Consider the following 72,089-nt stretch of genomic DNA (forward strand, 5'->3'; position numbering starts at 1 on the left):
TCGCGTTAAGGGAAACATAAATACTTTTAATTTTGGTCCTTACCCGCAACATTATTTTTTTTTTACAATCCGTTCCTGTCGTAATGTGTATCAATCATTTTGTATCGTGCGTGTGTACTGTTCTTTCATGCATTAATCCTATCCTATCAGGGTTTATCGTTCAATTTTAACAGTTTTTCCGTTTCGCTTCGTGCCCTTTTTTATACAAGCAATTTTTTCTCAAAGTAACAAGCCGTCCAATGCGCTGTACACGATAATTTATCAAACAAAAAATCATATCCATAATTCTATCATGATACTATTTCGTTTTTTATGCATCATTTTTAATAAAGGCGAAACTATTAAAGATATACGTGTATTTCATTTTATGTAGAAAAAAAAGATATACTTTGTTGAACTTGCTAGTTTTTGTGTAATTTGATCTCTAGCTAAATGTTCTCGGCAATCGGCTAGGGTTTGCAGTAATTAAAACAATGTTAACGACTGGTAGGCGGAATGTATATCTGCATAAACATTTATTTCATCTGTGAGTAATATACTTCGTTTTTAAGGCATCATTTATACAAAAAAGAAATGAATTTATAATAGATTTATTTATAACAAGAATTGTATTTTCATTGAACATGCTATTTTCCGTGTAACTTGATGTCGGGCTGAAATGTTCTCGACGATCGAATTGGATGTCTGGTAATGAAAACAATGTTAACATTACTGATAATTTATCAATCATTTACGATCATAATTTTTGATAATAAAATTCAATTAGCCATTTTTACACATTTTGTAAATAATGCAGCAAATGATTAAAAACCTCGACAGGTGTTAATGAGTAGAAATTCTGTGTATATCTTGATTCGTACGTGTTCTTTCTCAAAATTCTGCTATCATCAGGTTAATCGTAAAAAACGTTTAGCATGAACATCGTTTATCCTTTCCAATCGTGTATCAATCCTATCGTATTGTGCGTGTATACTGTTCTATCATGTGTTAGTTCTATTCTATCGTGCTTGAATTCTATCCTTAGTTCACCTTGTAAAAAAAGTTGCGGGTAGTGTAGTTACTGTACATGTTCACATCAGTTTGACAATGTCAACAAAGATACAACTACCTGTCAACAAAAATCTTTGTAGTTAAAGGAATTTTGACCTCCCCTCTGGCAAGGCATTTCTGTGTACCTTGAAAATATATTGTTGCTTTTTCCACTTTAAAATCGCTGAAAACACGAAAACACCATGCAGAAAATTTTAGCATAATCATATTTGGTTTTATAGAGAAACTCTCTCTCTCTCTCTCTCTCTCTCTCTCTCTCTCTCTCTCTCTCTCTGTTCTCTATGTCTGTCTATCTTTCTTTCATTCTCTCCCTCTCTGTCTGTCTGTCCGTGTCTGTCTGTCTATCTCGTTCTCTCAAATTTTCTTTATAGTTGATAACTAAATATCATGACAATGATGCAAGTTTCGTGTAATTCTTGCTAGCGGCAATCGCCACAACGGTAGCACCGTAATATTAATATTCATGATGATATACTAGTAACAACTTATACATATCAAAAGCCATCTTTTCAGGAAATGTAACCATTGGTAAACGGTGTGTCGCCGATTTTCAATGCACTGGAACTCAATATGCAAGTCTATGTCAGAATGGTTTGTGCTCCTGTCGATTGGGATATGCCAATTATCGCAACAGCTGCTTCTTAGGTATACCATTTCATAAACAATTTTAAGATTAAGGTCAAATCTCATCAAAGGAAAGTGTTGTCTAAAATCAAAACATATTACGATTTCAATAGAAACATACTGATTTACACGATGTAACCGTCTGACCATGCAAGGTTGTACCTATGACTCATTGAAGTTAAATGTTTTAAGGTTATATTTTACAAAAGTGTTCTTTACTTTTTTTGAAACTTGAAACAGAATTATAGTGTTAATATGATCAGCATCTTATATTTCATTCATTGAATTCGTGTTAACCATTGAGTCGTGTTTTACATCGTTGTCAAACTCTTCTTCGTACTATAAATTATACATGTACTTTTGACGGAATCTGCTAAAGACTCGTAACAACAATCCAAATGACACTAACAACAATGATATTCATCACAAAAACAATTTTCTATCTACACAACTTATGTAAATTAATTTGCAGTTTGTTGGGTCGGTCGCGTTAAGGGAAACATAAATACTTTTAATTTTGGTCCTTACCCGCAACATTATTTTTTTTTTACAATCCGTTCCTGTCGTAATGTGTATCAATCATTTTGTATCGTGCGTGTGTACTGTTCTTTCATGCATTAATCCTATCCTATCAGGGTTTATCGTTCAATTTTAACAGTTTTTCCGTTTCGCTTCGTGCCCTTTTTTATACAAGCAATTTTTTCTCAAAGTAACAAGCCGTCCAATGCGCTGTACACGATAATTTATCAAACAAAAAATCATATCCATAATTCTATCATGATACTATTTCGTTTTTTATGCATCATTTTTAATAAAGGCGAAACTATTAAAGATATACGTGTATTTCATTTTATGTAGAAAAAAAAGATATACTTTGATTGAACTTGCTAGTTTTTGTGTAATTTGATCTCTAGCTAAATGTTCTCGGCAATCGGCTAGGGTTTGCAGTAATTAAAACAATGTTAACGACTGGTAGGCGGAATGTATATCTGCATAAACATTTATTTCATCTGTGAGTAATATACTTCGTTTTTAAGGCATCATTTATACAAAAAAGAAATGAATTTATAATAGATTTATTTATAACAAGAATTGTATTTTCATTGAACATGCTATTTTCCGTGTAACTTGATGTCGGGCTGAAATGTTCTCGACGATCGAATTGGATGTCTGGTAATGAAAACAATGTTAACATTACTGATAATTTATCAATCATTTACGATCATAATTTTTGATAATAAAATTCAACTAGCCATTTTTACACATTTTGTAAATAATGCAGCAAATGATTAAAAACCTCGACAGGTGTTAATGAGTAGAAATTCTGTGTATATCTTGATTCGTACGTGTTCTTTCTCAAAATTCTGCCATCATCAGGTTAATCGTAAAAAACGTTTAGCATGAACATCTTTTATCCTTTCCAGTCGTGTATCAATCCTATCGTATTGTGCGTGTATACTGTTCTATCATGTGTTAGTTCTATTCTATCGTGCTTGAATTCTATCCTTAGTTCACCTTGTAAAAAAAGTTGCGGGTAGTGTAGTTACTGTACATGTTCACATCAGTTTGACAATGTCAACAAAGATACAACTACCTGTCAACAAAAATCTTTGTAGTTAAAGGAATTTTGACCTCCCCTCTGGCAAGGCATTTCTGTGTACCTTGAAAATATATTGTTGCTTTTTCCACTTCAAAATCGCTGAAAACGCCATGCAGAAAATTTAAGTATAATCATATTTGGTTTTATAGAAAAACACACACACTCTCTTTCTCTCTCTCTCTCTCTCTGTTCTCTCTGTCTGTCTATCTTTCTTTTATTCTCTCCCTCTCTGTCTGTCTGCCTGTCTGTGTGTCTGTGTCTGTCTGTCTATCTCTTTCTCTCAAATTCTCTTTATAGTTCATAACTTAATATCATGACAATGATGCAAGGTTTGTGTAATTCTTGCTAGCGGCACTCGCCACAACGGTAGCACCGTAATATTAATATTCATGATAATATACTAGTAACAACTTATACATATCAAAAGCCATCTTTTCAGGAAATGTAACCATTGGTAAACGGTGTGTCGCCGAATTTCAATGCACTGGAACTCAATATGCAAGTCTATGTCAGAATGGTTTGTGCTCCTGTCGATTGGGATTTGCCACTTATCGCAACAGCTGTTCCTTAGGTATACAATGTCATGAACAATTTTTAAATTAAGGTCAAATCTCGTTAGAGGAAAGTGTTGTCAAAAATCAAAATATATTACGATTTCAATAGAAACATACTGATTTACACAACTCAAACAATGAACCTATCACTCATTTGAATCATATACTTTGATGTTAAATTTTGCAAATATGTTATTTACGTTTTAGTTCACCTGAGCTGAAAGCTCAAGTGCGCTATTCTGATCACATTTTGTCCGGCGTCTGTCCGTCCGTCTGTCTGTCCGTCTCTAAACTTTTTTACATTTTGAACTTCTCTAAAACCGCTTATCCAATTTCAACCAAATTTTGGCACAAAGCATCCTTATGGGAGGGCAAATATAAATTGCAGAAATAAAAGTCCGATCTTTATTCAAAGCGGAGAAAACCTTGAAACTGTAGAAAAAGGGGGGTGCATTTTTGAAAATCTTCTTCTCAAGAACTACTGAGTCCAATTCAACGTAGTTTAGAATAAATTATCCTTATGGGAAGGAAAATATAAATTGCAAAAATTAAGGGTTAATTCTGTTTCAAATCTGAGTTATTACGAAAATAATAATAAAGGAAAGGCGTGTTTCAGCTTCGGGTTCGGCATCCGGTAAAATGGGTAGGCAAGACTTGGTCTGGGCAACACAAAAGATTAGCAGTTATTAATCTGCCAATCTCATTAAAATTTCAGGATATTTGATAGACCAATATACTTGTATTCGCTGTAAATATTGCTGCAAAATAATGCGTATTTGGAATTGACGATTGCCGATCTGCCCCGGCTTTTATTTTGCCACGGCCCGGATTTGCATACCCATTTTACCATGACTCGTATTCCATACTTCTAAAACGAGGTTCTTTGTTTGAAGCAGCCATGACATTATCCGAAAAAAGGTCGATCTAACTATGACGAATTTGCTTGTTATGCAAAAGTTCGCGTATGAAGGGAAATTTTTGAAACATGCAAAATATATTGGTGCCAATTTTGTGAATTAAATTGAGGCTAAATATTTCAAAGCGTTGACAGTTTTCACACATGAAGTTGGTGTTAGCTTGTTTTGATTTTCGTTTCGTTTTCATTATTTATGCTTTGTAACCCGGGAACTATCGTCTGTATTTCGTGATTTTTACGTATCAAATCAAACAGAGACTTCGGTAAACCAAACAGTTAACTGTTTACCTGCGCAAATTAAGCAAAGTCTGATGTATCAAAAAAGTACTGAAATACAATTCATTCTATCGGTAATTCGGCATTATCTTTTGCGTAATGGTAGATTAATGCAATAGGTTTTTTTGAGATGCTCGGCATTTTCTCGAGTTTATTCAGTTTAGATAGAGTTTGATATCACTTACGGAAAATATATAGGTATATACATGTATATATATGATTCATTTCGAAAAAATAAATTGTATTCTTTATTTGTTATAGTGCATGTTTCTTGTGTTTAATTGTTTACAATTTCTGTTTACTAACCATATTTGAGTGTTAAGCTTCGAATTATAAGCAAGAAACAGAAATTTGCTCACAATTCTATGTTTGTACACAGATCTTAAAAACTAAAGATTAAAAAAGTAAAAAAAATGTCATTATTTATTAAGAAAATTTTCAAAGTCTATTCTTCCAGAAACCAACTTTAACAACTTTTTGTATTGTAAACTTAACCTTTGTTGTCATTATTACTCCTACTGTACATGTGATCCTTGACTGTGTATGTGTACATTTGTAATAACTGATTTTGAACCTCAAATACCAGTGAACTGGTCTTGAGTGAATACAAGAATTGAAAATCTAAGGCCATTATTTTTTTTCCATTTTAAATGCTGAATAGGAAATACCAAGTTAAAAATCTTAAGCTGAATGTAATAAACTCATGTGAACTCATGACTCAAACCTAGGCGAACTGTGAGCTCTTCCTTATAATTCTACGATTGACGCTGAAATTTTGGTTGAACATTAGAAATTCTATATGATTTAGAGTATGTTAAATACTTGTACAAACAAAATAAAAGAATGATATTCTGTATATACCTACTCTCTGGGGCCCCCTCTTTATACAATAAATAATGTGAATTCTACATCAATTTTGATACGTTTTCAGACACGAGTAAATAAAAAAGACATCTTTAAAACAGTTTCCATAGTTCTGACACATTTCTGTTGCGGGGATAAAGTAATTATCGCTATTCCTAAGAAAATATCACAGCAGAAAATTATCCTGGTTTGTACGCGAGGTTAATAACAGTCATTTAATTATAACGGAGAAGACAAATTATATTTTTGAATGTTTTTAATTTGAGGAATTGAGCACATTGAGGTACAATTTTCTTCTTCACATCTATACACGTAGGATTTTTTAAATAAAATACAATAACTATTATATATATATATATATATTTTTTTTAATACAATAACTAGTAAGTAGTTGATGAAAAAAATGTACCTGTATGCTCTCATATATTTTGATCGCTTTACAAAGTGTGTGTGTGTGGGGGGGGGGGGGGGCAGAACGAAAATATAGGGAATTAAAAGTTAACAACTTAACAGTGTACCCCTACCAAATGTTTGGTTTTATATCTTGCGTACGATTTTCTTATTCTGGTAAAAAATAGTATTTCATAAAGGTACAATGTCAAAGATTACGTGTATGCAAAAATAAGTGTAAAGTTCGAATACTTGACAATACTTATTTTTTGTTATTCTACCGAGGGATCATACGGCACAATATCCTTTGAAGGCCCATTGTTGCTCAGATGAGCGATGTGGCCCCATGGGCCTCTTGTTTATACTACTTATACTATTTTTCTGATTGTAAAGTCGTCACCCATTCAGAGGCACATATCTCGATGGGCCTCTTGTTCTTTTTGAAACTTAAAACAGAATTGTGGTGTTAATATAATCAGCATCTTATATTTCATTCATTGAATTCGTGTTAAGCATTTAGTTTTGTTATTCATCGTTGTCATACTCTTCTTCGTACTATAAATTATACATGTACTTATAATGGAATCTGCTGAAGACTCGTAGCAATAATCCAAACGACCCTAACAACAATGATATTCATCACAAAAACATACCCAAATTTCTATTTACACAACTTATGCAAATCAATTTGCAGTTTGGTAATCAATTAGATCTATTAACATGTCTTAGATATGTACAGAACAGTGTTACTTTTATTTCATTATAACAACATCGTTTTCTTTTATTAGCTCAAAACGTTATCGTCGGCCACTCGTGTTTATACAATTCGCAATGCACTGGAACTCAATTCGCAAGTGTTTGTGATAATTATCAGTGTGCTTGTAAGTCAGGATATATATTGATCGACAACAACTGTTATCCAGGTAAATAAAGTGTTTATATAAAGTTTTTTTTCTCGAAAGTTTAGTATACACCTAAAAGTTGTTAAGACTTATTTTTGGGGAATTATTAATTGCGATATTATAATGAAAAATTTAATACAGTTTAATTTGTTATCAATTAGGTACATGTATCTTCTTTCCGCTGTTACTTTTCGCTGTTACCCTTTTCAGACCACGAGTATCAATCTTTTAAATGAGTTATTGAATATTTGGTGGGTTTTTTGGGAATTGTTAGCTCAAGTAACTGGACATGTCTGTTAAAATTGTTACAGTATTTATATATTACTAAAGAGAAGATAAAAAGCCAGTCATTCATTAAACTATAAGGTGACTGAGTGTTTTGCGGATGAGTTGAATCACCATTCAAAAATATGCACATCAAACTTAATGAAAAAGCGAGTCTTTTTGAAATCAAATGATGTATAGTTTTACTTACGTCAAATCGTTTTTTAAGTATAGAAATTGTTTACACATATTTTCAACCTTATATATACCCTAGTGGCAGTAGAGGAGCGATCGAAACTAATTGGGCGACTAAATACTTTTATGAATTTATGTCAACTTTAAGTCGGCCACCTTGTGTGATCTGCATCATCCATAGCAGTTGATTTAACGCATTTAGATTAATTGTACATAATGTATTTACATGTGATAATCTTCAAATGCAATGCGTATATGCAGTTTCATTTATTTCTTATAAAAACACTTCTTCTTTTTTTTTTTTTACCAGAAAACGTTACTGTCAGTCACTATTGTTCATACCAACAGCAGTGCACTGAAACTGAATTTGCAAATGTATCTAATAATGGTCGGTGCGAGTGTCAATCAGGATACATATTGATTAGAAAAAAACTGTTACCAAGGCAAAGAACTGTTTAATTTCCTGCAGTATTTGATAAAGATTTGATATTATCAATATTTTACATATATTATCTATATTTACATATAGTAAGACTCTAAAGTGTGATAGGACATCAAAGTGCGATATTCACGCCAAAGACTGATGGTTCGCATGTAGTCGTCAAAGTCCGATGGTGTGACGTGCTAAAATCCGATGGTCTCTTAGAATGCGCCGAAGAGCGATGGTTTTTTCCGCCGTTGTAAATTGATTTGTAGAATGTCTTTTACGTTTATCTAAAGCAATGTTTTTAACTAGACACGATCTCGTTGTACGCAATGAGTAGGTCTTCCGTTAGATTTTAGAATTAGAATTGCGTATTATTTATATTTATATAATTTTGAGCATCCTTTCTTCAAGACTGTATTTCAAAATCTTTGTTCCCTTCTAAGATGTGGGTGATCAAAATTTTAGACTTTTGGTCCCCAAAAACTCTTAATTACGTAATACATAATTAAATTATCACCTTGCTTGGATAAAAAACTGTAAGATAAACATATTTGCTTCAATAAATTTTCACAAAATATCTGTCACTAGAGGGCTTTAGATAAAAAAAAAAATTTAGAACCATCTGGGTCCTTAATTTGAGGGGTCAGCCCCTTTTTCTTGATATCAAATAAAAAGTCTTTTTTTTTTTTCCTAACACATTTTGTTCAACAAATGCTGAGAGATTTGTTACTGTTGTTGGAATATATGGGAAAGAACGTTTAAGGGGTTGACCTTTGTCTCTTTAACAAAATTTGGAAGATTTCATATCATTAAGTATATCATTTAGAGCATCTTTCCTTCCATACTGCATTTCAAAATCGTTTTCCTTTCTGAAATATGGATGATCAAAGTTTTAGACTTTTGGCCCGTAAAAACCCCTTATTACGTAACACATGATCAAATCATTACACTGTATAGATACATAACTGTACGAAAAACATCTTTGTCTCTAGTACTTTTCACAAAATATCTCTCAGTAAAGAGCTACAACCCTTTTGTTACCTAATGCATAAATTTTAATTAGAATTAACCCTGCCACTATATATTTATGACCAATCTCTCTTGTCCTAAATTAGTTCCAACAGCTATGTATAGTACTTCAATAAATGCATGTTTGATGATTGCGAGCCAAAACAACAGACCTTAAGAATTACGTTTGCTCGGGGGCGAAAAAAAATCCACTAATAGGAACGAAAGACTACTTATTGCACATTGTAGCCCCACTATTGTGGTGCTATTTTTCACTTTCAAATAACTAGGTCAATGACCTACTTTTTCTGCTAGTGACCTCTGAATGTTTTTTGAAAAAATTGTCAAAATTGTCTACCATTTTCAAGGTATTCTTTATTTTGTAATTATTAGAAATTATTAAACAATTTGTAGGTTGGAAAATGATAAAATACGAATAGCTTTACTAATTTTATATTTGACTGAATCGTTTTAAGCTCATATTTAAAGTTTAATTTAGTCCGAATTTCCTCTATTATTTTCCAAATTTGCACCCATTTTTGATCGAGTTTTACAAAAAACTGACTAATAGGAGCATCAAACCATTGATTGCCTAAACCTGTTTTTGTTGTTTGTATAATGTTGACATTAACATTCTATAAAGTCAATGATCAAAATTTCGAGATATCTTATCTTGAATCGATTTTATGTATTTTAAAGATTTTTCCAATTGCGTGCCAGCCAGTGATATAAATTTATAGACGAGTAAATACAACCATAAAATATGTGAAATGATATAAAAAAAAAAAACATATAGAAACTTAACTTTTGTAATTACATTGCAACAGAAAGTTTTTAAGAGAAAAAAAGAAAATGAAAAAATTAGTCCGAATTTCCTCTGTTTTAATATACATCTACCTTTGTCGGAGCATATCTTCCTCAAATAAACAAATCATGGATATCAATATTGATATGGAGATATTTTTTAATAATGTTGTTATTTTATGTTTTTAAAACAACTTTTGACTTCAGATATTGAACTTTGTAAAACTATTTTTTGAGATCTCAAACCCTAAGTAAACGTAATCCTTAAATTAAGTTCTGCAGTACTTTGTGAGTTTAATAGGTGAAAAATGTTTCGGAAATTAAAACATATGAAATGACAAATATGATTTCCTATTTTATCTCCATGCTACTGACATAAACCTAGGACAAGACAACGAATATATGATTTTTACAGATTTCCACCGATCTACTTCTATTATGAATTCTAGATAACGACTAGCCTCAGATTCAGCTGCTGTAGCTGCCCTATTTCGTAACTATGAAGACTAGTAGCTGATACACAGGTTCTGGCTGTAGAATATGTATAATAATTACAGAATAAATATGCAATTAACTGAACCACATGATCAAATGATGGAGGTCAGATGTAATGGTACCCTAGGTCAAGGCAGAATTTTTCAAAAGCTTTCAATCCAGTTTGTATGCAATTTTCGTGTTATTTGAAAACATATGCAGCCAATCATTTGTTAATTTTGTTATAGCTCATGCTAACAAAAATTTGGTGCTGGTTCTAGAAAAGAGTTTTTAATTGCCATTGTACCAACTTCTTGAATTATGTCACTGCTTGAGAGAGAGAGAGAGAGAGAGAGAGAGAGAGAGACAGAGACAGACAGACAGAGAGTATGCAGTGTTATTGCTAATACTAGGTTCATGTTTATGTAGCCTTAAATAGGACATTGAGCAACACTAGTCTAACAAGAAATGTCTACCAATTTCCATAACTTGTTTGTTTTTGTTATCCGATGATTAGGCCATGGGAGAAAAAAAAACTATATATGCTGGAAATATACACACCCCAAGTCAGCCAATCCGGACTGTCGGAAAAAAAAATTCTAAAATCTTATTATCACACCGTAATCTGACTTCTGAAAGTATGTTATCACATCAAAACTCTTCAAAAACATAAGCCACATCATAAGATCACTTTTTATTCCAACTAAGAGCTTTATATGGTGATGTTGTTTTAAAAACTATTCAAAGAAACATACATTCTTGTAATTAAAGTCCTTCTTGACCTAATTGTCTTCCAGAAAACGTATCCTTATCTAAAAAAAATAAGTCAGCTCCATCTAAATTTGCAGTTTGTTTCAGGAATTCTAACAATCATATTAGCTATGTCAATTTCAAATCCAAAGCATGCAAGTTTTGTAGTAGGGCCTGCTGTTTTGACATCAAGTGATAGTACCTCTATTTCTTTGGTCAGTGACGTTCATTGTGACATAATAATTGCACAATCTTGGCCAGCAAAAATAAAGCCATCTATAAATAGTGATCTTCGGTATCTGATCCTGTCTTATACTGTGTTAGCTAATGCAGAAAAAGTTACATCTATCTCCCGTAATTTACAACGTAAAGATCAGCCCATAGGAAGCCATTTATCCACATCATAGTCTGATTGAGCAACAGGAATGAAATGCACACTGGATGTCCAATTTTTCTATAAGGCCCCCTTTCTGAATTTTGATATTATATCAATCACCCAATCACATGAAGCATATTGGACAGTACATAATTCAATGTCCATAAAAATGGTTAGTTTTGCACTTGACACTGGTTATGATTTAGGTGTTATCATGTGTCACCCAATCTGATTTTTGAACAACTCCTAATTGGCTATCAATTATTGATCAAATAGAAAACGTTATACAACCAAGTTCTTATTCCTTAATAAACCTTAATTATTTAACAATTCATCCAGATGTTGTACAGCCGATTTCAAATTTTTGAATGTGACATGTAATCGATGTTCATTGTAATTCAACTGTAACATTTTTGCAAAACCATCCTTTGAAAAAAACTAACTGGCCGAACATCTGGGCACTCATCTAAGTACTTTGAAAAAACCTAAACCGTAATACATATAGATGTTCATTTCAGAGACCACAAATCATTTGGGTAAAAATCTGAAATAGGGAGGATAGACCGAAAACGGGATTTTTCCGGGGGTTAAAACTGAGGTGGATATGTCCCCTGGGTGCTAGAAAGCTAGAATTTGACATGGGTAAATAGTAGAGTGGACGAACCTTCTCACATCTGATACATTAATGCATGTATTGACAGCCAAGTCTGTAACAGCTACCTTTAAAATTTAAATAGTAGCATTTGTGATGCAAGGCAGTGGTAAGACTTTTGTGATTTTTTTTACCATAGATAGATGTATTGATGTTTCGCCTAAGCGTGAACTGTTCGTCATACTTTCCCAAAGCGTTATTTCCACCGGTACATCACGAGGCCCCTAATCTGATATCGAACATGGCCTTAAAAAAATTAGTAGGGCAGTAGAGTATTTGCAGCTGTATTCTATAAACAAGTCTTTCCACTTGCTAATTGATCATGAATTAATCTTTGCATTAGCCTTAGAATATCCCTTTGTTTTCAATTCCCCTTTTCGTCGAAACATTTTTTTTTATGCATTCTCATGGAGAGATTTATTGTCCAGAAGCAAGGACAAGTCAATAAAGGTAGAAATTATTACCTTAGTTTTTAGACTTTGAGATGCATTACTTGATATATTACGATGGAAACTTTCTATTGGCATGAATCAATCTCGTGAAGGAAAATTTAGAGCACGCAGACGCATTCATGTCCCTGTTTCTTGTTCTGCCAGTGTCCCCAGTTCTCCGGTACTTTTTGATGGTCTAGGTTGTTAAATGGCATGGGAAATAATATGAAAACCTGCTCCACGGGAGATGGCTTGTTAGATGGTCCAGGCTCTGCCTCCGCCCTTTTCCTCATAGACAGCGTGGTCCCTGTTGGCTTTGTCACCTGTCGGCTGCGCTTGCTTTCTCTTGCCCCTTTAAGGTTGCATATCTCGCTTAAAAATAGATTTTAAAATATCTAATAATATTCAAAAATTTATATTTGTAAAAAAAAATGCGTGTAAAAGAACTATGATTTAAATTTGTGGTATACGAATCATCCTTGTCAACAATTTGTTTTACTTACATTTATAGAAATTTCATAAATATGGATGGTAAAAAGTTTTAAATAAGATTTTAAACTATATTTTTTGACAGATGCTGAAAACGAGCTTATTTTTTGATCACCCATTTTCCGATGTTTTAGGTCTGAGATACGATTTAAAAAGATGAACCCAAACCAAATAAGTTGGAAGGGGCCATTTTTCGTACATGTACTAGAATCTGTGTACTCTTGCACGATATTAGCATATGAGAAAAATAGCGTCCCAAACTCATTTTGTATTGATTACTTTAATTATCATTTGATAATGGTTATCATTATAACCATCTTAACCCTTTAACGGCCGCCGTTTTGACAGTTTTTGCATGAATTTAGCAAACAATTTTAAAATGAAATTTATGACATTTTCTGAAAGACTTTACATAAGGTAACCCATATATATTATGAAAGGTCAGATACCAAGGGTTCATACTATGTTGTGTGTCACAACCTTATGGTAACCATGGCAACACAATATGGTCACGAACACAACATTTGATGTATTTTGAGTGTTTTTGACATGATTTAACATGCGTCAATGTTAAATACTTTATAAAAGAAACTTTATCAATTATTTATGCAATTATCCATGTTGTGTGCTAAAAACATTTAGTTATAGTATTTTTTAACCTTTGAATCTACCCATTTAGCATCTAAATGCTTTCCTTTTTTACCGTTGGCGCCGTTGAAAATGATAACAGAAATATGTATTCTAAATGGTTATTAATAGTAAAATATATCTTACTGACCATCTGATATCTTGAAAGTCTATTGATAATTATAAAACTTCGATTATAAGTTGATTCCTCTGCTCTCTCCAAATATCATTAATTTTAAAAGGTCAAAGGTTAATTTCTATGTATTATTACATTATTACATATAGTTCTGTCCATATCAAATAACGAACAATATTTCAAGAACACACTGTTTGCCAGCCATCAAACTTTACACAAAGGGTGGTAATAGCAAGAAGATGGCAACATTTTATTGAAAACCAGTTTATATGTCACAAAACATCAAAGGTAACCTCTGAAGTATCTTAGCTTGGACAAGAATATACAATGGTTTCATGTGGAGAGTAAGCTCATACAGTCAAAGTAAGCGTATCTAACAAAGCAGGAATTAACATTGGGAAACCTATAAAAACTGTTAGTTCATTGTATACACTAGTCTAATCAATTCTTTATTAGGTGTGATCACTTTATATGCAAAAAAATTACTTCTTAACTACATGTAAATGGAATCAATTACACACACATTAAATACCAGCACTAATTCAAATTTATGTCAATGTATGAGCCTAAACGCATATAGTGATATACCAGTGTAATTCTTTAGAAGACAGACAAATAATTATCAAGTAATAAAGGAAACCTTTGAAATACATTCATGATTATAATGCTGTATTTCATGGACAATTTGCAGACATTGATACATTAAAACAAATTTGATGAGAAAAAAATGTGATATGGTATAATGATAGTAAACCAAAAATTAACAAATACATTGATGTGTTTGAAATTCACAGCGACTCCAAATCTAAAGTATTCAAATGTTTATATACATGTGTACATGTAATATTTAGTAAAATGTAACCCTATCATGAATGTACTGAATCTTGAAATGTTTATGATAATTCGTTTTTATAAAATCCATTCAAAGACAGCAATTACCCTCAAAATACATTCTTGTTTATTTGCCAATCAACTACCGTATATCCCATATAATACAGGTATCACTAAATTATCTTCTAACATTTTCAGATTAGAAGTTATAATCAAAAATCTCTCGCTCTCTTTTTCTCTCTTTCTTTCTCTCTCTTAATTTCTAATAAGTAAATTGCTTCTAAAGGAGAAATATAACAAATAAAAAATACAGTTACTTATGTGACATACAATAAAGATACAAATGACAGTAACAATGAATACTGTAATATGCAAACTTTGATCATCATATGCATTCATTACAAAACTGGAAGCTGATTTTGCACATGATATGCTTGGAAACAAGCACCCTGACAAAGATGTCCCATACCAAAACATTCTCACAATTTGCTCATGAGCAGCTCACGTGAGGACTAACAAGATTTCCTCACGTGAGTTGCTCATGTGAGTCTTATGTGCAATTTAACATGCAAATTAGGTAAAATTCTCACGTGAGAAAAATTCTGCACACGAACATTTTTTGCTCACGTGAGGAATAGATCTGCTCACCAAGAGTTTTGCTCACATGAGGCTCATGAGGCTTATGAGACTCATGAGGCTCATGTGCAACAGTTGCTCACTTCAAAGACAATGGACAAATATTGAAATTAAAATCATCAATATATATTTACATCAGTCATTTTAAAAATACAATTTCATACATTGTTTAACATTACATTTACATAAATCTTTAGAAAGTTTACCAATAATAAATGCTGGCATGTTGAAACTTGTATTGCAGTTTGATCACACAAAGCAGTGTAACACACAGACGGACTTGGAAAAAAAATCACAGTTCACAGTAGGCAAAGTTCAATTTAACCATACAAAGTAGTTCATAAGTGCTGCACGAACACTGGCTGCATTACAATCGATCAAGGCATTCGTCTCCAACATTCCAAATGTCCTTTCTGTGACAGTCTCGTGTCTCACATGCTCTCTGATTTCACACATAAACTGTAAACCACACAAACAGCTGACTACCAGAACATCACAATAATATCCAAATGGACACAACCAGATTTCAGCATGTATAACTTCTCCATTACTTAAATTACGTCTTCAATTTTTTTGTTGCATCATTCATAAAATCAGCGAGCTTTTCATGGTTTTCTTCAGGTCTGTGCAACTCAGGGCAGGCCTATTGGAAAGATAAATAAATTTGATATCAGTGAAATTGTTAAAAGTTTTCATATTTCAAGCAGTTTTTAAGAAAATCATTATATAATACTGCAACTATTACCGTATTTTCCCGACGACTCGTCGATGCGGACGACTCGTCGAATTGCCCATTGTTAGCCAAAATTTTAACAAAATCCTACGATACGTCGATCTCATACCATACGTCGATCTTATCACTTCAAAATGGCCTATAAAACTGCAGTAACATTATCAGTGTATGATGCAACGATGTCACCGATATTGCTACCAATTATTATTAATGATTAACATTTAAACAATTACGCTTTATACTTGTGCATCAAATTTTCAAATACCGGCAACTTCTACAAAGTCGCTTGCATTTTAAACAATTCCCGATATCGCGTGTTATGCAAAACTAAACTTACTTTGTCAGAAATATCTTATTCCCAAGCATTAAAATAAGTATCCACTCTTGACTATCGCCAGTGTATTCGCCATTACGTAACCAGCCACCAGTAATATTATCAGATTCTACACAAGAAAAACATAAACTCTTTTCTTCGTGTCATAAAATCGTTAATCAGTGTTAATAATTATAAAAAATGTAGTTAGAATTATTTGTTCAAAAATTATTGTCAGATAAAATGTCAAAGAAAAAAATAACGTGTGTTTTACATTCGAGACACCGGTATTTGCCCGATGGTCAGTTGTAAATTGTTCAACCCCGTTTTAAAGGTAGATGCTAAGATCACAGTATTTCGTTTCATATTCAATCTAATTACAAACACGTTTAACTGCCATTCAAGTGATTCAAAGAATATATTTGAACAAGTTAATGCTCAACTTACTTGAAGTGCTCATACAGAAGATGCAGTAAATGATGATTTACCAAATGGATGACATGCTTTTTTCAACACTATACACTCCCATCAACAATCTTAAATTAGTCACTTACTGGTTTGGCATCTTTCCATGCTGTTGCAACCCAATTGTCATGTTGCAGTTGCTCGGTATCACCACGACCACTAAAAGTTGGGTTCTTCAGCTCATGAGGGAATCCTTTGCGATTGGTATTGATGGTACCACAAGCATAAATACCATTAACTTCAAGATTTTGAAGCAATGGGATTGATGTAAAGTACCTATAAATAGAAAATGTCACATAACAATATTGTCAGAAGTTGTATCAGTATGCATTTCATTATTCTGAGGTTTACTTTTTTTTCATATACCGGTATACATGTAACTGATGGACATAGCATCACTTTTGAAAGTGGGGAGTAGGGCAGACAAAGGAAAGACTTTCCTTTGTCTGCCCTACTTCCCACTTTCAAAAGTAAATGAAATTTTGGAAAATTACAACTTCTCAAAAAGGAGGGGGGTGCGTATTGTACCCACTACTAATTTCCTTTCAATTTCCATATGCTCTCTGAAAAGTAGAAAAGTGGGGGGACCAACTTCATATACATTTTTTATATGTAAATTTAAGAGAAATGTTTGCTGCAAGGAACCCCCCCCCCCGAGCAAGTAAGTAAAGTAAGTATATACATAGAGATAAAAGCATTAAAGACTAGTTTGTTACCTGTCAAAGAAAAGGTGGTGACCTTTCCATTTAAGTGGTTTGGATAAATGTTTAACCACCCGTTCTCCAAGAGACTGTCCTTGCATTTCGTCATGCTTGCCCAAATAGATTTTATAATCGTTGGTATATCCGTTTGGTTCACACCTCATCCAGACCTACAAGACATTTCATTGTTGTTTATGACCATGACAATGTGCACCTAACCTTTCCCATTACATCATCAGCCAATCAGTACATGTATTTGTCTACAATGATAATTAAAAAAAAACCCAGAGCAGAGCAAATTAACCCAGAGATATTTCATAAAAAGCATTTTCTTAGCAAGACTGATTTAGGACAGATGTAGGCAGTAGTCCTTGGGCTACATTAACCCCCCCCCCCCCCACAACCCCCAACCCCTTCCCTATGGACAAACTTTATATTCTAGAGAATAAGAAAGTAAATTAAATAAAGTCTCCCTAGGCTATTAGGTAGAACAATTTTTGTATGTTTAATGTGATGGCCGGGGGTTAAAATATTTTGTCTATATGTCCTATTGCCTGTTTACTTTTCCAGTCATAAATATAACCAAGGTCATTTATGATAAGCAAGGTACACTGTACATGTATTTCATATGGAATTTAGTCCTTTTTGTTTGATATTGAACTGCATGTTCTTGTCTTTTATTTTGTATATGCTTTTCTTTAATGCTTTGTTTTCTTGCATTTAGATAAATTATTTCAACTATAATAAAATAGATCTTTGGAAATAGCAAAAAAATGAAATCATTGAGAAAAAATACCTTCATCCCTCTTTTGATAGGTTTGCATGGTGTATACTGCTTTGCGAAGTAATGACCTTTGTAGCGTATCATCCCCTCATCTATGCTCTGACACTGTCCAGGCATCATATACCTCTGGAAATTTCTCCGAGTCATCTCTATCAATGGGCGTATCTTGTGAAGCCTGTAAGACATTTAATGCCAAATATGTTTTGTTGAACAAAATCATATTTTTGTAAAACAAATTTTGAATTATAGATATAACTCTCATGGATTTTAAAATCTCGCTTCTATTTTTCAGACAGTTTTGAACTATAGGAAATTATAACAAAAAATTGCTGATCGCAATTTTATATTCTCGCGATTTGATACAAAACACCTGAATCGCGGAATTAAGTACTCGCGTAATATAAGGAATTTACAGTAACTGGCGTTACTCAATTTGTATTTACACAAAACTGCATTTACGAAACTTTATTTTTCAAAAACTAATGTTTCAACACTAAAATGATGACATTTTTACATTTTTGACACTGGTGATAATGCACTTTTATGATAACTGCATTCTACAATATGTTACTTTTATTTACCAGTCATACTCAGGAGATCCCAAAGGGCCTTGAGTTGTATTGTCATTCAGGTGTAGATACTCTGTCAATCTCCGGAAACGGCTCCTACTCATAGTGTCTTTGAATCCTTGGTTTCCTATAACATAGATATATACTGTAACAGATTTAGATCATAATAAATGATCTCAAACAAAAGAGTATTATAATAACTATAACCATGCAATAATGAATAGCATAGAAAATAAAATGATTCAATTAGAATAACCGACTTAGTTGATACATTTTAGATATAACCTACATGTAGCTGGTTTTTCTTTTTATTTGGAGGAGGGTGTTTCTTACATAATATAAATAGGCCTAATAAAATTAATTATAACACCAAAACATGTATTCATACTGTTAATATTGATAAAATCCATATTCTTTTCTTATAATAGTATCTTGTGTTATTGTGTTACAAAAAAAATCATATGAGAAGTAATTTGTTCAACACGCACCTGCTACTCTGCAGTTTAGAACATATGCATACTATGCATGCGTGTTTACTGACACTAGTAATTAGCCTACTCGAATTCATCATGAATTTTGCTACATTAGTTCTAATGATTTATACTGTACCTAAGAGCTTGTTTTGTGACCAGTACATATCTACACTTGGAAGCTGGTTGGTGCCCATAAGGATGTGCAGGCCAAAATACGCCTTGATTTCCTGAGGAGAAGTGTCAATCCAATCCGCGTCACGGTGACCTCTTTTCTCGAATTCCTGAGCAGCGTACCTGTTGGTTTCATTGGACACTCTCTCAAAGAAAACCTCTGATACCATCAAAAAGAAGTAGCTCAAAATGTTGTCATTCGGCGTCAAATCGTGACTTGGACCGGTTTCCTCTGAGAACGGTGCGACCGACACGGGATGCAAATCGCTGGACCAAAAACCGGGACCCTCTGAATCGCTGATCTGACTAGAGAAAGTCTCTAAGGACGACTGGGAGTTCGGATCATCATCCTCATCCGTATCAGATATAAAAGAATCTAAATAATCATCAATGTTAATGTCTTAACCCGCAGAACTGCTGTACAAATCGTCGTCGGATGAATCACTGTCACTTTCGCCGTCACGGGAAGCCATGTTAATTTTCCGCGCTGTTTACATTGTTGCTATACAACCAACATGTGACGTGAATTTTTATTTTTAGAAACTGGAACCTTGTTGAACCTGTCGGGAATCTGTATTATTTTTTTTTCAATTTTTTGTAGCCTAGTCTTTCTTTTTTATAACGCCTTGTCCAAGCTAATAGAACGTCAAAATGGCTTGCATCTTTCTATATCCAATTCCTTTAATTTTCTTTTGAACACGCTTTTTAGATCATCTATTTTCCACGATCAGAAGAACCGATTTTCATTCGCGGATATCTTTTTTATTTTTAATCATACAATATGATGTCCGATACGAAAATTGCAGTAAAAATCTTAATCGTTTTATATATGGTAATTTCAACTAGAAAATTTGCTCAGAAAATTAAAGATTGGTTAATTATAAATCAGCCCAAATTCTTATATTTCATGACGTTTGACTGCTTTTCTGCACGTTCGTGCATATTTCAATCATATTTTTTTATATTTAGATGACCTTACACAAAAAAATTTTCTGTTAGAAAAAAATTCCCTTTTTTCTCTTGTTTTCAAATATATCAATGTTTTCATTGTACTCCATGTCTTTACATCATATCAGCAGTTTTCTCTCAGCGCGCATAAAAGTGCGTCAAAAGGCGCACTTGGCCGTTAAGGGGTTAATGGTGTTTTATTCATGGAAATGATTCAATAACACAAGAGACATGTACACCAATATGGAAGTTGTATCAAATATTAATATCAATGGTTTATTCAGATTTTTCATTTGTAATATTGAAGTACGTAAAGGCAAAAGTTTGTATTACACACACACACACACACACACACACACATTATATATATATATATATATATATATATATATATATATATATATATATATATATATATATATATATAATTTTGAAAAGTTCTTGATTGATAAACTCACAAATGGGTTACTAATTGTATTGATAAAAACGGTTTTTAACACAAAGTCTTTAAGTTAGCTTCAAACCATAATTTTGATAATGAATCTATATGTAAATGCATGTCATTTTTATTATCTAAGAAAGCATACCTGTTGGTGGATTCTGCAGTCATAACAACCAATGCACTGGAAGTGAACATGCTGAATCATGCCAAAATTCAAAATGCAGATGTTCAAATGGATACATTTTGATTGATTTTGAGTGCAAAAAAGGTATGTTTTTGACAGTTCATATAAGAGATTTTGACAGTTCATATAAGAGATTGGTTTTTTTAACAGCTTTATAAGATTGAACGATTTTTGTTGGTAACGATAATCATAATGTTTTAACATGGTTCACGTTAGTTTTTGTCTAAGGTCTAATGAAATTCTGATTCTCTATTAATATAAAGCTATGTGACCATGCGTTGTCACAAAATGTGTTTAATATAAAAGAGATTTAGGGTAGACAGATACATATAACATAAGAAACATTAATTGTATATCAACACTTTCTGCAAATGTGTACTTAAATTCTCTAGTCTTTAATAGCACGAAAATTCTGAATGTCCTGTTTTCTATATATCAGCAAAATTTTACAAAATCACGTGCAAAGGATTATTAGGAGTTGTGCAGACAAATTGTTCAGTAACATATTCAATATTAAACCAAACTTCTAAGTTTGAATGGCACTTGACTGCATGACATATCATAACTTGTGCATTTATTGAATGATTACGAAAGTTAAGTTCCGTGTAATTCTTGAATTAAATTTAAACGTTGCCTACATGAAATAATTAATCAGCAAAACGCAACTCCAAGTTACAGGCATATGCAAACTTTCGGTGTACAAACATTGGTTCTATTTCCGATTGGCTTTCCATTAACATTTTTTGAAAATCTAAACCAGCAAAAATCTGCTATGGGGGAAACGTACTATCTCCTTAATCAAGGATCAATTTAATGTTCCAAACTGCAGGTTAAATTGACAATAAAATCATTTGTACCAAACTAAATGTAGAAGTCAGAACAGCCACATCAATCAATTTGTTTTGCAATCACATGCCTAATGTTACGAAACCCCATTTTTCTTATGGTAAACGTTGTACCAATATAATTTATACAAAACTGAGACACAATTGTGTATTAAATAAGGTATTATAAAGTTAACGTAATTTCATAAATAATCCGTTATGTTTTTTGGTAAAACAGACGATGCGTATCATTTTTGTGTTAAAATTACTCTATAGCTAAAAACAACTCGTTTGATCAATAATATATGCTTGATTTAGTCATTATTGACTCTAATATACTTTTTTATAATAACAATAACCTACCTTTACATTTCAACATACATATCAACAAAAGCATTTTTTTCTGTGCATAAGTTTATAGACGAATCTTTGAGATTCATATAGACTGTTTTTATGTATATCAATAATATTTCCTTTGGTTTATATTTATATGCACAACTGCTGTTATTTTAAAAGGATAAGAAAAAGTAAATTCAAAATTGTATCTGATCATTTTGAGCAATCAATTAATATGTTCAAAACAATCAACTGTATAGTAGGTTTTGCGAGGAGGTATGGGGGAGGCAACTGTAACTATATACATATAGTTGTGTGTGTATATATATATATATATATATATATATATATATATATATATATATATATATATATATATATATATATATATATATATATATATATATATATATATATATATATATAAAATAGATTATAAATATAAGATAATCAATTTTAGAGTTTCAACTTCTGCAAATATATATATATATATATATATATATATATATATATATATATATATATATATATATATATATATATATATATATATATATATATATATATATATATATATATATATATATATATATATATATATATATATAAAATAGATTATAAATATTTGCAGAAGTTGAAACTCTAAAATTGATTATCTTAAATAGCTTTGTCTCAGCTTCTGAACATCTAGTAACGACCGAATTCAAATAAATTATGGAAAATTGAATTTTTAACTGCTAGGAAAAATGATTGATTAGACGCTTTTGGATTAACATGCTTTGAAAGCAAATTAATTTGAAATACAAGGTTTAACAGTATGCAAAACATGTAGCATATTACAACCAGAATTAAGGTGGTATCTTTGATGAAAATACGCTTGGTCAAAATCATTATAAGCTAGCCTAGAAAAATTGAATTGGGGCTTTGCCAAACTTTTTGTTTGCCATCAATATAATCGATCATTGATAGCTAATTTTAGATTTATACCGCTTTTTATTTCGAATACTAGTATTTAAAAAATTACTTAGCATTCTAAAGCAAACTTTTGTCACAATCCATATGTATACTTTAAATTTTGGCGATATACAGTAATTATATTGCATGATTTATAAAAAAAGAATGTGAAAACAAAAAAGGTGAGAATTATTCAATCAAATAAAAAAACCTTTTATTTAATGTGACTTCATTGACCTTTGCAGATCTGCATGCCTTTAAAGTTTAATAGTAAATATTATTCAATCAAATAAAAAAAACCCTTCATTTAACGTGACTTCATTGACCTTTGCAAATCTGCATGCCTTTAAAGTTTAATAGTAAATAGAAATTTTAGGAAAATGTTAATTTTTTAAAGGTAGAATATTTCGATTCTCTCTGTACAAAATTTATGAAGTGTAACCAATTATATTTAAACTTGTACTAGTATATACAGTATATAAAGATTCCAGCCGACAGCAGCCTTAATTACATCTTTCTTATTATCTGACAAAATAGCATACGTCTATCTATCAGAATCACCCACAGACGTTTTGCAACGTCATTTTAAAGCATCTAATTCCTTTTATTTTCTAAACACTTCATGAACGAACTGAAAATATTTTTTTTCATCATTTGCTACCTGCTGTAATCACTTATAGGGCGAACAAATAAATTTTTTTCCCCAAGAATTCTTTCTGAACAATTCTGTTTAATTTTTGGGGAAAAGGAATATTACTCTGATACCTCCTTAAATTGACTTTATTGCGATCGCTCCGATTTTGGAACCATTATCGATTGATTATTTATTATTGTACAGGTCATTTGGTTTCCATATCTCATTATGGCCAAAAAAGGCTTAAACATTTTAAAACATTAGTTTTTAGACCCACTTCCACACAGTAGTAACTTAAGGTCAAGATCTAGTAAATGATTCTAGAGTGTTTCATTGCTACTAGAACAATTATGAGGTCATAATCGATCTGATAAATCTTTTCCTCTAATTTACGGCTTTAAAGGAATTGTATAGAAAATGTAACAGTTTCTCGATAATCTAAATTAAATCATGGGTAAAGTAATCATAATACCAATAAACAATTTAAAGTCAATTTAAAAAGGAGATCAACAGCTTTTTTATTGCCGTTTATGGAGAGACTGTAGGCAATCTTTATCGAGCGACTGTAGACATTCTAGATATATTTCATTAGTCAAAAATGGACAAAACTCCGAAAGTTTCTTATTTTCTTTATATAACACAGAAATTGATTGTTAAAAACATGATTTGTTATTGTTTACCAAACATTACACCCCAGTTAATCCTATCATACAAAGCTTTTGTTATAATGCATCATTGAAAGAATTTATATTTTGAATTTCATAAACCTGTAGGCACCTTTAATTTACTAGATCTTGACCTGAGCACTTTCTAAACTTAAGAAGATATTCTCTACGTAAAACTACCAATTTTATAGATAAACGCTGTGTCTCACTGAGAAAATTTAGTTTTTAGATTCGTATGGCTTGACTTGATACAAAGTAATGTCGCAAATATTATCTAAGATTTAAAAAAAACAAATCATATTGTCCTCAATATTTTCATATTGCCTAAATACCATTTAAAGGAAGACTCAAAAACATATGAATATTTTAAACAAAGATAAGTTTCAAATATATGGATTTCAAATTGAAAGATTGAAAGGAAAAAAAGTATTATAATAATAGAATTTTTCATAATTCGATTAATTGCATCGAACGACAAATAAGCCATTGATATATGTAATACATGTAGATGGTTCTACAGGATAAACATTGATCAATATTAGCGATATTGTTAAATCTCAATTCTTCATATAATAAAAGACAAATGCTTATCTTTTTAAACCAAGGAACTTAAAACTCAATTTAGCTAAAACTCACTAACATAAGTAAAAAAACATCCAATTGAAAAATATGTATTACCGACAGACAGAAGTCGGTGGGTTATATGATATAAAAGTAAAAAGTATATTTTTCGGAGCTTACACGAACAAGTCTCTTTCAAACAGACGCTTTGTCTAGTAAATGATTCGAAGCTTAAGGGCAAAAAACCATATTAGAATTGTGAATGATACATATAGTGAACAATTTATTTTAAAAATAATGTACGGGAAGTAACAATTCCGAGACATGAAATGAATCATATTTCCGTTTGACATAGTTTTGATCAAAGAGAACAATTGGTTTGCGCTCGTTTTTCTGACGCTAGCATCAGTTTGCTACTTGTTATTCATTTATTCAGATCATGTTCCTGTTGGTGGATTCTGTATCCTAGACAAACAATGTACGGGAAGTAACAATTCCGAGGCATGCAAAGACGGGAGATGTCAGTGTTCTGATGGGCACTTGTTGCTTGATTTGGAGTGTATAAAAGGTGGTTTCTTTTAATTAATGTACCATAAAGATTGAAATATTATTCGATTTGTTGGTGTGTTCTTAAATATTAATATAAAAGATTACATATGTTTTCTTTGAATAAAAAATGCGTTGTTGTTTGTGCTATAACGCTTCTTGAAGAATGGACATTGATATCGATACTTTACTAACGATACAGTCAAACTATCTTCTATGCGTAGGAAACCTTTCTTTGAACCATTCGTGCAATGTCCATGAACAGTGCTCTTCATCAAATTACTCTCGTTGTGTTGAGGAAAAATGTACATGCATGGAGGGATACACTGCAGAAAATCGGACCCACTGTATAAAGTGTAGGCTTTTCATATCATATTATTTACACCGATGAGGTTACATTATGCCTGTAATAACAAATGTAATTATTTGCATTATAATGTGTAAATCCATCAAATTAATTTCATGTTCTTTACATTCATGTATGTATCAAAATATAACGTAAAATATTTTGTATTCATTATTTTTTTTCTTTGAAGTTCAGCCAAATGAATTTGAACATTCTGTTCGAAATCTACAAGGTAGGTATAAGAAAAAAATATTTAATGACTCCACGAATTTGTGTTATAGTAGTAAACGCATATTATTGTAAGAATATGCAATGCACATCAGTGCCTTTCAGGCAGTGGAAAATTCATTAAAATCTTTATAGTGTACAACTGTTGATATGGAATTACAAATACCATTTTATTACCGTGTATCTTTAATCTGGACATGTTCAAAAGCTAGAATATACAGGTAGAGAATAATTAATTTTTCTGTATTGACATATTTTTTATTTGACCATATACTGTTCAGTGGTCTGTTTGATATATTGTTTTCTCTCGCTAAGACCGTATGCCTGATTCTTTGACAAATCATGTAAATTGCAAATATTCTAAAACGTAGCATCGATACATGCTCTTTGCCATACTTTTTTTTTTGAAATGCAGCCACACTACCGAAATACAAGGTAAGGTTTAAGTAACGGTCATTTCATCGGTTTAATTAAAGGAAGTGAACATGAAAAAGTTATCAATGGCTCAAATATGTCTGTTTGATGTGTATAATGATATCTGAAAACCGTTTAGACAGAGCTTTCCTCAGTTAAAAGATATACCACTTAGAATAACTAATTCTTGCGATCCATGAGCGCTGCCATATTGTTAAAATCATCACCTCCCTGCTGGGTTATCTCTAAGCATCTAAGAGAGGCAGCACTGATGCTGCCGTCAGTGAGACACATTGCATTTTTACACACGTTTAGTAACAGAGATAAAATGCCATCATCAAAATGTGAATGGAAACTTGAAAGGAATGTAAAGAGTTGTCATTTTAAACAGTGTTTATGGAGGAAGATTTTGGATCTCAGAATGATGCATTCACACCAGCAGTTAATGTGACATGTAACTAGGTACTTCCGGTTCCGCAAATGAAGGGGTAGGACGTGTCACCACTGGTCTCCGGTGAGTCGTTTTTTATTGAACGTTATTAATAAGTACCCCGGAAAAACGAATGTTTTTGTGACAACTACTAACTCAAAGAAACTCACAAAACCAAAAAAAAATAAATTTCAGTGCTTTTTTTGAGCTATATACCAGATATACAGGTTAGCCCCGCCATTCCTTCCACGTGAACAATGGCGAGCGATAATAAAAACTTCGTGTTCAGTCAACCAGTCGAAATGGAAGTTGATAAACAAAATAAAACAGAAAAAACAGAGAAGGAACAACCAAACAAAAAAGATGTTCGTCAAGTGAAAGCAATGTTTGAAGGAAAAGACATGGCTGAATGCTTTGCAGTCATGTATATTAATCACAACAAATCGATTGAGTGCGTTCGAGAGGAAATTCGTGGTATTAAAACAAACATAGCGGAAATCGAGGCATCTCTACAAGGAGTCAATGAGGATATCTCGGATATTCATGAGAAAATTATCCCTGAAATCAAAGAAAGTGTTTCCTCAGAAAAAAAAGAGCGACTCAAACTAGAAGTATGGGGAAGAAAATGGAACCTGATTATAAAGGGGGTATCGGGGGAAACTAAGGAGCAACCGCGTACAACTGTGCAGTCCGTACGAAAAATATTACTGGATGTGTTGAAAATGGCTACGGGTGTTGTGCAGAATATCCAGTTTCAAGCTGCTCATCGATTACCAAGTGGTAAACAAGGGAAAAAGAATATCATCATCCGCATGGTTAGCCTAATTGACCGCGACGAGATCCTGGAAGCAGCTCGCAAACTTCCGCCTGGCACAGGTGTGAGCATTTATCCTGATCTTCCACCCGAAATCAGCGACCTGTGTTCAAAATTATTAAATGAACGTTTTGCTCTTCCCAAAGATGAAAGGAAAAAACTGAAGTTAATTTACACCAAAGAATTCCCATTCGTCTCACTCGAAAAGGTCAACAGAGGTTAAACAAATATATAAATAAACTAGAGCAAAGCTCGTTGCAAAGCAACGAGTGGGTCTTCCGTTAATGTCGGATGTAAAGCCGGAAGTTCCTGTACGAAGCAGAGCTCTTAAACCAATAACAAGAGTAACTAAAATAAAAAGATGAAAAAATCGAATTATTCCTGGTACGACTTAACAAAATCCGAATGATTTTAAGTACGAAATAACAAAAACCTTTCTGATTCCAAGAACGACTTGACAAAAAAAATCCGAATGTGTTCAAGTACGACTTAACAATTATTTTTGGTACGAATTAATTTTACCTGGAACATTACGCTATTTTTTAAACCAAGCGCGCGGAATCAAAATTTCCGGAAAAATCAATTTTTAAACCCCGATATCTCTGTAATGCATCGTCCGATTTTCAAACGGATTTCAGATTTGAATTCACCATGGCAAGTTCTATAAGACTGTAGTATTGTCTTATTTTGTTCCCAAAAAAAATGAAAATTTCCAAAAATTGGAACTTCTTCCGGTTTTGAGCAAAATTGATGAACAAAATTTTAACCCCCCCGGTACATTATAGAATTGATACATCTATCATCAGTAAAAATTTCAAAGCGATATCTTTAAAGTTTACGGAGATTTCTTCCGGAAAAAATCACTTTTTTTAAATTTAAAAATGGCCGCCAAATTTGAACGGAAGTGACGTAAATGCTGAAACTTTAACATCTTTTAGGCACGGTAACTTTACAAAAGCTCTGAAAATTTCATTGAAAATTTTTGAGATATAGAGCCGAGAAGGAGTCAGAAAAAAATAAAGAATAAAATAATAATAAAAAGAAACCGAAGAAAAACAAGAGGATCTTCCGTGGGAAACGGAAGACCCTAAAAAGAAACAATAGACTAACAAGAGGGTCTTCCGTTGAAAACTAATTAATGTTGAAAGTAAAGCTAAAAGTTCCTGTAAGAAGAAGTGTTTTAAACTTATAACAGTAGACACGAAAACAAAATGATTAAAAAATCGAATAATTCCGGGTACGACTTAACAAAATCCGAATGGTTTTAAGTAAGAGTTAACAAAAACCTTCATGATTTCATGAACAACTTTACAAAAAAATCCGAATATGTCAAAGTACGACTTAGCAATTAATTTTAGGTACGAGTTAATTTAACCAAGAAATTAACACTATTTTCTTAACCAAGAATTTGAGGGGCAAGTCCCTTTTATTTGGTATCAATCAAAAGGTCTTGCAAATATAAACATATTTTGTTCTACAAGTGTTCTGGAATTGTTAACCTCTCTCGAGATATCTAAACAACTGTGTATTAGGGGCCGACCCTTAAACTCCTTACCGGGGCTACCAACAACAAAGTTTTAGTTTTCGTATTGTTGAGAACATTATTTTGAACAACTTTTGCTCTACAATGCTATTCAAAATAGTTCTCCTTTTTCTGATATTAATGATCAAATTTTAAAACTTCTGGCCTCTTGAAACCCCTAATTACGTAACATATGACTTAGGTATGGTACTTTATAGATAAACAGCTGTACAGTGAACATTTTTGCTTCTATTATTAATAACAAAATATTGTTCAGTACAGAGTTATTGTAAGAAGACTTTAGAGCCCTCTTGGTCCTTAATTTGAGGGGCAGCCCCTTTTTCTTGATATCAAATTAAGGAAGGAGTCTTTTCTGGTTTTCGACTTGTCAAACGTAAATTTGATTAATTGTTCATTAAATCAAGATGAAAGGAAATTAAAATAGTATATTTTTCTTTCTTTTTTACTATCATACAACTTGGGATAGAAAAATATAATCAATGTTTAGAATGGAACAAGGACTATATTTTTGGCGTAGGAAAATATCACATGTTGCGCAATTCAGAATTGCTGCAGATTATATATATATAATGAGTCTGTTTTAGCATTTTAAAAACAATAACAATAATGTTGGATTTTTTTTTACTAATGTGAACTAATAATATGATACTTGGGTTTCAGAATATGTTTTTAAAATATGATTTGCCTATCAAATAATATTTTTATAAGCTTTTTAAAGCGCCCATTCTATACATTGATTTTTGTGAAAAAATCACTAAAATCAGTTTTTCTCTCTTATGAAACGGTCAATATATTAGCTTTTCTGTCAATTTATATCTTTATATAAAGTCTTCATAATACATAAAAATTAGAAATATTTTATTATTGGAAGCATAAAAAAATAATCAAAATTTCTTCAAAATTTAAGAAAATTAGAGGAAATGCGGGCTAAGCAATATCAATTTAAGTATAAATATTTATTCCAATTTGGTAGTATAAGCTGATAGACACTCTCATGGTCTATGATTTCATTGAAGATTTGAATCTTCAAATCTTAAACAAATCTCTACAGAACTATAAAGAGCTACACTTATTTTTATCACTTTACGTTGATGAAAAAAGGTAGTGACCTTGACCTGACCTTTATCCGAAAACAAAAAGGTCAAATTTAATTAAACTGACAGAATCATTAAGTAATATGATCCGTTTGACTGTGTCAAAATTTCATGCATTTCTTATTATAAGAAGTATGTTTGATAATAAAAAGACTCCTTCCTTAAAGGTCTTGCAAATATAAACATATTTTGTCCAACAAGTGTTCACGAATTGTTAACTGTTCTCGAGACATCGGTATAAAAGTGTTTTAGGGGCTGACCCTTTAACTCTTTACTGGGGCCACCAACAACAAAATTTTAGTTGTCATATTGTTGAGAACATTATTTTGAACAACTTTTGTTCTATAGTCCTATTCAATATATTTCTCCTTTTTCCAATATTAATGATCAAAGTTTTGAACTTCTGGCCCCTTGAAACCCCTAATTACGTAACATATGACTTAAGTATGGTACTGTATAGATAAACAGTTGTACAATAAACATTTGTTCTTCTATAATAAATAACAAAATATTTTTCAGTAAAGAGTTATTATAAAAAGACTTTAGAGCCCTCTTGGCCCCTAATATGAGGGGCCAGCCCCTTTTTCTTGATATCAATTTAAAGGTCTTGCAAATATAAACATATTTTGTTCTACAAGTGTTCACGAATTGTTAACTGTTCTCGAGACATCGGTATAAAAGTGTTTTAGGGGCTGACCCTTTAACTCTTTACTGGGGCCACCAAAAACAAAATTTTAGTTGTCATATTGTTGAGAACATTATTTTGAACAACTTTTGTTCTATAGTGCTATTCAATATATTTCTCCTTTTTCTGATATTAATGATCAATTTTTTGAACTTCTGGCCCCTTGAAACCCCTAATTACGTAACATATGACTTAAGTATGGTACTGTATAGATAAACAGTTGTACAATGCACATTTTTGCTTCTATAATTAATAACAAATTATTGTTAAGTAAAGAGTTATTGTAAGAAGACATAAGAGCCCTATTGGCCCCTAATATGAGGGGCCAGCCCCTTTTTCTTGATATCACATGAAAGGCCTTGAAAATATAACCATCTTTTGCATTACATGTCTTAACAAAATATTTATACATCAAAAGATATTAAAGAAAATGTGCGAAAATTTCGTGGAAAAATTTGGTGCTAATTTTCAGGTTCAGGCGAGCTTCAAAGCCTTGCACAATTTCCATTAGTGAAGGCAATGGGGTACATCTACATACATACATCTACAATCCCTGAAAATTTCAAGCTTCTATTTTGATTAGTTTCGGAGGAGATGCGTGGACAAAATGACCCTTAAAAATTAACAAAATCGTCAATTTCTGAAACCGGAAGTGACGTCATAAGTTCAAAGTTTGATAACTTCGAGTATTTACGATACCAAACAAGTTCAAAAAATTTCGTGAACATCGGTTGAATAGTTTTTGAGATATAAGCCACCAAAAAGTCAGAGGAAGAATAATAATAATGAAAAAGAATCCGAAGAAAAACAAAAGGGTCTTCCGTTGGAAACGGAAGACCCTAATAAACCAAAACATGACCCAAAAAAAAGTGTTTACAAATACTATCGTGATTACTCAAGCGTACATTCTGCTAGTGACTGTCAAATTCATTGACTGGTGCTAATGCCCGTCACATTTGAGTAAGCACAATTATTTGTTTGGGTTATATTATTGTGTCCTTTATACTTTATTCTACGAAATACTTTAACACGCCCATTGATGTACACATTTACATGCAGATATGTATTGTATGATAGGGTGACTTTTATTTTTCTTAAAACACCGGGGACTAGGGGTTGAGGGAAAGTGCGATTTTTGTATGGTACAGGAATCGGAAATAATGGGGAGGGAAATTTTGTTACTTAAAGAAAAGCATCAAACTATGCATGACTGCATGTACAACTCTTTTTTACATTCTAGAGTTTCAAATTTCATTCATCTTTTTGTTACGATTGTACATGCATAGTTTGTGAATAAATTATAAAAAAAAAAAAAAAATGTGACATGTAACTAGAATGGAATGTCCGTGGATCAGTGTTATTGTGACCTAGTTTTTCTTGCACTCGAGAATTTCTTGTTTATGAGTTTGAACATTATGTGCGCTACATAAATGAGCACACAAGGTGCATTGCACAGCATCCTGACGTTTAAAAAGGGTCTTAGTCCTGTTATTCTTCTGACAGCATAAACAGAACCGGCGTTCATATCATCAAGATCTTATGTATAAAAAAAAAAACAAATCAAAAAAATTTCCAGGGCATTTAAATAAAAAGTAACGGTAAGAAACCCCACAAAGAAAATGGAATTACAATTTTATATTAATTTGAATTGATATCTAAAAACAGCATTTTATTTATGTAAACACTGACTGCCACATGCATCTCCGTTCAAACATCTGGAATGTGATGGTCTTATATTTCACAAATTAATTTATCTATATTCATTTTTTGTACAAATCATAAATAGTTGTAGTATATAGAAATGTACTAAATCCTTGTCTTCTCATGACAGTACACACAATTTTTCTTCACATCAAGGCATATTTTTTCGTCTTAACTTTTATAAACTCTGTACATAAACACTGGCCTAGTTCCAACATTGACCCAGTCACCAGCAGCAATGTGGCTTATCTACGTCAGAGAACAGATGCATGCTGGGGAATAATGGATTACTTCCATAAACCTTTCACTGAGAGTGTGAAATTGATAAAATCTCTTGATAGAAATAAACAAAAAGATAACAGACCTCATTTTTAAGTTTCAAAAGGCTTTTAAAATTTATTAAGCAACAATTATTTTTTTCATGTTCACTTCCTTGAATGTCGCTCTAAGATGATAACGTTTTAGCTGTTGATATTGTGTATCGTATTGCAGAAAAGCTGTTGTACAGGTCAACTTTTATTATATAGACTATCATTTTATAAAAAAATACTCTTTTATTGATTTGTTTAATCTGCAAGACCTTTTATAACGCATTGCCTTTACACATAAAACGACATGTGTAATATAATGCTATGTTTTAACGTTATAGCTGTGTTATATTTCCTTTTTTATTATTTTTTTACAAAACGCCATAGTATGCTTTATCCTTGTCCTACATGTACAAAAGACTTACTGGTAAATGACGTTTTAATTTATCAATTGAATTTATTTTGCATAATAACATTACCCTCTTTAAAGTAATTGATACCAGTGGTTTTCTAATCACGCGCACAGGGGGGTAAACTGTCCTATGATACCTTTTATTTTATATGTTTCAGAATACAACTGTGGAGCTATTATACAATTTATCCCTCACAAGGTTCTCAATAATACAAACTGAATTTATTATGCTTTCAGATGGAAGAATGATCTGCGTTATAAAAGATACATTTAGTCATGCGTTTTGTTGCAGTTGATTTATAACAACTTTCCAATAGGTGTCTTAAAAGAAATATATCGACAAATTTAGGAAATCATTTTTTTTCTTACTTTGATTTATATCATTTTTAACTTTTAAAATAAGCGAATCAAAATGTAGATCAAATCATTTAATTAATGTATTGGTTGGTTGTCGTTTTAAACACAGTGTTCAAATTTAAATTCACATAACATACTTTTGGAGAAAAGTGTTTTTACATGTATGTTAAAAATCATGGTCTCTTACTGACCTCAGTAATAAAAGTTCCAGTTGTTATTTATTTGTTAATCAATCTTTCCCTGCATAGAGATGCGGCTAATCAATCTATTTAATATTACTTTTCGCATATTTTTAATATTACAAAACAGATAACAATATTGGAAAGATATTGGGGAGCCTGTTTGGAGGGATATTTATCGGTGTTATCCTTACAGCGGTCATTGCGTTCTTATTGTTTAAAAAAATGCGAACCAAAATAAAAAAGAGGTAAGAAGGAATGTCGATTTGCAAAATATTTAGTGTATGTTTATTGTAGGAAGTATAATAAATTAGAACAAACCTTTTTTTAAAGAGAAGAACCGAGTGTATCGTTTGCAAATGACGTAATATACAGTTCTGCAATCGTTGTTGAGCGTGAAGATCTCACAGGTTCCCAGGCAAACGAAAAAAAGGTAGTACATTACATTAACAAATTTGAATTTTTTTTCTTCATTTTGACGGGATATACAATGTAGGAGATAAATATTACTGAATAAGTGCACGTGACGATTTGTAACTGACAAACTTACAAAAATGGGGAGTATAAGTTTAGAAAAAATGCATGTAAGCAAATCCAATCTATATTTATTTTCTTTTTTTAATAGCGAAAAGTTGTTAACGTATTGCCATACGCCTGCTCAGAGAAAAGTGCAGTGTACAGCTTCGTGAACAGAAAACCAATAATTGAACAACCGACGACAGAGGGTGTTTACAATCATCTACGTGAGGAAGAAAAACATGACAATGAACATGACGACAATTATGATCACGCGTGTGCTGCATCGTATCTCGGTACAGAGCCCAGCGTTTATAGTAACATGCCGTGAATTCGATATTGTTATAGTATACGACTGCTTGATTAACTAGAAAATATGTTTTTTTTTTAATTAAGCAGAAGAAAGAGGTTCGTTTTTGTGCATTTTGTTGATACCTCTTATCAATGAATTTTCAGCATCACGAAAGAATAATGAAACACTGGTTTTTTTTTTTAACAATATTCGTATGTATGAAACAAAATTCTACAAACTCTACAAAATTAAATTCAAATGGATTTTCAAAATATTATAGAGCTTATGAATACAGGATTTCATGGTTATCTGCGATGGAAGATCAATGCAAAATCTTGAGAATGACTGTTTGCATTGTATTATTTAACATGTACCTTTTCCTGTTAAATAGTTTTTCTGAAGAGTTTTCGTCATGATTTTCGAACTTCGTTGAGTATTTTCCAGAAAATTTTCAAAAGTGATTGATACATATGGTCCATTCCCTTTGCAAGTTTTTGTTTATTATCATTGTTTTTACTAATTAATAATTGTATTTTACATTAATTTTTCATTTGTCTAAAATTGTTTAAAACAGATTTTATTAGACAATATGGAGCTACACGACCACTACAATATGTTGTAATCAAATAAAGACAACTAAATAGCAATCTTAGATTTCTATTAACAGAATATTAAGACACATGTTTTGAAAAATTAGTTTCCCTTAATTAAGAATAAGATTAAAACAAGTTCAATCTGATTTGCCGATTTAAAGAGAAAACAATAATAAATAATATTGGTTTTATATACATAATAAGAAACAATATGGATGTTCCTTTTCATGCTATAATAAGAAATCTGTAAAAACATGTTACATGTACATAGGTAATATTTTGAAATTATGAAATCAATAAATTATCACAAAGTGATGGAATCAGTTTTATGAAAGTGCAGTGAACTATATGGGGATTTTGTTGGCTAATTACTGTAAAAGTGGTTATTTCCGTTCGGCATTGATCTGATGAGTATGCGGAGTCTATGGCCAAACAATACGCGTAGGTGTAAAATACCCAGATGCGCGATTTAGCACACTAACGTTCTGAGTTTTATCCCATCAGCGCGGGTGTATATTACGCGGTGTGTATTTCATAACCACTTTTACAGTACTCATTAAGAGAGAGAGAGAGAGAGAGAGAGAGAGAGAGAGAGAGAGAGAGAAAGAGAGAGAGAGAGAAAAGAGAGAGAGAGAGCGAGAGAGAGAGAGACAGAGAGAGAGAGAGAGACAGAGAGTTTATTATTGTTCAACTATTAAGTCTTAAAATGATAAGACATTAAGATTCTCATTTCTGATAGAAACCATCAGTCTGCAATGTTTACTCATATTTTTATGTTGATATATGTTTTGAAAAATATGAATATTTTGTGAGTTTTCATTCATTTTTTAGTGATATTTTTTCCTAATGAGATAGGATTTTATTATCAAGAAGATAAGATAAATTGCTGCAGAACTAGGATCATGCTGATTAAACGGTTAATCTAATTTTTATGGCAAATGCATTGCATGTTCTTCCTGCTAATATTTAACCCTTTTAACACCAAAGCGATAAAAATGTTGTTACCTGTCTTTATGCCAAAGCGGCGTAAATGTTGAAAAATTCCAAATAAATAAATTGTAAATAAAAGGTTTGTATTATATTATAAATTGTGTATGATATAGCTAAAATTGTCGTAATGTTACCCTAAATTGACGTCAAAATATGACATCATATTATTGCACTAACAATTCTCGATGTCGAACAATTTTTACTCTGGATCTGACGTTGAGGCATTTGACGAAGACGTTTCAGACTTAGAAAGTGAAGAAAAAGCTGCCTTTTTTAGAGGTCCATGGTTTAGCGTAGTTGACTCTCAGACATTCCAGCTGCCTGAGCCAGGTTTTACAGAAAATGCTAGGCCCGTCCAAAAAAGCAGACCTCAAAGAATGTTGGGCCCACATTCTCGTTTTTGCAACTGGTTTCTAGTGACACCTGACGAAATGCTTGCATTTATTGGAATAGTGTTGATCATGGGGCTCGTTAAAAAAAACGACATTTAAGTCGTACTGGGAATTTAACCCCCGTGCGTGGTCTTTTGAAACGCCAAACTTTGAGAAAATTATCTCAAGAAATCGTTTTCAGGCCATCCTACAGTTTCTGCATTGCATTGACAATTTAGATGTTCCAGAGCCCGGCAAAAAGAAATATGATCCCCTACACAAGATATCAACTGTCATCAACATACTAAATGTGACATTTAGGTAAAAGTTACACGTAACTTGTACACTTATAAATGAAACTGAGATCAAATAATGAATAAATTGATAACTTATTAAAATATTGAATGTACCGGTAATGCTAAATTCAGCGTAAAATCAATAATAATTATGAAAGTTTTCGGTAAGGGTAAGTTTACGCGTATAAATTACACGCACTTAACATTATTTAGTAAAAATACAGTTTTTTTACTACATATTGTATCATTTACTTTGAAATGTTTAAGTGTAAATATATTTGCAGTTACACATATCTGTTTATATAAATCACAAATTGTGTAACACTCTAAATGTCATCTGAATAATTGCATACAAATATTCTTTATGAATTTCAAAGTACATTTGAAACAATGTTCATAGTTATTTTTAAATCATTGAACAGCTTTAACAAGATTTGACCCCCCTCCCCCCCCCCCCCGGGTAAAACTTAGTATAAATTTGGTTCTTTTTTTATTATATCCAATTGAGCTATTTGAATATAGCCCCATTGAGCTATTTAAATTTATCCCATTGAGCTAAACAAGGTTAAAACAATTGTTTATTGTTATAAAGATATTAATCATTACGACCAAACTCAATCAATTTTAGCAAATGCACATAAGAAATTCGGATTAGTGAACAAACTCACATTTAAACTTAATAGAAAGTCAAAGTTAGAACATGATAAGATGTCAGACTTCATCTCTGTAAACGATTCTAATTCTTCCTCTTTGACTGGAACTCTTTTACTACAGATTGATATTGTTCATTGTATATCCTGCATTCTGAACGTTAAAATGACATCTCTCATTTAGTCTTTCTTTTTTTTTTTTTGAAGTTAAGTGTAATAAGATGATTATTAGGGCATACTTTTTTATGAAATATAACATTTGATAAGTTACGAATGGCTTTGTGAAAATCACAGTTTTTTGTATTGTTAGAGAATTTATATGTAAACGTTTTAAGCAATTAACATTTTATGAGTATGATGACGTAAGAAATGTACAGGATGATTGCAAAAAAACGCATGAAATATAAGTCTAAAAAGTCTAAAAAGTGGCGATTAAGTTAAGATGATAAATAAGTCAGTTTGTAATTTAAACATCCATATTCATTCTGTTTTACTGCTAGGTGGATTAATGATTATTAAATTAGAGAGAAATCGGTAAAGTTGATCATCAAAATTGTCTAAAATCATATTGTCGTCTTTTAAAGTAATCTGTTTTGTATCAAATTAGTTTGATTTATTTCCTTATTGTTTTGAAGCTGTATGAGCACTTTTGTCTTAAATACCAAATAATTAACGAGCCCCTTTTCAGTTTTGCCTTAATGGTTCGTAAGAAAATATACAACCGGACTACTGAAAACCTTCATTTTTTGGTTTCTCTTAACCAAACTCTCATATGGCGACTTTCTAAGCAGACGAAACGATAGTCATGTATCAAATGTCTTGTGTCGTTAAATAAATTTAAAAAAAAGTATTTAATATTACGATGATTGTAAATTTTCATGCATGCGTTTTTGGATACAAATGCAATGAATGATTATTTTATGAACTTGTTATTATTATATCAAAGTGACCTTTTCTAGCAGATACAATATAATGTAAACAATATACCAACCTTCGAGATAGATTGTGATAACATTTATGATACGAGTTTTGCTCATCAATCTTTTGTGAAACAAGATCAATAAATATGATTTTTTAATGTTTATTCTTTACCAAAACTTTTGAAAAGCTTGAGTCATGAAACTAAAATATAATAAGTACATGCATAAAAACCTTCCGTTGAACTAATTATACACCGCCAAATACCAATGTCTTGCACCAAAGGACCGTGAGTGTTTTAATACACAGTCCCAAGGTACATGTACATGTAGATAAACATATATTTATATTTGTTTCTTTTCAATCATAATCCGCCTTTTTTTAAACTTTGTCTCTGGCTCCGATTTCTCAATTAAAAAAAACCCACCTTAATTGTTTCATTTAAGTTTGATCGCAAATCATAAGATTTACTCAGCTGAGATTTTTCTCAAGTCATGTTTCTCGAACGAAACGTAGTCAAATCTCACCGGAGTTAAATCTTTATTAAGCTGAGTCAAAAAGTTTTATTGTTACAAGTAACCCTATTGATTCTCTCTGTTTTCAATGAAAACAATCGTCTGATTATTTTTTGAATAGAGAGAAATTGGATAATAATAACAAGAGTCATATTATGTTTATCAGTTATGAAATTTAAGACGTATATGATAGTTATTACATAACAAACAAAAACATTTTAAATTTTATGATTGCCTTAAAAACTGTAAAAAATAGAATCACTGCAAAGTTATAACGCATAAAGAAAATAATGTGGAAAAGTGAAGTGGGACAGACAGGCGGAGAGACAGACATACGGAGAGGAAAAGTATGCTCTGATCTGACTAGTTACTACATAAACATATCGTCGTGTGGATCACTATCCACCAATTGTTACTTCTTTCATTCTAGTTTTTCATTTTAGTCCACTAATGCATTTACAATAGGCGGTAAAGTTAACATTAGGGTTCATAGCTTTTAGTTCAGCAAAGATGGACTTCTTGAATGAAAGCCCATCCAATTGTCTCTATCCTGTATACAGTTCGGAGTGTCAAGTCATATTTGTTTTCCGGCAAAATGCGTCTGTATTGGAAGACTCTGAAAATGAAAATAAAAGTGGAAAATTTCACAGTTTTGTAAAAGGTATACATTAAACAATTAATTTCAATTCTTTCCTTCAAAGAGTAACTAAATTTTGACACTTGCTTTAAAAAAATGTAAATCCTCTTTTCTGACATGTCTCAGACATTCTTATTTGATATGTCCGAATAGGTGTATGTACACTCTGAAGTATAGAAATGTTTTTGCTTAAAGGCAATACTCTGTTGTCCTACCGATTCTAAAAATGGTAAGAGGGGTATAATATACCCAACTAGATGTCTGTCCTTGGATATCAATTTACATGCATAATATATAATTAACATTTGTGCATGTATTAAACTATACATCAGAATCAAAATATTGCTTCCTTGTTTATTGACAAACACAAATAAAACACGGAAATAAATGATGGGAGAGATTAATGCTAACATGTTCTACACTCGCGCTATGGCAGCCATGTATGAATCCATCATATTTTGTAAGTTAAATTCTCTCTCTTTCTCTGTCTGTCTGTCTGTCTGTCTGTCTCTTTCTTTCTCTGTCTGTCTGTCTGTCTGTCTCTCTCTCTCTCTCACTCTCTCTCTCTCTCTCTCTCTCTCTCTCTCTCTCTCTCTCTCTCTCTCTCTCTCTATCTCTCTCTCTCTCTCTCTCTCTCTTCGTGCAAGTATTATGCATGCCATTATTTTAACCTTACATTTTCTCATTTTAGAGTTTCCCCCTCTTCAACAATGTTTCTAATATTTATGTTTTCAATATCAGATTTAATTTTTACTTCATAAGTTTGAGGTGAGATAATTGAAATCCAAATCGTATTTCCTTTCCAAATTGAAAATAATTTTGAAAAAAAATAGTTATTAGTATAAACAGATTAAAATAAAAAAAAGCATGCTTTTGGGGATTTTTTAAATAATTCTTCCTAAAAAAATTTAAGTGTTCATGATTGTGTTTCACTCAGATGCATGTATGCTTTGTGTTCTATAGACACTAGACTTATAAGAAATTAACTTTACTACAGCAGTAAATGTGATTTCAAATCAACACATAGATTGTTATTATATTTTAGTTTCATAACTCAAGGTATCCAAAAGTTTTGGTAAAGAATTAAAAAATCATATTTAGGTAACTTATTGACCTTGTTTCACAAAAGATTGACGAGCAAAACTCGTATCATAAATGTTATCACGATCTATCTCTAAGGTTGTTATATATGAGAGTTTGGTTACGAGAAACAAAAATAAATGTTTTCAGTAGCCCGATTGTATATTTTATTACGAACCATTAAGGCAAAACTGAATTTTATTTATTTGGTATTTTAACGAAAAGGGCTCATACGGCTTCAAAACATGGGGAAAATAAACAAACTAAATCTGTCTGTCTGTCTGTCTGTCTGTCTCTCTCTTTCTTTTTCTCTTTCTCTCTCTCTCTCTCTCTCTCTCTCTCTCTCTCTCTCTCTCTCTCTCTCTCTCTCTCTCTCTCTCTCTCTCTCTCTCTCTCTCTCTCTCTCTCTCTTCGTGCAAGCATTATGCATGCCATTTTTTTAACCTCACATTATCTCATTTTAGAGTTTCCCCCTCTTCAACAATGTTTCTAATATTTATGTTTTCAATATCAGATTTAATTTTTACTTCATAAGTTTGAGGTGAGATAATTGAAATCCAAATCGTATTTCCTTTCCAAATTGAAAATAATTTTGAAAAAAAAAATAGTTATTAGTATAAACAGATTAAAATAAAAAAAAGCATGCTTTTGGGGATTTTTTAAATAATTCTTCCTAAAAAAATTTTAGTGTTCATGATTGTGTTTCACTCAGATGCATGTATGCTTTGTGTTCTATAGACATTAGACTTATAAGAAATTAACTTTACTACAGCAGTAAATGTGATTTCAAATCAACACATAGATTGTTATTATATTTTAGTTTCATAACTCAAGGTATCCAAAAGTTTTGGTAAAGAATTAAAAAATCATATTTAGGTAACTTATTGACCTTGTTTTACAAAAGATTGACGAGCAAAACTCGTATCATAAATGTTATCACGATCTATCTCTAAGGTTGTTATATATGAGAGTTTGGTTACGAGAAACAAAAATAAATGTTTTCAGTAGCCCGATTGTATATTTTCTTACAAACCATTAAGGATGACGTTTACTCAGAATGAAAAAAAATTCCACTGATGATAATGAAAAACCAACTATTGTGTGTTATAGACCTTACATGGTAGTGTTCTTCTTCACTTTCAAAAAAGTAGGTCAATGACCTACTTTTTGAGTTAATGGCCATTGAATATTTTTGGGAAATTCAAGAAAAATCCATAAAAATTTTACACTATGATTCAGATTTTTTTAATTGTGAACATAATACAAATTGCTTAACTCTTTATCAAATAAAATACAGTTTATGAATTGTAGTGACATTAAATAGATACAAAGCATTAAGTTTTCATTCACAATTTTAATAGATATTCTAGTCCGAATTTCCTCTATCAGTTTTCAAATTACTACCCATTTTTGATTCAATATAACAAAAAACTGAATGATGATAATGCTAAAACATTTATAGTATTCAACTAAGTATATTGACCTTTCTCTGCTGGTATAAAATTTATATGAGGTCAATGATCAAAATTTTGAATTATGGTGTCTTTTATCATTTTTAAGCATTTTTCAATATTTTTGTAGTGTGTGCCATACGATTATCTAAACGAAAAAGCAAGATAAAACCAACAGAAAATATGCAAAATTATGTTGACTAACAAATAAAATCTTAACTTTAAATATCAAAGTAGTACCAAAAATATTTCAGTGGAAAACAAAATCTGAAAAATTTTGTCCGAATTTCCTCTGTTTTGCTAAAAGTCAAACTTTGTCAGAGCCTAATTCCATAATTTAGTAAAAATATGGATTGTTATATTAATAATAATTCATTTCATAAATACTTTTTGTATTTAAAACAAATTTTACTCATGAAATTGAACTTTTTAACAATCCGGATTTGAGAACTCAAACCCTGAGTAAACAACGTCCTTAAGGCAAAACTGAATTTTATTTATTTGGTATTTTAACGAAAACGGCTCATACGGCTTCAAAACATGGGGAAGATAAACCAAACTAAATCATTAATTGATTGTTGCTAATTTTATACAAAACAGATTACTTTAAAAGACGACAATAAGATTTTATACAATTTTGATGATCAATTTTATAGATTTTTTTTTCTAATTTGATTATCATTGATCCACCTAGAAGGAAAACAGAATGAGTTTGGATGTTTCAATTACAAATAGACTTTAACCTTTTAATGCCGATATGTACTTGCCTTTTTTATTGTTCTTCTTCACTTAATCGCCACTTTTTATACTCTTTAGACTGACATATCATGCGTTTTTAGCAATCATCGTGTACATTTTTACGTCATCAAACTCAGAAAATGTTGCTTACAACGTTTACATATACATCGTCTAACAAAAATACTAAGGTGATTTTCGTAACTTTTCAAATGTAAAATTTCAGAAAAAAATTATGCCCTAATAATAATCTCATTACACCTTACTATTTAAAAAAAGACAAATTTAAAAATGCCATTTTAATGATAAGAATGCAGGATATACAATTAACTATTATGAACAATCTGTAGTAACAGAGCTCCAGTCAAAGAGGAAGAATTAGAATCGTTTACAGAGATAAAGTCTGATATTCCATCATGTGATGGTTGTTCATTATATTGTTGTATGTCTAACCACAGTGTGTCTAATTTTGTTTTCTTAATTTTTTCTATTTTTTATTTTTGGTTCATACATGCACATCATATGGTGATTTACGTTTACGTTTTATAAAATGTACTACCGCAGGAATACACATGGTTTAAGAAAGATATCTTCCTTACTCTTGTAGCAATATACATGTACCTTTATCACCTTAATGGTGTTTTTGTCTCCAAGTTAATTCGGTACACAAGAGAATGCTGTTCGTATGAACAGTTTCTAAGGTGGCAGGGGACAGTTTTTTTGATACAATTCATTGCAGCCAAGGGGTGCATGTCTTCGGAACTCTGTAACTAGAATTTCCTCAGTTCCCATTCAGCACAAATACCTTTAATTCACTCTTTATAAGGCCAATCACCAATTTCTGAAGAAAATTACTAATCAAAACCTGTAAAATTCTCTACATACTGGTTTTTACGAGATTTTGACCCTTTCATATTTTGCTAATTTTTTATGATTTTTCAGCTTTTTAGACCTCCCCCAGCTAATTCCCTGCAGAGGGTTGACCTTCCGTACCGCGTGCATGTTGCACTATCACATGTCAGAAACTTACCGGTGTATAGTTTACAATGTCCCATCCACCTACTTTTCGTGTTATTTTACCTCCCGTCTGTAACTTGCAATTTCACTGTGTAAAGTCAGCACAACAGTCATAGCCGCAGGTTTCGCATTTTACTTCTGATTCTCATGTACCTAACATAAGGCGCCTACGTATTGCATATCAATTTCAACAAGAGACACCCCTCTAACTAATGATAATCATTAAAAAAATCATTTCATGAATTTTAGCAACAATCATAAGCCTTCAAGTACAGCAACTCTCAGTTTTACAAAAATTTTGACGGGTACTTTATTCGAAACTGTCCCTTGCTACCTAAGGCGAGGCAAGCTACTGGCGAACAAGTTGATAAAACAGGTCTATCAACAGTCTCGTTTGAAGTCATCTATTCGTAAGTTCTATGGTCGATACAACGACCTTGTCAGCAAATACAATCTTCCACTGGGTCGCAAGAAGACTGACACTTTTTCATACTAATTGTTAGACCATAAGTAGTCACTGAATTGTCTACGAAATTTTCTGTTTTTTCCCCGATTACGAGAAAGAGCACACGGCGGGTATGACCGGTCAGCAGAGGATGCTCGATCCTCCATGGCAATTGATCCCACCCCTATCATTTTATAGGTCCATGTTGCTCTGCTTTGAATTAGTATTTCGTTTTATGGATTTTTGAGATGGTTGACAGTTTGTTATTATCATTTTTTTCATTTATAAAAGAAACATCAAAATTTAACTAACTGTACCAAAACAATAAACGCAATTACCTAAAAGGTAACATTCGATGAACGTATAAAATAGCTAAAGTTTTCATTATTTATGAAATATACAGCAAGTTAAAAAATTCACTGGGAAATGAACTTGGTTGATCAGGTGATCAAATCATGGTAAGTCCGAAAGTTTGCTGTTCTGCACAAATCTCACCAATCCAGTAAATACTTGTATTGTTTAATTTGTCCTATGTTGGATGACATGTTTTTGCTTCCCCACACAATCTTAAATAATGTTAAGTATAACACTGCATTTACATGTGCAAATTGCATCTGATATGCCCGTAAAAAATGGGTTTTTTTATTCTTAAAGAGGCCTAGTCTAATTATCTTTACCCTATATATTTCCGCGTATTTTTCGTATGTCTGCCCATGATTTCTTTTCGACAAATCGATTTAATGTTTAGAACTGGATAGTGAGAATTACAGCTCCGTCAGTTTCTATAGAGCTAGGATTCATACCTGTTTTTTATGAATTGAGGGGGGGGGGGCAAAAAAGGGTGTGTATAATACGCTAATTAAACAATTAAATGCGTTCTATGGTCATACACAAAATGCAGGTGGCAACTTTGCAAAAATAAATAAATATATAAACATAATTTGTAAACACCCCCTGGGTGATGTATTTTTTCTGCGAATATCACTACCTCCATTACCCGCATAAATCATCAATGAAAGTATTCTATTGTATATATTTACATCATACTTTTAAACAAATTAATGGATTGGTCAAAAAGAGTAAGTAAAGTTAACCAATTCATTGTTGATGTACAACAATACGTAAAATAAACGATAAAGCTACATTGTACGTCGTCTTAAATGGGAGGTTGAGTCTGACATCATCGTGATTCTTTCGTGTAGTCCAGGATGTTTCTTAGATCGATTAATGTTTCGACCAATCGATAATCAAGGGTATAGATTTCAGTCCTCCTCTCAGTTTCTACAAAGCTATTAATTACAATTAATTTTCTTTAGAAGTAGAGGGAATCATACTAGGTTTCGACCAATCGATAATCAAGGGTATAGATTTCAGTCCTCCTCTCAGTTTCTACAAAGCTATTAATTACAATTAATTTTCTTTAGAAGTAGAGGGAATCATACTAGGTGGATGTAAATATAAACAAAGAGGTTAACTTTATGTGCAACTTCATCAAAACACCATTTCATGTTCCAATCACGAACTGAAACCAAACAACCGCTATCACCATTTCTTTTTTTTTTTAATAATCACTTTTCACCGGCAGATAACTGTGCTGCGACAGTAGAAACATTTATATTTCTACAACAACAAACCTTTGTTTTTGAAATAAATGAATAGCATAGATGAAAGCATACAACTACATATGACACTGTGATAAGATACTGATAACAAAGTGCCGTGTTTCACGTTTATTAAACGAATGATTCACAGTAACGATTGATCACTTTTACTTTAAAAACTGTTGACGTTGCATATGTGAAACACGACTTCGTGATTTTCGTATATAAAAAGTATCAGAGTGAAAAAGAATAAGAAATGATAATATGATTTGTTACAATTAAATATACTTTAAAAATTTATATAATAACAATAATCGTTGTTTCGGGGCTTTTTTTATCTGCTTATACTATTTCACCATTATACTTGCTTAAGAAAGCTAATAAACATGTATTGTCATCAAACATAGTCAACATCTGTTGAGAGATGGCGGCCACAGTTTCTGAGTTTTTGTCTAGTTCCAGTGTAATTTGTACAATAAAAATATGTTCAAACCAAAATAACAATTTTTCATGTTTGGATGATGGTGACTGTGGTCACAGGTTTAAATGAAGTTTTCTTACTTTACTAATACATCATGTTTTTACAATTTATTTATATTTGTCTTGGATTTTAACCTGATCATTTTGTTTTGTTATGTTTTTCATTTGTCATTTTGAATATATTGGGTACGGTCTTTGTGCAATCTATAAGTTCTTTAAATCCAATCCGGTGCTTTTTTTTTTATCTCATATCTGCTTAATCAGTGCACTGCTGATATTTAGTTTTATTCATTTATTGTTTTTAAATACATAAAACATACAAGATGTTAATGTGTTTTGTCGTTTTAAAAATATAAGACTTACAATTTCTCAATTATAATGGTGAATTATAAAAGAATAATATGTTTGCTTCGGTTGTATAGGTGTCTTTGGAATCACTATATACGAATCTGCTGTCTATAGCATAAATACGTAAGTATAAACAAGATTTGTGAAACATTTAAGTTGCATTTTACATTATTTACAAGATACATTAACTGATACAATATGTAATTTGAATAAAAACTATGAAATGTTATTGATCATTTATAAGAATTTAACATTAAAATGAAATATTTACAAACATGATGCATCATATTGCCCATAACGTCTGATCAAATCCAATATTCTCCTATCATTTTTTCACTGAATTATCAAAACTTTTTTTCCAATTTTGAATATAAACGCAAATGCACTCATTTAAAACATCGTATCTGTGATTAGGTTAGGTTAGGTTGATTAATTATTATTTAGTTAAAAATATTTGTTTCATTGTTTGTTTCGTCTGGACTGTCATCTATACAATATAATAAACTGTTCAATGGCCTTTTTTTTCTAGAACTGTTTGTTTGCAAACAGCTGTAAGATTTATACGTGATCCGGACATTTGCAGTTTTTCTTCAAGCTATGCACAAACATTGCTACAATACGGTAGGTTTATATTCAAACTTTGTGTCATAATATGTATGTAGTAAGATAATTGTTATCATGCTTTTTACCCCAAAAATTGAACATCACTTGTTATTTAAAAAACGCATCAAATTTTTAAAAAATAAAATATCTTATTATTTGAGCTTAACTATTAAATGTGTGAATCAAGTTTACCACGTGCAACATTTGATTAATTTTCAAAAATGATTTTTTTTTTATTCATGATACTTTTATCTCATTCTTAAATTGTTCTCATTGTTCTCATGTTGTTCGAATAAACTTATGAATACCGCTTTGATTTTGAAAAAAAGATTTATAATTTGTCATACTCATTGACACAGAAGATGGTATACATGTATATATATGCTGTATTACACTTTCACGTAAGTCACGCCTATTACATGTACCTTGTATAGAGTACATGTATACTAGTGTTTACCGTAAGTAGTGCTTCTAATTTTCTACATTATTAGTCGTAGGATATTCAATAGCTAGACTAAAATGGATTAATGTTACATTGAAATTATTCAGCTCTACAACTCTTAATATCCTAAATAATATAACTTACATAACATTAAATGTCTAAATATTACAATTAACGAATAATTAAATACAAATGAATATTAAAAATGTATATATATGCAAACATGACAATAACAAACCGTGAACCATTTCAAAAATCCATAAAATGAAATACAAATTCAAAGCAGAGCAACACGGACCTCCAAATAGATAGAGGTAGGATCAGGTGCCTAAGAGGAGTGAGAATTCTCTGCTGACCGGTTACACCCGCCGTGTGCTCTTTGTCGTAATCGGGAAAGCTTTGATTGCACCTATTATAAAACCCCTGACTTCTTACTATGTTATCATGTCTCTCTTTTTTTTGTTCAAAGAGTGAATTTTGTAAAACATTTTTTACCAATTTAATTATTCGGTTTCTTAATAATATTTAATTAGAAATTGTCTATCGTATGGAGGATGGTATTCGGCGACATTGTACATATAAGATATAAAACCAATTAAATCAATTATAAGATGCCATGATATTACTATCGTATCTTTGTATCCATTTTTCATATACATTTTTGTTGAGTATTAATTGTTTATTCTTTCTAATTTATAGGGATAATTTACTGAGTTCACAAAAATTTGTATGACATTGTTAGATTAATGTATGTTCTACGCATCTGCAGTTTAAAGTTCAAAGACGAAATGTAAATCTTATTTTTGTATTGATTTGTCTCCTTAAAAAAGGGATAGCTTTATCACTACAGCTTACATATGGCTTGAAAAGAAAGATTATATTTTCCCTTATTTTCATTATTTATATCAATTGTCCTTGTCTGTTTGGATGAATTTTTTTAAACGCATACATGTTATATGTATTTTGCACTAAGTGATGATATTTCTTTTATTTCACAGCACAAACATGTCGCAGTAAATGCAATGTCTATATTGATAATTTGGATGATGAGAATAAATACATGTTCAGATTACGTCGAGTCTGCGTCACAATAGGAACTGAGCATGAATTTACGAAGTCAAGTTGTCAATCGTCACACAAGAAACCTGTATCAATGCATATCGAATGTTCATCTTGGAATCAAAGTAACATACATGGAATCTTTATACAATGATTTGTGACAGTTTGAACGTCAATTTTAAATTTTGAAAGAATCGGTGTATAAAGCATACAACCCTTTGATAAATGGCATAGTATTCTTACAGATACATACAGAGTTATGAATACAACTGAATGCGATCTAAGCAGTGCAATGTGTGAGAAAATCGACAAATATTGTATTTGTTATTGTTACCCAGGATATGTTACGATGAATGGACCTTGTTTAAAAGGTAATATTTGTATAAAATGTGAACACGATTCCTATAGAAGACTGTCATATCATTGATTTGATTCTGAGACGACCAATTCTTCGTTTATTTGTAGTTGGTACATGCATTTGGTATATTAGTCCTTAAATAATGGTTTCATTTTTAATTCATTTAATGTCATGTTTGACGTTGAACTATATTAGATCTTATGAAAAATGATTTTTAACGACGTACAGTATAGACTTCATTTATCTTTTTATACTAATAATTGTATAACTTTTTTTTCAATGTTCTTTTTTTTGATATCCAAAAAAAAAAGGAATAATAATAACTTAAAATGTCATGTGATTTTATATTATGGATACACATCAAATCAATTTTACATTTTGAAATCATATATAATGTTGCTTGCTCTGATCCTTTTACAGAAAATAAAACCAATTTTGTTCGTTCACGCTTCTTTAATGTTTACAAAAACGAATAAATTCTTATTGATAGCTCATAATATATAAATAAATTCACATAATTGCAGGTTCTCAACTATGAAGGTTGAATGCAATATAATAGATTAATTGAATATGACGTAAATGAAAATACTACTTAGTGCTTGGATTTGGGGTTTTTTTTTATTGGTAATGTAATGGAGTACAATTTATTTATTATAATGTACTGTTTATGAACAGGTAATGTTTAACGTATTTGATTATGGCATTGTTTGCTTTTATCAGGAAACCTAACCGTCGGTCACACTTGTAAAAACGATATGCAATGCACGGAAACTGAATTTGCAAGTGTATGTTATAATGGTCGGTGCGGATGTCAGTCAGGATACATACAGAATGGCACTAACTGTTACCCAGGTAAAGGAAGTCTGTTTTTAATACCAGCATTTGTGCAACCTAAACACCAATATCAAATAATAATGTATTACAGTTCTTACGTGTGGTTGCGTTTCCTTATTGCACACTCATTTGGCTCACGTCATTGCACTATTGGGCAAAAAGGCCTTATCGATATATTGCGTAAGGTAAACACTACCGCTGAGCAACTGAACATACAAACGTGTTGTGTACTAACTCTCGGGTTAGGGTCACATTGTGAGACACACTGTTCATAAAATATATACCTTATTTTAACTTCGAAGTTAATATTCGTCGATATAGATAATTATATTATGAATATATTCAGTGATTTTGAATGTTAACAATGTGTGTTTTACAGTGCATTATATCATTGTGGTGTTTATTTTATGCCAAGCAGCTTTCTTTAGATTTTTTTTTATGTTTTAATGGGTTCCTCCCTATGTGCATGCTCATAAATGCACACGTTTTTTTTTAAACTTTATCTTGGATTATACAGATCCCTTTTACGATTCTTTGTAAATGGAAATGTGACCATGCATTATCACTTAATTTTTTATTGCAACAAATATAAATACTATCGACTGATATGATAATATAAAAAGTCAGTATTAAAAAGGTGGATTTGATAACTTAAAAACAAAACAAAATGTATGCAAGGAAATAATGAAAACCAGTGTGTCTATGAATGTCTGAACTCCTATACGAAATTTTGACCTTTAAATGGAATCTAAATTGATGCATTTTAACAGATGGAACGCTGCATTTAATGTTTGATACACCATAAACATGCGACACAAAATGTGAAATGAAACTTGACGTTAACTTGAAGTATTTAATAGGTTAATGATACAGAAATGGTAATATATTTCTAAATACGTTTTATAATAAATATCATAAATGAAATTTAGAGATGTTTTATTGTTAACCTTTTTTATTAAAGGAAACATTATTGTTGGACACCTCTGTCTACACGATCGACAATGCACAGGAACTAAACGCTCATGCTTATGTAGACATGACGTATGTGCATGTCAAGCAGGATACATATTGATTGACAACACCTGCTATCAAGGTATCACAATCATTATGTCTTAGCGCAAAATAATATTCATTCCATAAGGCACAAGCGTATGTACATGTACATCCTATTACCTTCACAATTCTAATTAGTTATTTCAAACGCAAAATGTTCATCATGAAAGATACACATTACTTACATTATTCGCAGACATTCAAAGTTTTGTTATATCCATTATATGTATAATACACTTTTTGACGCGTTCTAATGACCCCATATTTTAACCACTTGTTCAACAAACAAAATTCTTTTTTATTCCCCATCTTAAGTAAATATCATCTTCATTTTTAAGTTTTCAGACTAAAGTCCAAATGACGATGGGTTATATTCATATATAATAACATGTTTTTCTAGTCTATAATTTCTTAATAAACATGTATATTATCAATTTGAACAATTCATTTGCATTTGGTATAATCCAAAACAAAGCTAGTAATATTTGATATGTTCTCATAGAAATTTGATTTACATATCTTATCGTAGCAAAATGTAATGTGTATACACTTTGCAATATATTAACTCCTTTTTTATACAAAACATTGTTTATTTAATTCAGCAAACCAGAATATGATTTGCTTAACTTGACGCCAACCATTTTTATGTTATACTCGGTATTTCGACTAAATCAAAATGCATTCGATTTTTTACATTTTTTTTTTTTTTTACTCTTTACAAACCTTTAAAGTCTCGACTATTTAAGCAGGCACATATAAACATACAAAGAATTATTGAAAAATATCATAAACCGTTATGATTGTTTGTATTTGCAAAATACTCATAGGAAAGAAATAATTTCAATGATTTTATGATTTGAGGTTAGACACCCACCCATACATTATGCAAGGACATTTTTATTATATGTGCTTATTTAACAATTTGACTTGCAATTTTAGTGGTAACTCTACCTCTATCAATAATTTGCAAAAACAGTGTATTGATAATATCTTAAATCACAGACTGTCTGTTGTTTGTCGTGACAATTTACAGTTACAAGTTTGTTTAGTCTTGATATATGTTAAAATACCTGTCATGTAATAATGGTTCCTATCAAGCTCAAAATGGGAAGAAAATGAGAATATCCACATGTAAACAACTTGAAACTAAATTATTGTTTTGAGGAGGGTAAATGGTCAACAAACTATATGTATATATCAAATTTACATTAAATGATAAAACATATTTGTGAATTTTAAAGTTATGAATTATTAATTGTTATGAAACATCCTAGATATTTTATTTAGTAAAATTAAAAATTATCATATAAAACTTTCCATATCACATTATTATAGAATAAAATGGCAACAATTTTCTAACCTTCTGGAGTATATTTCTTAAAAGCTTATTTAAAATACCAACTGCATGGATGCATTTTTAGCTTTAAGAATTAAATTCATACTTTTTTCTTAAGATATCAAATTACCGACAGTATGATATATAGAGTGATAATTCACATTCGTAACTATGAAGATTGATTGCAATGCTAATATAATAAAATCAATACGACTACCATGTACGTAATAGCATGTCTTTTCTAATTGTATCTTCCTTTTTGGATATGTATCCATTGACAATGCAAATGAAGTCACTTTGAAAGTATATAGTTATTATAATATACTGCATATGTACAACATATGTTTTACTTATTCGATTATGGCAATATTCTCTTTATCAGAAAACCTGACGGTTGGTCACTCATGTTCATACAGTAGGCATTGCACTGGAACTGAATTTGCTAGTGTATGTAACAATCATAGGTGTGAATGTCAGACAGGATACATATTGAATGGCAGCAACTGTTACCTAGGTAATTAAAGACTTGAATTGATACCAGTGTTTTGTAATATTTAACTTTCAACAATATCTAATAATAATAATCGCCAGCTCTTTAACTTGGTTGGGATTCCATTTCTCAAGCTCAATGAACTCACCGTATCGCCCTCACATCAGTTTGTGACTTACCAATTCCCTTATCCATATATTGCATAATTTTATTCACAGCTTATAGGACGAATCTTTAATTTTCGTCCTGGTTATTATAAAAGTGTAATAGCACAATTTTTGAACTTCTTAAAAATTGAGTAACTATTTTTTAAATGAAAATATTTTAAATGCAAACGTGGCAATTTCAAGTACCGAAAGGTTATTGATACATTAAAATTACGTTATTTTTGTCTGTTTTGAACTACTTCAGCCATGAAAAGTTACTTTTTATTATCACCTCCGACCGATTCTTTTCGGCTTTATTTACTTAATAGATTATTTGCATTAAATTAATATCCATTTATCTCCACTAAAACTATGTACTGGTGAACATTCCAAGAAACATAAGATCCAGTACGGCGCAACCTAGATGAAGAATACCCCCCTTTGCTTGGAGACTATCTCGCTATGAACCACTAGAGGACAGAATATGCATCTTTTAAAGCTTAAAAATTTAAAACGAATAACCCTTAGTGTCAATTAACAATGTTCTTCATCAAATTACATGTACGCTCGTTGTGTTGATGAGAAATAAGCATGCATTGAAGGATATGCTTCGGAAAATCTTACCCATTGATCTCATATTATGTTATTTGAACTGTTAAATCAAAGATTATGTCATAAATGAATGCATTTTGTATTTTTTTTATTAAAGTGCATTTGAATGAACCTGGACGTTATTTTGGAAATCAACAAGGTCTGTATTAGAGAAACCAGAAATTAGAAAAAGCTTCCACGCAATTTTTGTAGCGACGTTTAACGAGACCCAATCGTGGGTTTTCAAATAGTGAAATTAAAAACAAATAAATAAATTTCAATAATTAAATCATAATGGTTCATTAGACTTGAAATTCGATCTTGCACATGTTTAGGCCGCATCATTTCTTCTTCTGTTTTTATTATTTTATTTCGGGTGACGGAACGGCTCACAAAAATCTCAGTTGGCTGGGTTTTTTTTTTTATCAGTTTGGTTTACTTTTCATTTATCAGTCTCTCTTAACTAATTCCTAACGTAGTAACTTGCGATTTTTCTAGAACATGCACTAGGGACAAATATGATACAACCTTCTCTTTTTTTTCATAGTTTCAAAATACAAAATATGGAGCAGTTATATATGCATATTATTCCGATATCAATTATAAATTATAAGTTTAAAATGCATTTGGATACAACGATAATGTTGCATTAATAAGCATAAATTACTTCATGCGTATTTAGGCCAACGTTTTATTATTTGTTCAAAGATATGTATATTCCGAAAAATTATTTGCTCACATATACCGATATCTTTTTTTTTCTTCATAATACCAAACACTTCATTGATTATTGATTTAAACACAATTACTTTATCTGAATTCACATACAATACGTATTACATTTTGAAGAAAGTTTTTATCTGTGGATATATTGTTCGTTTCTTATCGTAAATAATCAAATGTACGTCTGTTATTTATTTGCAATATTTCAGTAAATCCATCTGTCTGTTATTATTCTATTTTTAATACGTATTTGCATATACTTGATTTTATATAACAGATCACAACATTGAATCAATATTAGGGACCCTGTTTGGTGGGATTTTTCTTGGTGTTATCTTTACAGCAGTCGTTGCGATTTTGATTGTAAAAAAAATCCGAAATTATATAAAGAAAAGGTAAGAAGTTTCAATTTCGTCGACTTTAGATAAGTGTTTGTTTTTTTGGTATAATGCATTTGAACAAACATTTCTTTTCAAAGAGAAGAACCAGTGGTTATGTTTGCAAATGAAAGATTATACAATTTTGCAAAAGTTGTTGAGAATGAGGATAACAACGTTTTCCAGACAAACGATAAAACGGTAATATACGAGCATGTTTAAATAAATGATTTATAATTTGATGTTGTAAAAAGAAATTATAATAAGAATGAATGAGGGCTTTTTTGTAAATTTAAAATAGTAATCGGAGACTTATTACAGATAAAAATGCTTTTAGACAAAACAAATCTACAAACATTTTGTTTGTCTTTTAAAATAGAAGATAGTCGTAACCGTATTACCAATCAACTGCCAAGAGAGAGGTCCAATATACAGCTCTATGACTAGAAACACGAGAATTGAACAACATATGGAGGATGTTTACAATCATCTACGTGAGGAAAAAAAACACGAAACAGATGACGACCATTACGATCACGCGTGTGCTGCATCTTATCTCGGTACAAAAGAACCCCCCAGCATATATAGTAGCATACCATGAAGTGCATAAATCAATGATTTATTTCATTAATTTGAAAAGTGATATTTTCCGTATGACAAACATCGGAAGAAAATACATATTATGTATTAATAATTATTTTTATTATACTTTCATGTTGAATACTGAAATCTGATTGGTTTAGACGCAGTTGATAATCCATTATATTACCCTCAGCGTTAGCAACACACTTGGCAACGGGTAACACAACAAATTGTTACATGCGCGTAAATTATGCGCGTACGGTTCGTCATAAAATTCACGTCATTACAATATAAAAGCAATAAAGTTTTCTTTGAAATTTTTAAATTAAGACATTCAGTATAATAAACAGGCACTATTTATATAGTAGTGGCTAAATTGATTTTATGGTTACTCCTTATCTAATTTGACATTTCCAAAAAGTATTGAGACAGTGATTATTTACAATACAAATGTATATAGCGAATTTTAAATTACACTTAAACTTTGCCTGTTATATCATAAATGATTTTTGAATTAACAGATTTCATGCTTTTCATCGATCATAGTTAAACTGTTTACATAATTAATATTTTTTTATACTTCATCCAAACTATTCACGTCATTATTGATGGATCTTGTTCAGTATCCCTTTGGCATCAACGTGCATGTTGTCTTTTTTCCCGGCGTTCATTAGCTGATTGTCTTGGTTATAACTTTTTTTTGTATTCATTAACAATTCATTACCTGGAACAAATCTCACTTTTACATTAATATATCTAAAGGGTAAAATATTTAATAATCATCATATATTATTATTCACATTTAACATAGTGTAATGTAACGTACTGACAACAACTGACTGACAATATTGCATTTTTATAAATGAATTACAAGACATGGAATAGTAGATATCATTTTAATTAATTAAGTTAAATGTGTGTCACCTTAGACTGATTTGAAGATTTCAGAAGAAAAAATACAAATATTAAAGTTAACCCCTTACACATACATATCATGAAACAATATAGGTGATCCTTTTTAATGTTAAAAAGTTTACAGGAATTTGATACCTTAAATGAGAAGGGATTTGATAGTTCTAGACTTGTTTAAATAAACTGGATTATTACATTTTGACACGTTTATCATGCTTGTTTTTTACTTGGCAATTTTTATGCCCATTTAATGTAATAAGGAGGTTGGCATCTAAAGTACTAGTAATGTCAATCATCCGAAAACATCTTGGGTATCAAGTTTGGGACTTTAAATTATGTTCATTTATTTTATTTGTGATCTATGTCACATGCCATTTTTTGGAAATATAGAGCCCCAAACAGAAATGATAATTTTCCTGAAATTATTGCTAAAATTTGGCATGGAAATTGATGTTTTCAAGAATTCAAACAAATATTGATAATTTGAACAATTATTTAGTCATGATTTCAACACAGTCTGAAGTTAAACACATGTAGTTACTATAAAAGTAATATCCAAGTCAAAGTTTCAGAAACCTTGCTTAAATGATGGTTTCAAATACCAGTTTATAATGAATACAATGTAAAGATTGTAACATACTTTTGGAGTGATCAAATTATTACGCAAAAAAAAATAAAAAAATAATAGTAATGCCAACTTTTCAGAACTTTGCTTACAAAAAGAGATACATTTAATGTCTCATATAAAAAAAAATAAAAAGTAGATCTGACATGTAATAAGCTATTTTTTCTTGACTTCTATGAAATATAAGCTAAATATGCCAAAATATATCGATAGAAATATCGAAACGTTGTTCAGATATGTTTTTCAGAACAACATAGATATATCATAAAACAGAAACTATCTGGAAGTCTGCACTGAAAATTAGAAGGCTAAAGTAACAGTACTCTAAACTATTGAGTTATGAAAATTTCTATTTTCGTTTTGAAAACCTTCCGCCACAAATTAGAGTCCCTTACTAAGTAATTATATAATTTTCTAAAAATAATTTTATTCAATTTGGTTTATTTGTCACTGTGAAATATAAATCTACAAATAGAATTAATATATGATGCAGAAATTTTAAACAAGAGGTGACATCAAATAGCGAGAGCGAACCTCCATGAAGTGGGTTTACTTTTTGCTAGTCTTGTTCTGGTTTTATAGATTTTTTATAGATCTATAAGTACAGGTCAGTAATGCATTAAAACAATGCTCCATTTGGTTTTGACTTTTTGTATGATATCTCAGAATAAAACGTGTTTTGTATGTGAATCAGCTTTTAACATGATTGTATGAAAAATGTCGTATAACTGCGCCCTAAACGAGCATTAGTAAACGACACTAATAAGTTTGATAACTTTTATGAACAACCAGCCACCTCCTCAAAACAAGACTCACAAAGTACACTAAATGGAGGGAAGCTTCAAAGGGAAATATAATATTTGAACAAAAACAATTTTATAAATTCATGTTTCTGGTTTTGAAAAAGTTTTTACTTTTGTTGTGCAACAAATACTCGAATTTAAGCTTCACGTCTGATTAGGTAGCTTTGAAAACTTATAACATCAGGAACGCAAGCTTTTTTCCCTAAAGTTTATGTTAAGAATCTGTCGTATAAGTCAAAAAGAGTCACCCTCACCTCTTCTTACTGTTAAAGCGGTTATTTACATTGGTGGTTAAGCTTGCGTTTACTATTATACAATTATTTAATGCTTGAGCAGTCAATAGACCAGAATAATTTTCCCGAGGTGCAGGGAACAGCTCAGTATGATCTATTGCCCAAGGCTGACGGCCGAGGGCAGTAGATTATTCTGAGCTGTTTCCTGCACCAAGGGAAAAAATTCTGGTCTATTGACTGCTCAAGCATTAAATAATTGTTTTATTACCTAATTCCTTTTTTAGTTTTCCGGGTTTACAATTTGCATATTGCAAATGGTTTTCGTGCCATTATGCAATATACAAAGATTTTATTTTCATATTTTACATGCGCCGAACCTGTTGCATGCATTACAACATCTCGATTTAATATTAGTTTCCACAAAGAAAGAGGAGTCTTCAACCCATTAGATTTTAAATAGTCTTTTACCTTATATGAGGTTTTAAAACTGTTGATTATTTGATACTCCATTTTGATAATATTGAATTTGGTTTCACCAAGTACTAAAAGCAGCGTCTATGTAAAGGTATGTAAAGGAAAATACATTCCCTGAGAAAGGATGTAAAATTATAACATTCACGCGTTCTGATATACGTTGCCGGTCCAACAGATCACAGTCTATTGACTGGCGGTCCAATAGATCGCAGTCTATTGACCGGCGGTCCAATAGATCGAAGTCTATTGACCGGCAGTTCAAAATAGACGCAAATATTTAATTTGTTATAGAACAACAAAATCCCTTTGATTAGGTAATAAAGTCAAATATTACATGTTGAAAATGGTGGATACATAATATACCACTCCAAATGGTTTAATGTTTTATCGGGGGAAATTTACACAGTTTTCAGCTTATCGCGTAGCAAGTTTATAGAACTATATATGATAAGAGTTAAATTTTGCCCCCATAATTCGCCATTTTTTAAGTGTTTCGGGTACAATAAAATGTTAACTTATTTTTTAGAGGAGTTGATATAAAATATATTTTTCACATATTCATTTGATTTATTTGCACTCACTGGCAGTACATGACGTCAGAAGTGACGCCATTTCTATAATTCAAACAAAATCAGCCAAAAATTGACATTTTTCTTATCTATTTACGAATGGGAAATATAGAGCGCATGCTTGAACAAGGAAAATGTTTTTGTCACTTATTGGTCTTGGCTAGATACATCTCTGATTAAATTATTTTATTTGTTCAAGAATGCGCTCTATGTTTTCGGACGGAAAAACTGCTTGAAAACAAGCTGTTTTAAGCTAAAAATGCAAAAATGGCGGGAAAAGGTTGTCTTTACAATGTCATATTTCTAAATTGTGGGCACTTGAACCAAAATGAATATTATGTAAACACATCACATACATATCTGTACTAAGAAAACAAAGAATGAAAGTAAAATGATGATGTCTATTTTAGGGGGCCATGTTAGGCCCTTATCATATATAGTCCTTTCCCCCACGCATTAATAACCATTTTTACAATATGCCTAAATTTAAACAGATCATCAAATCAATTGAAAAGATTTTGAAGTTTAATTTTTAACTTAGTTATATTTTTAGAGAGTTCTTTCGGTGCGGAGTTTGTCGTCTTTTAGTGTCATCATTTTTTGCAGAATACACTGTTTGTGAATTATATAAAAACAAATTGGATTCATATTTCCTTGAAGCACAAGAATTTAATCTTCAAACGCCATGTTTCTAAGGGGATGGTTATTTAAGATAAAATTTGTATGGTTAGAAAAGGAACAGGGAAGTTTACAATACGACCTCGAAATAGCTCAAAGTAACTGCAATGTTACTTACATGAAAAATCATATTTTTTTTATAAGTATGTGTGAGTGTTTAATTGCTTCGTTGTCATAAACAAAAACATATGCGCGTGTCTTCATGCATACACCCAGCAGTGTACGTCAATTTGGCGTGGTTAGAACTGTGTGTGTTTCGTATTAAACTATAAATTATTTTGCTTTAGCAAGGGCGTATAAGGTATTTAAAATATTCTTAGTTCGGAATAGTAAAGAGATTGTCTTTTAATATCGGAAAAACACGCGTCCTTTTATGGATGATTTATGTGCTTATGATATAATTTTAGAGATGTAAATCATTTATGTCCGTCTGTTTTGTAAACATGTTTTAAAGCATAGTTTAACATCAATGCATTTTATAAAAACATTTTAATTATTTTTTTTTTCAAAATTCATTTTTTCTTTGTCGTGTATGTTTTTTTATATTTCATTTCAAATGGTTTTTCAAACTCTTCTAAGTTTTCAAAAACAAATAATGTGTAAAATGACATCTTGATCTATATTAAGTCGACACTGAATTTTGTGTTAAAAAGCGTACTTTATTCTTGATTATTTTAAAACTATAAAGTATTGAAGTTCACGTTTTCGGTATTTTGTCTCTACAGGTCAGCATTTTTGTCGGATGGCTTACAAAATAAGCACATCTTGTCGACTGAGGATGTTTCCTGTTCTTTCTTGTTCTTTTTATTACTAATCTACTAATTTACTGAATGTGCTTCAGAGCTTTATCGAGAATGGGTTTTGACGTCTACTTTTTAGAAAAATGAAACTTAAATAATATCCGAAAAAGAGCAAAAAACATTTCAACCATTTGATACCAATATAATTTCATCAGGTACCAAATAATAGGGTATGTATTTGTCGAGAGAAACTTGAATATGAAATTATAGGTAATAAAATAGGTTAGTAATAAAAATGTTATATTTGATGCTATTTATGAGAAAATCGTATCATGTACCCATCCTCTCTCTTACATGTATGTCTTAACGCTACAGTTGCATGTTTGATATTTCTAAATGCTGGGGATTTGGCAGCCCTTGCAGGCTTTATTGTATTGGAAAAAATAATTCTTTCAGTCTATAAAGTCTATCATTTTCAATAATAATGAATCACCTTTTATGTAATGAAGTTTTGTTTACATCTATTGATAACAAATAAGCATTGAATGCTTATCTTTGCATGGCGTCAGTCCTAGAACACACCAGGCCGTGAAGACAAATTATCATACCGCGCGTTAGCATTTATATTTATTTTGATCTCGCTTTAAATCCATTATACACTCATAGTCATTGATATGAAACATGTATTGAACAGTCATATTAACTTGTTATATTATTTAGTTTGCTTCCGCGCATACAATAGAGCACCAGAAACTTGGTACATAAAATCTTCTTATTAGCAAAAAAATATGATTTAAAGATTATTTTTCAGACGTACATATCAAATTGGTTATGTAAGTTAAAAAGTTTCATTCAAATAATCTTACAATAAAAATTGTATTGAAAACGCGTTATGGCGTCCATACTTGTGCCCATGCGATAATGCAAACTAAATATCCTACCTACCTGTAACATATGTATCAAAAGAGAAATTCATTATCATCCAGAATCCAGAAAAAAACATACTGTTGGGGGAAAAAATTCATTTGAAAATGACGAAGTGCTGGCAGGTATACTTATGTAAGTATGCATATCATAATATTCTCTGGCATAGTTTTAGTGGGCATTAATGATGACAAAAAATACTTTTCAAGATGTTTGAAAACTTAGACCAAAGATACGTAAATCAAACTTCTCAAAAATCATTTTAAGTTAACTTACCAGGTTTCTTTAATTATTTGTCTTACGTGTTACGGTAAATTCATACAATAGAGACAACTCTGTATATATAATATGAAACACTGCGATTTCCAACAAATTTGGCATAATTAAACATATGTAATTTAATTTCTTTAGAGATGGACTGCTGATTTACAAGTCTAAAAAGGGAGAATAATAAAAACGCAATAGCGCATTGTAATTTTAATCTAATAAATATGAATCAATTACCAGTTTTGAATATAGTTGTTCGGGCACTGTTAAGCTATATACGTCTCATAATGCCATGAAATAGGGAACATATTTTTTCCTCAATAAAAAAAAATCAGGCCCCGAGGTTATAAAACTTTCTTGAGTACGATCTCGTACTCCAAATCGTACTCCGTGCTCCAAATCGTACTCCTACTCAAGATACCGAGGTTATAAAACATTTTCATACTCCTACTCGTACTCCGGCTGAGTACAAAAATGCGATTTTCTGAGTAAGCTTTGAAGCTTTCTCAAAGTCGTACTCAAGACATTTAATCTAGATAAAATGCAGTGCAAAAATATATAATATTGTTCATATTGTGACATTGCTGTATTATACGCTCTAATTTAATCATATTTACATGTATATGAATTAAAATGGAAAGTTTTTACCATTTTATTAATGACATATCTAGATATAAAGGAGGTGAATTTAAGAGTAAGGGCGAACTGCAACCAAGATTATCAAAATAACTTTTAGATAGTTTGCTTCATTAATTAATGTACATATGTACATGTATAACTACGTACAAAATACTACCGTTGAATAGCTCGACTTTTTAAGAATTCTGTTTTTTGTCAAATACGACCCATACACCCCATCATTTAAAACAAAGAAATCAATGTACATGTATCGTTATTAATAAATTTCAATCAGATGTACTTGCTGGGTCCATTTTTTAATTATAGTGAAAATGTAGGTTAGTTCTAAACATTACAAAGGAAGGGGGATGCATAAAAGTCTAACGCTTTCTATTACTTACTTATTAATCAATTATCATTTATGTTGCATGCCACAAAACTTGGAAAGGGAAACATTTTATAGAATAAGCGGTAAATCAGTGGCGAAGTAAAGGAGGTCGCACCCGGCGTCCCCCCCCCCCCCCACAGCCCTAAAAAAAATTGTCCAAATAAAGTTAAATCATACTCCCTCTGGCAAAGAAAATGTACAACTTGCGAGTCTTAATTATCTTTTTAACTTGGGGGATTTCTCTACATTAGACTGATTTCAATGGTGCAATATGAAGAATAAAGTTAAATCATACTCCCTCTGGCAAAGAAAATGTACAACTTGCGAGTCTTAATTATCTTTTTTTTTAACTTGGGGGATTTCTCTACATTAGACTGATTTCAATGGTGCAATATGAAGGAAACGCGTGTGTTCAATGGTGTATCTAAAAAAAAACTAGGAAAAAACATTTTGGTTACGCTGTCCTTGGGTTCAAATATGACCAGTCACCCATATACCCACCTTTAAGTAATTGGTTATACTAACTAGTGTTTTAACGACTCTTCCATTGTTATTATGATATAAGCTGGTATATATAGTTATCTTTTATTAAAACTTCATTAATTTACATTGTCCCATTGAACTTGGTTTTTAAACTGATTAATTTACAGTCATTCGAAAGAAAAAAAATAAAAGGATATGTTTCTTGGATTTCTACAAGACAGAGGAATTTGATGACTGTATGTCTTAAATCTACAAACCTTTAAAAATTGTAAATAATTTTATTACTTTAAGTATACCGGTAATTACGAGAAGAAATATCTCAAACGTCTATTTAAAGACTTCCTTTTTACCCTACAAAATCTCTAGAATCCTGGAGCTTCTGGGGCCGGCTTTGCCCCCTGGGTCACCAACAGGACTTTGCCCTGGACCATCTGGAGGCCACAAAGCGGCCTCTCCAGACTCCCTGTCTTATACTGACGCCCCCTCTAACTTCACATTCTGGATCTACCCCTGGAACTAAATATTTTTAAGAGGAATTGGTGTTGGTGTGTGTGAGTGGGGGGGGGGGGGGGGCGAATCCTACTTCCTGTGGTTTATCTATACGATTGTTGTTGTTTTTTTTAAATTTTCATAAAACAGTTACTGTCTGCATGTGGAAAATATTGGCTTATAAATTGCCTTTCCTCTGTAGTGTCAAAAACGCTGTGAAATTTAGAGTAATTTTGAACAAGGTTCATTTCTTTTTATCTCGAAATATCGATAATAAAAACCTATTTTGAAAGTTAACAAAAAGCAATCTTACTTGGAAATATAGAAAGTAATCAAGAATCAGCAGTAAGTAATTAAAACGCAGGTTAAAGGGCGTTAGATGTGAACATAAATATTTCGAATTTTTAAGTTTTGTATTGGCAATATTTTAAAATTATGACCTACATATTTGGCTTCCTAGGTGACCATGCATACTACATGTAGCTGCAGAGATCTAGATGTGTTCTTTGTCTAATATAGGCCGCAACTTCTTTTTAATTTTACTGCGGGAAGGTAGAGTATCCATTCCTAACCATCTACCAGTATTTGATTTTTATTTTCCAAATATTAAAGAAATTTTACCATGGAACATCACCTACCTTACGATCTTTATTATTTATTTCGAATTAAAACATCGAGAGCATAGACATGTCTAAGTATACGTAAGGTGAAATGCATTGTTTGGTTTAACATTTGATTATAAACGCTCGAATATAAGGATGGTGGGTCCCGGTGACCCCATAGTCTTAAGTATTATATTAGTATCTTTCTACAAATAAAATTTGGTGTTATGACATCAAATTTTATTCTTAAATACACAGTTATGGAAAAACATTTAGTATGATCGACGTATATATTCTGCTTGAGAATTCGGGTAATTTGCAGTTAATTAAAAGCTTGTTTATGTAAAAAAAAAAAGAAAAAAAAAAGATAACACTTAAATTAATCATAACCCGCATGATAAAAGCTAGAATTTATGAGAGAGAGAGAGAGAGAGAGAGAGAGAGAGAGAGAGAGAGAGAGAGAGAGAGAGAGATTTGAAGGGGATTATTGTTATTCTATGCAATCGATTGAAAATACATGTACTACTTAAAATAGCTTCCTCGCATTTTCATGTGAGAGATTTTTTTCTATATAGCTTAGCTGTGGGAATATTCATCTCTTCAATTGTTTAATTTTATTAGCAAGTAACTATTTAGATAATTCATATAGCTATTCCTTTTTTATCTAAAGTAACCAAATATTTATGTCAAATGCATCAAAATTAACACATGTATTTCGAATTTTAAAGATGAAAAGGAAAAGGCTTGCTCAAAAAAATCAAATGACGTTACTTAAGATTAAAAATGACACAGTGCGTGTATGTATAAATTCTAAACACACATTTTCAAGCCTTGACTAAGTGCGAAAAACTTGAACCGTCAATAAAACCCCACAAAAAGGGTTACAGCAACTTTAGTACACAGTTTCCTTGAACACGTTGTTTCGGTTTAACGTGGTCCTCATATTGGAAATTTCAAAATATTTCAATTAGTGAATTTTCTTAAACTGTCGTGCACATTCCCAAAAATATTGAAATGAGAAACTTTACGTGTGTACTTGGCTTTTGGCATATGTTCATTGATGCAATTCCAACCCCAACCCCCACACCAACCCTTCAAGATAATAGATGTTTTTTTCTCACAAGAATTAAGGCAAATATAGTATGTTGCAATTAAATTGGAATATCCATATAATTTCCTTAGTGTATACTTTCTGAGTGTGAAAATAAACGGATCTTCTCAGTATTTTTGTGATTTTCTCAAGTATATGTTTCTATTTTTTAATTAAACTCTTCCCTGATTTTCCTAATACAGGAACTGCTCACTTAATATCTTAAGAGATATCCACTTTGGGGCAGGAAAACTTAAGATATATCGAACTAAATTATATGTTGAAATACTCTCTTCATATCCGTGTAAATTCTTACTTCTTTCTGTTATATTCATATCGTTCCTTACAACATAATTATACTTAATCATCACATGCATGAATCACTATCTGAGTCTCATGAGAGAGAGAGAGAGAGAGAGAGAGAGAGAGAGAGAGAGAGAGAGAGAGAGAGAGAGAGATTTGACATAAACACAATTTGTTGATAATTTTACCAATTACACTGGATTTATCGTCTTTGTTGCTAAAAAATTCATAAGTTATAGATGCAGACACATCTCCATGCTTGCAGATGAAGAAGGTAATATGTACATGTAAATAATGTGTTACATTTTGTTGATAAATAATCAATCTGAATACATGTACAGTTTGCCGAAATGCCAGGACTATTTACATGAATTACTGTTCTCTGTCTTTCTCCAGAGACGTAAAATTTCATCGATCGGCTTTTGGAGCATACTCCAAATAGTACTCAGCGGAGAACGTACTCCAAAACTTTTATAACCTCGGTTCTTAAAGTCGTACTCAGTGGAGCACATACTCGGAGTACGGAGTATGAGTATGAGTACGAGTATGAAAAAAGTTTTATAACCTCGGGGCCAGATAATATTCATCAACTCAAAATTAAAATTTTGATGAATATCTGGAACCGCTTAAAACTCTAAGCTTTCATAGAATTACTATTGCGTGAACAATGTACCATAAAATTTATGAACTTCAATCATCTGATAGTCAATTATCATTATATGATCCCACTCAACTTTTTACCACACTTTCATTCTATGGTTATTACTTTACTAAATGAAGGATCTTGTTTAATGACTGACAATAACACACATATAGTATTTGGTGCAATTGCTTAATAAGATCAGTTTCAATTATTTGTAAAGGAAGGGTCAAAACAATTAAAGTATATACTAATTACATATTAGATTAAATAAATACAAGTTCAATGGGAATTTCGCGTTATCAATTGATTTTAAAACATATGGGTTGTCACTAAAACTTGATAAAGGAGAGGATCCATGTTCCTATCCATTATTTATTTTGTGTAAACATTGCATTTATAAAACAAGGAAGGTAATATATCCTTTAACACGTCAATAAACTTAGCGATTCGAATTTCTTATCCTTAATAGTCCATCTGTCTGTCTCTCTTTGCAGCAAGTTTTGCACAGAATTAAACTTAAATAAAACAGACGGACAGACATGCAGACACACATATATAGATTATCTTTCTCTATTATTCGGGCTTTATTGAACTTGACCACGATCAGACCAAAATTATCGCCTCATAACATAATACTCAAAGAATGATTCCTTATCCCATAAAGTATATCAAATGACTATAAAATACAGTGTTTATGTATTCGTTTATTGACGCATATTTCCTCAATTGATTGCAAATCGATGGTTACGGACACCTTTATAAAGTCAGGGCGTACGTTTCAAAAATTACATTGTGATTGGTACCTGTATCTATTTGTTTTACTTTTTTCTATTTTACAATGATGATATAATTTTGAACTTGTATCATTAATGGACGGGTACAGTACCTGCGACGTGTTTTTTACAAGATAACGGTGAAAAAGACTCACGCATGAAAGGATAGGATTAACGCACGTTAGAACAGTATTCACACACGTAACGGTAGGATTAAGACACGATAGGAAAGGATAAACGAATTCCATGATAAAAGTAAAGTCGTGTTAAACGATATTCACGATAAACCTGACAGTTGCAGAATTTGATAAAGAACACGTACAAATCAAGATATACACATAATATCTTGTTATTAACAATTGCTGAGTTGTTATTTCTCGATGCATCGTTAAATACTTTATAGAACAAATAAAAAAGGGCTGTTAAAGTTTATTTACAAAAAATATGAGCTTAAATGATCAATAAATTTATTATTTTGTTTACATTGCTTTCATTAGAGAACACCCCAGCAGATCGCCGTGAACATTTCAGCTCGAGATCATATCACACGGATAATAGCGAAATCAAATAAAATACAACCCTTATTCTAAATAAATATAAAATTCATCATATACATGTATGTGAATTCATTTGTTACAATGTAAATATGATGCATACAAAACGAACTATATTCCATAAAAGTTATTGTTTACGTAACTGTACAGTCCGCTTACGGTTTCATTTTATATTCGACATGCAGGAAAATATGTTACCTTGTTCTAAGAACTTCGATGATTTTTTACTTTAATTTTTATTTTCATTGCTTACAGATATGATTTACATGCAAAATCTTGTTTTGTTAATATTGATCTAAAGAATTAAGAAATTAGTTTGATAAAATGCTAGATAGAATTATGCATTACTTGTTCGATAAATTAATCGTATACGGCGCACAAAACGACTTGTAACTTTGAAATAAAGATACTTGCTTATGAAAAAAAACGAAACGATAAACACGATAGGATAAACGAATAAACTGGTAAAAGTAGTATACTTATTGTTCTCGAGCATTTAAAGGTCTTTCCACCCTTTATTTAAACAAAAAAAAACTTGCTTAATTGCGCAATAAGGTATACAAAAAGTGTTAAACCTGTGATATAGATTTTGCTATAGATTGAGAAAGCAACAAGCCATAAATGATCTTTTAAGAGATTTTTATGATATCAAGCCATTGCTTTAAGAATTCCCTGTTGTTTGTCGTAAATATCTCTCTAATTACTTTTCTGAATTTTTTTTCACTTACTCTGAACAAAACTGATGTGTTCGCCAAACAAAAGAGATCTAAAAACTAAATAGAAACTTAAATGACTTTGACCTCTTACCTTTATATCATTTTGTTCGGCCAAGTAGACACTTCCATCCCAAGTGTTCCAAAGTCTCTATGGTAAATATTAAAAGAAAGTTGGAAGTGATTTTATACGTTTTCGGAGTTTTTGACGCGTGGCCATTGGTACCATAACTTTAAATGACTATATACAAAGTTTCAATTGTTTGAATAATCCTAATCACAAAAAATCCCCCCGGAGCTAAATGATGAAGAAGAAGAAGAAGAAGAAGAAATACAAAAGGTCTTTTACTTTTTTAAAAGATGGAAAGACCTCATAAAATAAACAACATGTTTTTCATCTGAACGGTGAAAAGCCCTAATTAGACGATAAACCTGATAGGATTAACGCACAAAAGGATATGATTAATGCACGATAGATCAATACACACGCACGATACTATCTGATTTATACACGATACGATAGGATAGCATTGTAAAAAAAACGTTGCATTTACTGTAGGTACATGTAGTTCGTTTGTATTAAAGTTTATTATTAATGGTCGGAATTCTGACCGCTAATGCAACTAATATCATCAGTGCAAACAATATCATAAGAGCTACTACTACGATATACATTTTTCGGGTAATTTATACAATATCTTTATTTTAAACGCAATCTATGTACTTGAAAGTTGTAGTAGACAGCACATTACACATTTACAATTATAGATTTCTGTCTAAGCATATTTACATTATCATCTGCTGAAATTATCTAAATCGTTGAGTATCCTGTTGATTAGGTAGGAAAACTTGAAGATGAAATAATAGGAAAAAAAAAACAAGTTAGTTGGGAAAAAGGTTATATGTAATATTATTTGAAATATAAGAAAGAACTCATGATTTCTCTAATATTTCTTAAAACCAAAACCAAATTGTAGAATTTGACATTTCTAAATTTAAATGTTCCTTTAAACAATCTTTCAAGTTTATAAATGTTAAAATACGAACTGCATGGAACCATTTTATTCAAACAGGTTTTGATTACATTTCTTTATATCAAATGCATTTTAAATATACTTACAATGTATATGTAACACACGCAAGAAAAGGGGTTTTGTCATACGCTTAAAAGTAGGAAATAAACATCTCGTTAAAAAAAGCTCTTCTTCTAAAACGGCAACGTGCAGGTATGTGTATTTATGTAAGTAAGCATTACCGACATATTTTTTCTTTGTCACGTGTATTAAATTCATAGATAGTATTCTTAGTAAAGAATACAAAAATACTGTATAAAGTCAAACTATCCTTAAATAAAACCGTTGAAGGTTTTCTATACAGCTCTGTAGTCAAAGTTTCTTGCTGTTTAATTTTAAGCTCACTCACCAATAAAGACACACAAGAAACTTCAAAACAAATTGGTTCCAAGTTTACTTATTCAAATCAATAAACCCTCTAATAAGCAAAGCACTTCATAGTTGTTGGCACAGAATGGTATATTAAGAAACCAAGTTTGATTGCAAAAATCACAAATAGGCGCAACAGAAATTATATTTGAAGAATATCTACTCCACTACAAATATTGGTGTTATTTCATCAAAAGTGAATAACCATAATGTAACACAACAAAACAGATAAAAAAGAGGAGCCACCACAGTTTGCTATTGGGCTGCCCAGCACAATAACTTGGGTTACATCATCTGATTATCTCTTCCTGAAGTTATATTTCTGAATGTCAAATATCGGGATATAGTGAGAGACAATACCATCACAAATTTGATATAAATGTACCACCCTACCTCACGGCTAGATTGTACTTTTTTTGGAAAGATATGATATCACGTAATCATTTTTACCCGGTTGTAGAAATATCTATGGTCAAGATTTAAAATTATTAAAGGTCAAAGATCAATGACTGAAAAATGACCAATCAAATACAAACTGAAATAATTTTTAAAATTTCGCGAAAAATTTATCAATTTTAAACATTTTTATAATATTTTGTTTTTTGTAAGGTGTATATATCGATATGAAACAAAAACGTTACCGATCATGTATGTCTGTCTGTTTGTATTATGAAACGTTTTCACTTCAAATAACTATGCTTTTGAAGATTAAAATGTAATTTTTATGTATATTTGAAAACAATCACATACGTTTTAGAAAAAACGTGTAAATATCATAAATATTAAAAATAAAAATTTACAAGAGGAAAAACAATTCAGATAAATATCTTTACATGTATATTAAGTAAATAATAATTGTCACTTTAAACTAATCGAGATTAAAAATAAATAATTCAGGTACATGAAATATTGATATTCAATAGAAGAGATGACATGACATATATTTTTTCATCTATTTGTCTCTTTGGATGGTCTTGCTGGAAGTAATAGGACTTCAAATGTCATTTGAAATATACAAATTTGCATTTTCCTTAACATTTAACCAATGGGACACAGTGCAAAATTAATATTTCATGCAATGATATGTAATGAATGTATAAACTTGCAAAATGCTATGTATTATTTAGATTAGTGTTTTTTAAATATGCTAGAAATGTTATCATTTTTGTAACATTGAAATGTAAAAGCTAATTTTCTAATCCTTTTTTTTAAATAATTATAAAATTGAAAATCACAATAAAAATTTGCATGCATATGTCATTAAGTACAAAATAAACCAATATAAGTAAAATATATAAGTAAAATAAGTATACTTATTTTCAAGTAAGTATGCCATTTTAAAACATTATTTTATCATCATATTGTCCTATGTAATGGGTCTCAAACTTAAATTTAAATCGCACGTCTGTCTATACACAGTTTAGTTCTAAAAGTTTTTTCTACTGAAACAAGCATGAATTATTAGGAACAACTTGTGCAACCGAGCTTTCCTTCCTCATATATTTGTTAATCATATTTTAGAACAATTAGTTTAGTGCAGTGTCCATAACAACAGATTAATACTAGCAGAGATTCGATTATTCTTAATGTTTATAAAGAACGTAATTATAATGAAACAAATCAAAACCAATGTATCAAACTGGTTATAATTTTATCATTAACTAAATATATAAAGTGCATTCAGCGAACAAAAAATACAATATCATTCGCTTTTCATCTTAGTTTGTGGTACGATAAATAAGACTTACTGATTTCGGGAATTTGTTGAAAATTCGAGTGTATATATTCTTTTTAAAATCTTCACAGACAGTCAAAAATACGAAATACGCTTATTTCGTAAATATAATTGTCTTATAAAACTGATTTGATGACACATCTCTAAAATCGGACAAAACTGTTCAAAGAGGAGGGCGTAAGTAATGAAAGATACGACATATCAATTTACCAAGTATGTCAATTTACAAAACTAATACTATTTCTTTAGGTTTGTCTTTACTTCACGGTGTATATTGTATAACCATAAATGAATTATCACTGTAGTTGCCTCATTAGCTGTGGATGCGATCTTTTTCATCCCTATAATAGCTAACAAAGCATGTAACACTATTCCAAAGACTATCCGCCATGTAGTCAACAGTTTATAAGAG

At 31.1% G+C, this 72,089-nt stretch overlaps 2 protein-coding genes across 2 annotated transcripts; one reads left to right on the forward strand and one right to left on the reverse strand.

Moving 5' to 3' along the window:
• Positions 1-7,064: 7,064 nt before the first annotated feature.
• LOC105324683 (uncharacterized) lies at positions 7,065-35,301 on the forward strand. The gene is made up of 8 exons (XM_066081165.1): positions 7,065-7,197; positions 21,012-21,143; positions 25,470-25,601; positions 25,804-25,935; positions 26,116-26,157; positions 34,221-34,338; positions 34,424-34,523; positions 34,716-35,301. Exons 4-8 carry the CDS (start codon positions 25,893-25,895, stop codon positions 34,935-34,937), a joined length of 525 nt encoding a protein of 174 aa, XP_065937237.1. The 5' UTR covers positions 7,065-7,197; positions 21,012-21,143; positions 25,470-25,601; positions 25,804-25,892; the 3' UTR covers positions 34,938-35,301.
• On the reverse strand, positions 16,865-19,958 carry LOC105321930 (piggyBac transposable element-derived protein 4). Its single transcript, XM_066081982.1, has 6 exons — positions 19,892-19,958; positions 19,451-19,861; positions 18,854-18,986; positions 18,285-18,447; positions 17,504-17,658; positions 16,865-17,063 (listed from the first exon to the last, which is right to left on the reverse strand). Exons 1-6 carry the CDS (start codon positions 19,956-19,958, stop codon positions 16,865-16,867), a joined length of 1,128 nt encoding a protein of 375 aa, XP_065938054.1.
• Positions 35,302-72,089: the final 36,788 nt, after the last annotated feature.

Source organism: Magallana gigas, chromosome 4, assembly GCF_963853765.1.
Source record: "Magallana gigas chromosome 4, xbMagGiga1.1, whole genome shotgun sequence".
Taxonomy (NCBI): domain Eukaryota; kingdom Metazoa; phylum Mollusca; class Bivalvia; order Ostreida; family Ostreidae; genus Magallana; species Magallana gigas.

What these genes read in the sequence shown, in the direction of transcription:
- LOC105321930 (XM_066081982.1), bottom strand. Translation starts at nt 19,958, where the DNA reads ATGGCTTCCCGTGACGGCGAAAGTGACAGTGATTCATCCGACGACGAT. An exon ending in GGATCTCCTGAGTATGACTG is followed by an intron (nt 18,448 to 18,853) that starts GTAAATAAAAGT and finishes AATGTCTTACAG; the next exon opens with GCTTCACAAGATACGCCCAT. An exon ending in CTATCAAAAGAGGGATGAAG is followed by an intron (nt 17,659 to 18,284) that starts GTATTTTTTCTC and finishes AATGTCTTGTAG; the next exon opens with GTCTGGATGAGGTGTGAACC.
- LOC105324683 (XM_066081165.1), top strand. Translation starts at nt 25,893, where the DNA reads ATGGAGGGATACACTGCAGAAAATCGGACCCACTGTATAAAGT. An exon ending in TTCTGTTCGAAATCTACAAG is followed by an intron (nt 26,158 to 34,220) that starts GTAGGTATAAGA and finishes ATTACAAAACAG; the next exon opens with ATAACAATATTGGAAAGATA. An exon ending in CCCAGGCAAACGAAAAAAAG is followed by an intron (nt 34,524 to 34,715) that starts GTAGTACATTAC and finishes TTTTTTTAATAG; the next exon opens with CGAAAAGTTGTTAACGTATT.